This window comes from Mobula birostris, chromosome X (genome assembly GCF_030028105.1).
Source record: "Mobula birostris isolate sMobBir1 chromosome X, sMobBir1.hap1, whole genome shotgun sequence".
Classification (NCBI taxonomy): Eukaryota; Metazoa; Chordata; class Chondrichthyes; order Myliobatiformes; family Myliobatidae; genus Mobula; species Mobula birostris.
The window spans coordinates 11,124,354-11,196,442 of record NC_092402.1 but is presented as its reverse complement, the minus strand read 5'-3'; the positions used below and the strand labels follow the sequence as shown (position 1 = coordinate 11,196,442).

The 72,089-nt window shown below is 42.4% G+C and overlaps 1 protein-coding gene across 1 annotated transcript; it reads left to right on the top strand.

The window, feature by feature from the left end:
* The first annotated feature begins 17,532 nt into the window (after window positions 1-17,532).
* On the top strand, window positions 17,533-57,485 carry LOC140191887 (transformer-2 protein homolog alpha-like). The gene is made up of 8 exons (XM_072249711.1): window positions 17,533-17,696; window positions 33,272-33,423; window positions 39,768-39,939; window positions 42,131-42,319; window positions 53,092-53,207; window positions 53,304-53,369; window positions 55,618-55,679; window positions 55,760-57,485. The coding sequence occupies exons 1-8, from the start codon at window positions 17,661-17,663 to the stop codon at window positions 55,768-55,770; spliced, it is 804 nt and encodes a 267-aa protein (XP_072105812.1). The 5' UTR covers window positions 17,533-17,660; the 3' UTR covers window positions 55,771-57,485.
* Window positions 57,486-72,089: the final 14,604 nt, after the last annotated feature.

The window sequence follows — 72,089 nt, the reverse complement described above, 5'->3', positions numbered from 1 at the left end:
CTTTCGCTTCTTGCTGTGTTCAAAGCTGAAAACCGGTTCCTTTTCCATTATCTCAGTATGTAGATGACTCTCCTTTTGATTGAAGTAATCAACCTTTCCAAAAACAATTATAGATAATACAGTCTGTAATTTGAGATATATTAATTTCAACATTCACTTCATGAACACAATGGATATGTCAACCTGCTTTATGGACTTCATTTTGTTAATGAATTAGCAATTAAATTGTCCAAGTTTCTGCAATAACTGTGATAATTAGTGTTCCACTAAAAATAACATCAGTCTGGAGATATTTACAGCAGACTTTTTAATTGTTACAGGTATTTCTTTACTCAAACCATGCACTATGCAAAGGGATGCCTTAGTACTCATAATGTTATGTGAGATGGTGCTGGATCCTTTCTTTCCTAAATGCCTACTTTACCTGAGGATTGGTGTGGGATTTATGTTGGGGCATTATCAGTGATTTTATTAGAGCTATTTTGGGTATTAATCTCTCAGAATCTGCAATTTTATTGAGAGATTTTCATTATCAATATGTGCCATGCTGTATGATGTAGGCGATCATGGTCTTTGACCATGATTGTTCTTGCAAGTTTTTCTACAGAAGGTATTTGCCATTGCCTTCTTCTGGGCAGTGTCTTTACAAGACGGGTGACCCCACTCCCAGTCATGTTCAATACTCTTCAGAGTATCAGTGGTCACATAACCAGGACTTGTGACCTGCACCAGCTGCTCATACGACCATCCACCACCTGCTCCCATGGAAGGGGGGGGGCTAAGCAGGTGCTACACCTTGCTCAAGGGTGACCTGTGGGCCAGCAGTGGGAAGGAACACCTTACACCCCCTTTGGTAGAGACTTACCTCCACCCCGGCACCCACTATTTAGAGATACAGCATGGTAACAGGCCCATTCGGCCCAACAAGCCCGCCCTATCCACTAATTAACCCACTAACCCAAATGTCCTTGGACTGTGGGAGGAAACGCAGACAGTCATGGGGAGAACATGTAAACTCCTTATGGGCACTGGTGGGAATTGAACCAGGGTCACGGGCGGGTTTTGTCTTAAAATTCTCCTGTGAAATGATTTGTGACATACCCCTCCACTGGAGTAACACTGTCTAATGTTGGATAATTGAACCCAGATTGTAAACCTTGCTGTTCAATATTTATTAACTGGCAGCTGTGGAAGGTTAAAACAAATTTTATAAATGTCAATTGCCTTTTATGTTGATTTGGTTGATATAATTTATTTCAGATTTTACTCCCAAATAATGGTTATTGACCAAATGAACAAGTAATGTTCACAAGACCATAAGAAACAGGAGCAGGAGTCGGCCATCTGGCCCATCGAGCCTGCCCTGCTATTCAATAAGATCATGGCTGATCTGACCATGAACTCATCTCCACCTACCTGCCTTTTCCCCATAACCCTTAATTTCCCTACTAAGCACAAATCTATCCAACCTTGTCTTAAGTATATTTACTGGGGTAGCCTCCACTGCTTCATTGGACAGAGAATTCCACAGATTCCCCACTCTCTGGGAAAAGCAGTTCCTCCTAATCTCCGTCCTAAATCTACTCCCCCGAATCTTGAGGCTCTGACCCCGAGTTCTAGTCAAAGTAAGTTTATTATCAAATTACATACAGTACTGTGCAAAAGTCTTCGGCACATACATACATACAAATGTACAGACATAGATAGATAGCTCGGCTGCCTAAGAATTTTTCACAGTACTATAGTTCTGTGGAATCACTTCCAAGAGGACAACAACCTTGTTGTTGGGTTTGGAGACTTGCGTCCCTCAATGACCCAGAGAGCTATGTTGGCTGGAGTCAGGGCTCTTGGTAGGGTCACCTACACCAAACAGGTCGAAGGGTGGAGGCCAGACTAAGAGTGGCCCACCGGTCCTCTAGGTTCGGGGGTTCAGCTCAGGGCTAACAACCCTGACTGGTCAAACAAAGCTGTTACGGAAACAGTAACGTCTACATCTGAGGGTGATGGTATTCCTGAGTCTCCACCCGGGACTTGCATGACTGACAGTAGGGAAAACCAAGAGGAAGCTACTGACACGATGAAGGAAGCCCTGAACACTGTCAGAGATGGAGGACCTTCATTGCTGCCCTAAACACCAGGGGTGTAACAGGCACAAGGTATAGATGTAGTATATAGTACTGCACTGTACTGCTGCCACACAAAAAAAAACAAATTTCATGACATATGTGAGTGATGATAAACCTGATTCTGATACGGGTCTCTATTGTGGACTGAGAGTGGGAAGGGGGGACAGGGAGAGGGGAATCATGGTTGGGAAAAGGGGAAGGGAGAGGGGAGGGAGCAGGAAGCACCAGAGAGACATTCTGTAATGATCAATAAACCAATTGTTTGGAATCAAATGACTTTGCCTGGTGTCTCAGTGCTGTGTGTGTCTGCACCCGCGTCACGCCCCCAACCCGGCCCTCCTTCTCTGCCACCTGTCCCACACCCCTCCCGTGCCATTCCCAACATGCTTTGCTCCCACCAGATTTACAAACTCGCTCTCCACTCTGCATTCTCAAGTACAGTACTGTGCAAAACTCTCAGGCACCCTAGCCATATATATATGTGCCTAAGACTTTTGTACAGTACTGTACTGTGGCGATTCTGTAGAAAGACCAACGAGAGCGACCTTGGTAAACCTGCATTCACCAGTGATGAAGCCTCGTTATTGGAGAATAGGTTCAGATTGACCCCCCGCTGTGTCTGGGTGCTCGCGAACTGTCTGTCTCATCATATATATAACCATATAACAATTACAGCATGGAAACAGGCCACCTCAGCCCTTCTAGTCCATGCCGAACACTTACTCTCACCTAGTCCCACCGACCTGCACTCAGCCCATAACCCTCCATTCCTTTCCTGTCCATATAGCTATCCAATTTAACTTTAAACAACAACATCGAACCTGCCTCAACTACTTCTGCTGGAAGCTCGTTCCACACAGCTACCACTCTCTGAGTAAAGAAGTTCCCCCTCATGTTACCCCTAAACTTCTGTCCTTTAACTCTCAACTCATGTCCTCTTGTTTGAATCTCCCCCACTCTCAATGGAAAAAGCCTATGCACGTCAACTCTATCAATCCCCCTCATAATTTTAAACACCTCTATCAAATCCCCCCTCAACCTTCTACGCTCCAAAGAATAAAGACCTAACTTGTTCAACCTTTCTCTGTAACTTAGGTGATGAAACCCAGGTAACATTCCAGTAAATCTTCTCTGTATTCTCTCAATTTTATTGACATCTTTCCTATAATTCGGTGACCAAAACTGTACACAATACTCCAAATTTGGCTTTACCAATGCCTTATACAATTTCAACATTACATCCCAACTCCTATACTCAATGCTCTGATTAATAAAGGCCAGCAAGCCAAAAGCTTTCTTCACCACCCTATCCACATGAGATTCCACCTTCAGGGAACTATGCACCATTATTCCTAGATCCCTCTGTTCTACAGCATTCTTCAGTGCCCTACCATTTACCATGTATGTCCTATTTTGATTAGTCCCACCAAAATGTAGCACCTCACATTTATCAGTATTAAACTCCATCTGCCATCTTTCAGCCCACTCTTTTAACCGGCCTAAATCTCTCTGCAAGCTTTGAAAACCTACTTCATTATCCACAACTCCACCTATCTTAGTATCACCTGCATACTTACTAATCCAATTTACCACCCCATCATCCAGATCATTAATGTATATGACAAACTACATTAACATCAGTTTCCCATTCCCCCAGTTCTCCATCTGGTCAATACACAAACAGAACAGCAAAACAGAATATGTTGATATTGAGGTGGAACAGAGATAGTGATGGAAGAGGAAAGGAACTAACCCAGGGTTAGCTCAAGAGCCACAAGGTAGTGCTGCAACTCTGTAAAACTCTGGTTAGGCCACACTTGGAATACTGTGCTGCCTCATTATAGGAAGGATGTGGAAAATTTAGAGAGGGTACAGAGGAGATTTACCAGGACGCTGCCTGAACTTGAGGGCAGGTTGAGTGAGTGTGAGGAACTCTTCAGGTCTGTGCGGGGCACTGGATAGTATCGAGCTCCGAGGGTTTTAGAGTACCTGAATAGGTTAATCGATGGTTAACGAGAGTTCTTAATCGTTTAGAGTTCTTTGTGTTTTTCTAGAGCAACTCGCTCTTTGTAAAGCAGTCTCCTGGTGCTTTCTGTTTAAGCTGTTTAAGTTTATTTTGATAGGCTTGGGGATTCTGTATTATTTGTAATATTTAAGCAGATGCCCGATTAGTGTTAATCATGGGGTCCTAGTTTTGAGAATATTACTTCTCAGGGTGTCTATAGGTGCCGAGTCACCAAAGTTCTGTTGGAATTATTACTCTTTCTCCCAGGACAGAAATGGTTAATGTAAGGGGCATAATTTGAAGGTGATTGGAGGAATGTACTGGGGGGTTGGCTGAGGTTTTTTTTACACAGTGAGAGTGTTGGGTGCATGGAACTCACTGTCAGGGATGGTGGTGATACCTTAGAGGCATTTAAGAGAGAATAGGCACATGAATGACAGAAAACTGTAGGAGAGAAAGGTTAGATTAATCTGATAGTAGGTTAAAGGATTGGCACAACATTGTGGGCTGAAGGGCCCGTACTGTATTGTACTGTTCTATGTTCTATGCTCTATGAAATAATGCTGGGTCACAAATCTCATTCTCCTGAGCAATAACATGCCCCATTGCCAAAGAACTTGTGCATCCAGAATTAGCTTGATTATAAAAAGATTCAACAAACCTGTTGGAACTTCAAAGTTCAAAGATTCAAAGTACATTTATTATCAAAGTATGTATGCAGTATACAACTGTGAGATTTGTCTTTGCCATGGACTGCCACCAAACAAAGAAACAGCATGGCACCCATTCAAAGAAAACATCGAGCACCCAACACGCAAAAGAAAAAGAAAACAAATCATGCAAGTGGCAAAAAACAAGCGAAAAACATACAGAATTATAAACATCAAACCACAGAGCCCTTGAAACAGTCCAGGACTGTTCAGTTTATTTCAGTTCAGTTTCATTTAACGTTGTGCCGTTCATTGACTACAGGCTGCCGAGCCAGTCCACCCTGATCAAAATCGCACAAAATAGCAATAAAAAAGGAGCAACCGGAAACCAGAAACACATCATAACATGAGCTGCAGAGTCCAATCCACAAACTGCGTCAATTAAACCTTGTCCAAGGCCCAAGTCTCTGGCAGCAGTGAGTGAGAAGGAGTTTGTTGAGAATTGTAGCCAACCATGGATTCGCACTCTGCCATTAGGCCAGACACTCCATTCCCAATCCCATTCTCAGCCACGCTGGACTCCCCCAGACACAGCAAAACCGCCAGATCACTTAGTCGGCCCAAAAGCACATGACCAAAATGTAAACGACAGGCTCCAGTCACACACAGATTAGTGGAAGTAGTTTATTTAAAAGAAGAAGAAGAAGTAGTTTTGTGAACTGCCTGCAGGACGTCGCTGGGGCCATCTTGACAGCGACCAACTTGTGCTTCCTGCCTTTTATCTTCCTAATCTCCTGATGTACCTGCAATATTAACTTACAGTGATCCATGTACAAGGACACCCAGTACCCTCCAAACACTAACACTTGTCAATCTCCCAGCAACTCCATTTTCCCATTTTTTCTGTGAAAGAGGATGATCTCACATTTTTCCACATTATGTTCGATCTAATGGGTCTTTCTCCACTCATTTAACATGTCAATAAACCTCAAAGTCTCCTTGTATCCTCTGCACAGTTCTCAACGTCACTCACCTTTGCCCCATCAGAAACTTGGAAATACTAGTATTGATCATTGAGAGAGATAGTGAACAGCTAGACCCCAGTAACAATCCCTATGGCTTCCCACTAATCATAGCCTCAAAGCTAAAAGCAATCTTTATTTTTACATACTCTCAATTTTCAATCCGCTGCTCTATATAACCTCTCTCCACGTGGTCTAATTTTTTCAAGGTCAAGTTCAGGTTTGATTGTCATTCAACCATACATGAGTACAGCCAAACAAAACAGATCACTCTGGGGCCAAGGTGCGAAGGTGGTCGCCACGGTATCGTTGCAGTTAGCACAACGCAGTTACAGCTCGGGACCTTCCAGAGTTCGCTGTTCAACTCTGGCGCCATTCTGTAAGGTGTCTCTGTACATCATCCCTGTGGAATGTGTGGGTTTTCCCCGGGTCCTCCCGTTTCCTCCCACAGTCGAAAGATGTACCAGGTAGGTTAATTGGTGATTGTAAATTGTCCCATTATTACTAAGGTAGGGTTAATAGGGTTTGTTGAGGGTTACTGGGACGGCACAGCTCGAAAGACCCAGTGAAGGAGGAGGTAAATAACTAAATAAATAAATCACTGTCCCATTGGTTATACACAGCACAATGCACATATAGCACATACAAGAAAGCAAACACATATAAGATATCAGTAAAAAACGGTCACACAAAAATATATAGTCCACGTCCCTGAGTCCATGAATGTTGCAGCAGTCTGCAGTCAAACACGATACAGCTTGTCTTCCGCTGAGCGAACACTGAGGGGCAGCAGTGAGTCCAGCGTGGATTCCATGCCACACCAGCTCCTGTGCTCTGGTGGACATCTCCCCCTGGGCTGCTACAAACAGGCAACACTGCAGTTTGGGGCCTGGCCCTCACTACGACCAAGCCCACACCGCTCCCCCGCCCCCGCCGTCCACCAATAAATCAGTGAATCAGACTTGCAGCATTCACATTAACAATGTCCAACAGGGTCTTGTGATCACAAGAGAAGCAACTAAGATGATCACTCACTGGTAGATGGCACACCTCCTTTGCACACTGACTTCCCCACCATAGGGTTCCTCTTGTCCTCACCTACCACCCCACCAGCCTCCATGTCCAGCACATAATTCTCTAAAACTTCCATCACCTCCAACGGGATCCCACCACCAAGCACATCTTTCCCCCCCCCCCACCCCCGCGCCACACTTTCTGCTTTCTGCAGGGATCGCTCCCTACGAGACTGCCTTGTCCATTCGTCCCACCCCACTGATCCTTGCAAGCGGAACAAGTGCTACACCTGCCCCTACACCTCCTCCATCACCACCATCCAGGGCCCCAAACAGTCCTTCCAGGTGAGGCGACACTTCACCAGTGAGTCCGTTGGGGTCACCTACTGGATCCAGTGCTCCCAGTGCTGACTCCTGAATATTGGTGAGACCTGACGTAGATTTGGAGACAACTTCGCTGAACACCTATGCTCCAAGCAGAATCTCCCAGTGGCCACCCATTTCAATTCCACTTCCCATTCCCATTCCGATCAATCTATGGCATCCTCCACTGTTGCAATGAGGCCACACTCAGGTTGGAGGAACAACACCTTATATTCCGTCCGGGTAGCCTCCAACCTGATGGCATGAACATTGACTTCTCAAACTTATAGTGATTGCTCCTCTCCTTCACCATTCCCCATTCCCATTTCCCTCTTTCACCTTATCTCCTTACCTGCCCATCACCTCCCTCTGGTGCTCCTCCCCCTTCTCTTTCTTCCATGGCCTTCGGTCCTCTCCTATCAGATTCCCCCTTCTCCGGCCCTTTCTCTCTTTCATCAATCAACTTCTCAGCTCTTTATTTCACCCCCACCCCCTCTTACGGTTTCACTTATCACCTACCATGGGGTATATGGTGTGTCAGGGAGGGGTAGCACCTCTGGTGGGGGAACATGTCGCGTCCTTTTCAAGGCGGTTAGTCCACCTTTGGTCCCCACCCGGCACTCAGCTCTCACCTGTGGCTCCCCATAGCTGTTTGCATGCGACAGCGGCCACACCACGGGCAACAGCTTCGACAAGCCGGCTAAACCAGGTGAGGGTAGCCGATGGGTCTCAAACCCTCGGTGAGACGGGGAGATGTCTATCCCAGCATGTGAAGACAGACTCCGGCGGATTGAGCAGACGAGACCAATGGAAGGTCCAACGGTCAAGAAGGCGGTCTCTGCAAGCGTCGTGGAACGTGTAGAGCAGGACAAGACACAGAAGACGTCCTGGTCATCCACTGCACCTAGTCCCATCTCCAGCCGTCTAGACTCTGTCTTGCCACTGGATCCAGATGGGAATTGGGAAGAGAGAGTGAGGATGACGCTGTGCAACTCTCCCTCACTCAAATCCAAACCACGCGCTAGTCTCGACACCATCATTATGGTGTCAAGGTCCTCATCGACGTCAACGATGGACGAACAACAACCATCTTGTACTTCTTCCTCCCTCCCCCCACCCCCCAACCTTCTTACTCTGACTTTTCATCTTTTTTTCTCCATTCTTGATGGGTCTCAGGCTGAAATGTCGACCGTTTACTCTTTCCCACTGATGCTGCCTGGCCTACTGAGTTCTTCCAGCATTTTGAGTGTGTTGCTAGGAATTCCAGCATCTGCAGATTTTCTCTTGCTTGGTTATGTATTGTTTGATTAAGCATTCTAGTTCGTTTAAATAATTCATTACGGGTTATATGTAAAATTAAGTGAGTTGCATACGTCATCACACTACAGTGTGATAGGTGTGCGCCTGGCTTAAAGTAAACTAGAAGTTCAAAGTTCAAAGTGAATGTTATTCTCAAAGTACATATATGTCACTACGTACAATCCTGCGATTCATTTTCTTGTGGGCGTTCAACCAGACTGCAGAAGACAGCAAACTGTGCAAAAGCAAAAAGAAGAAACAATAATATAAATAAATAAGCAATAAATATCTGGGCAAGTAAGGTTGAGTGAAGTTAAGCCCTTGAATGGAAAATCCCACAAAATGTAATGGATACAGTCCAGTCCATCACAGGTAAAGCCCTCCCCACAAATGAGTACATCTACACAAATTGTCGTCATAGGGAAGCACCTTCCATCATCAGGGACCCCCACCACCCAGGCCATGCTCTCGTCTCACTGCTGCCCTCAGGAAGAAAGTACAGGAGCCTCATGACTCACACCACCAGGTTCAGGAACAGTTATTACCCCTCAACCATCAGGAAGGAGGTACAGGAGTCTCAGGACCCACACCACCAGGTTCAGGAACAGTTATTACCCCTCAACCATCAGGAAGGAGGCACAGAGCCTCAGGACTCACACCACCAGGTTCAGGAACAGTTATTACCCCTCAACCATCAGGAAGGAGGTACAGGAGTCTCAGGACCCACACCACCAGGTTCAGGAACAGTTATTACCCCTCAACCATCAGGAAGGAGATACAGGAGCCTCAGGACCCACACCACCAGGTTCAGGAACAGTTATTACCCCTCAGCCATCAGGAAGGAGGTACAGGAGCCTCAGGTCCCACACCACCAGGTTCAGGAACAGTTATTACCCCTCAATCATCAGGAAGGAGACACAGGAGCCTCAGGACTCACACCACCAGGTTCAGGGACAGATATTACCCCCTCAAACATCAGGAAGGAGGTACAGGAGCCTCAGGACCCACACCACCAGGTTCGGGAACAGTTATTACCCCTCAACTATCAGGAAGGAGACACAGGAGCCTCAGGACTCACACCACCAGGTTCAGGGACAGATATTACCCCCTCAACCATCCGTAAGGAGGTACAGGAGCCTCAGGACCCACAACACCAGGTTCAGGGACAGATATTACCCCCTCAACCATCAGGAAGGAGGTACAGGAGCCTCAGGACCCACACCACCAGGTTCAGGAACAGTTATTACCCCTCAACCATCAGGAAGGAGGTACAGGAGCCTCATTACCCATGACACCAGGTTCAGGGACAGATATTACCCCCTCAACCATCAGGAATGAGGTACAGGAGCCTCAGGACCAACACCACCAGGTTCAGGAACAGTTATTACCAATCAACCATAAGGAAAGAGGTACAGGAGCCTCAGGACCCACACCACCAGGTTCAGGAACAGTTATTACCCCCCAACCATCAGGAAGGAGGTACAGGAGCCTCAGGACCCAAACCACCAGGTTCAGGAGCAGTTATTACCCCTCAACCATCAGGAAGGAGATACAGGAGCCTCAGGACCACACCACCAGGCTCAGGAACAGTTATTACCCCTCAACCATCAGGAAGGAGGTACAGGAGCCTCAGGACCCACACCACCAGGTTCAGGAACAGTTATTACCCCTCAACCGTCAGGAAGGAGGTACAGGAGCCTCAGGACCCACACCACCGGGTTCAGGAACAGTTATTACTCCTCATCCAGAGGAGATAACTTCACTCGCCCCATCATTGAAATGTTCCCACAACCAAGGGACTCACTTCCAAGGACTCTTCATCTCATGTTCTCAATATTTCTTGCTTGTTTATTATTACTATTATTTCATTATTTTTGTCCTTGCACAATTTGTTGTCTTGTGCACTCTGGTTCAACACTCAAGTTGGTGCGGTCTTTTATTGATTGTCTTATGGTTATTATTCTATAGATTTATTAAGTATACCCATAAGAAAATGAACCGTATTTGGTGATATATATGTACTATGATAATAAATATACTGAAACATTAAATACACAACACAGTGGTATGAAGAAGCATCACAAACTGGAGTCTTCCTTGGTTGCAGTGGATGACCATGACATCTTCTGTGCCTCGTCACGCCCTTCGCTCTCCAAGGAGCGTTACAGAACCACCTTCCTGGCCATTGGATCTCACTGTAGATCTCATCCACCCAGTCCATGGGAGCTGACTTCACATAATGTCCCTGTCTCACTGGGGTGTGAGGCCCACCAGCTACCCTCACCTGGTTCAGCCCACCTGTCGAAGCGGTGTACCGGGGTGAGGCCCCTGTCGCGTGCAGACAGCTCCTTGGAGCCACAGGTGAGAGCAGAGTGTCCGATGGGGAGCAAAGGTGAGTGAGCTGCCCCAGAATGGACACGACAAGCCCCTTCACCAGAGGTGCTACCCCTCCCTGGACACTATGGTAGAATCAATGAAAGACCACACCAACTATTTCAACCCCCACCCCCATCATCTTCATGCAACACGCAAAGCCCCTTTCTTTTAATTAATACTGTCTTCCATTTCTTCTGGTCACGACAGGACTGCTTTTCCCACTGGGGTTTTATAGAATGTATAGAATATACACTCTGTGGCCACTTTATGAAGCACCTCCTGTCCCTAATAAAGCGGCAACTGAGTGCATGTTTGTAGTCTTCTGCTGCTGTATCCCATTAACTTCAAGGTTTGATGTGTTGTGCATTCAGACATGCTCTCCTGCATAACACTGTTGTAACGCGTGGTTATTCGAGTTTCCGTCAACCTTCTGTTATCTTGAACCAATCTGGCCATTCCCCTCTGACCTCGCTCATTAACAAGGTGTTTTCACCCACAGAACTGTTGCTCACTGGATTTGTTTTTTTTTTTGTTTTTGCATCATTTGCTGTAAACTCTAGAGACTGTGTGAAAATCCCAGGAGGTCATCAGTTTCTGAGATACTCAAACCACCCTGTCTGGCACCAACAATCATTCCACGGTCAAAGTCAATTAGATCACATTTCTTCCCCCATTCTGATGTTTGATTTGAACAACAACTGAACCTTTTGACCTTGTCTGCATGCTTTACACATTGAGTTGCTGCCACATGATTGGCTGATTAGATATTTACATTAACAAGCAGGTGTAAGCGGCACCTGCGAAAGGAGAGCATGAAAAACCAGAAGACTCAACACTAACCACAGCGCCACTTACCTGTTCCCACACTGCTACAGAACATGTGGATCCCAGAACAGCTTCAAAAGTCATCTGAGGACCCACCAATAGACAACCCCTTAGGAGAACATCATACTTAACTCCAAGTGATCGCTCTACTCCTACTGCAGGTGTAACTAATAAAATGGCCACTCAATGTATAATTGTGGAATGAATAATTGCCGGGGGGTGTATGGGGTGTCCAGGAAGTGTAGCATCCTTGGTGAAGGGGCTTGCTGTCTCTACTCTGGGACAGCTCCTTCACCTTTGGTCCCCACTGTACACTCAGCTCTCACCTGTGGCTCCAAGTAGCTGTTTGCATGTGACAGTGGCCACACTCTGGTACAATACTTCAACAGGTGGGCAACACCAGATGAGGGTAGCAGGCGGGCCTCGTACCCCGGTGAGACAGGGACGTGCCTGTCCTGGCATGTGAAGTCAGCTCCGGTGGACTGTGCGGAGGAGATCTGGAGTGAGATCCAACGGCCAGGAAGGTGGCACTGTAACGCTCCGTGGAGAGCAAAGGGCATGACAAGGCACTGACGACATCATGGTCATCCACTGCAACCAAGGAAGATCCCAGTTTGTAATGCTTGTTCGTACCAGTGGATCCAGACTTCTGAAGTTGAGAGAGTGGAACTGTCCCAGTGCAACAGCTTTTCCACTTTAAAAACTCTCCCACACAGGTTTCCTATGGTTGTTGTTGGACACAATGGACAACCACCATAGTTGCTGTAAAATATGTATTAATTATTCAAATTTTAATTAATGCTTCTGTGCTATCATACTTTTTAATAGTTTCCTAATCTATTGTAGACAACTCACAGTTCCAACTATATACTGAAAGATTAGCAAGATTAGCTTTATCTGTCACATGTATTGAAACTTACAGTGAAATGCATCATTTACGTCAATGACCAATACATTCCGAGGATGTGCTGCGGGGGCAGTCCACAAGTGTTTTCTCCTTTTTCTCCTTCTGGTTAAGAAAAATTCCCTCCCTCTCCCCTCTTCTATAACCCACTTTGGCCTCTTACCTCTTCTCACCTGCCTATTACCTCCCCTTGGGTCCCCCCCTCCTTCTCTCTCTCCTACGGTTCATTCTCCACTCCTATCAAATTCCATCCTCTCTAGCCCTTTACCTTTTCCACTCCACCCGCCTTCACTTATCACCTTCCAGCCTGTCCTCCTTCCCTTCCCCCACCCTTTTATTCCCACATCTCCCTCCTTCCTTTCCAGTCCTGAAGAAGGGTCTCAGTCCAAAATGTTGACTGTTTACTTATTTCCACAGATGCTGCCTGATCTGCTGAGTTCCTCCAGCATTTTGTGTGTGTTGTTTAAAATAGCCTGCAGTCCTAGTTGGTTCATTAGTGCACTGATCTCGGAAATTACCTCTCACGATCTAGGAAATTATCTCTCATGATCTAGGAGTGTTCTTCTTCATATTATTGCTAATTTGACCACTCTGCCATGGGTCAAAGCCCTCCATAGCTGTTGTATTACCCTTATTACATGCACCTCTCACCCTACTGGATCACCTTCAGAGGAGATAAGCCGTAAATTCCCTGAGATTAATGGGATACAATAGTGCAGTGTTGACATAAGAGGAGCAATATTCTAAAGCACTAGATTAATGATCTACCCAATGTGAGTTCTAATGCAACCAAGGAAACTGGGTCATTTGTCCAGTCCAGATGAAGTGTTTTGGCCAAAAATGTTGACTGCTTATTCCCCTCCATAGATGCTGCCTGACTTGTTGAGTTCCTCCAGCATTTGGTGTATGTTGCTCTGGATTTCCAGCATCTTCAGAACCTCATATTTTTGATAATTTGTTCGTTATGTGCCGTGTTGTAGGACATGGGCAATCACAGTCTTTCCATGACCATGATGGTTCTTGGCAAATTTTTCTACAGAAGTGGTTTGTCATCGCCTTCTTCTGGGTAGTGTCTTTACAAGACGGGTGACCCCGGCCATTATCAATACTCTTCACAGATTGTCTGCCTGGCGTCAGTTATCACATAACCAGGACTTGTGATCTGCACCGGCTGCTCATACGACCATCCACCACCTGCTCCCGTGGCTTCATGTGACCCTGATCGTGGGGGGGGGGGGGGAAGCGAAGCAGGTGCTACACCTTACCCAAGGGTGACCTGCAGGCTAGTGGAGGGAAGGAGCACCTCACACCTCCTTTGGTAGAGACCTATCTCCATCCCACCACCCACAATAATTTGTATTTGGTTTAAAAATAACTGAATTTTAAATATTGGTAACAATGACCACGATTTTGTTAAAAATAATCCGGATATGAACTATCAGTAAATGACCATGACACTGAAAATTTTATTGATGCTGTCTGAAAAATAGGATCTGTTCTTGTTATAATATTCCATTTGAAGGACACAATGATTTAAAATAATGTGGATGCTGGAAATTTGAAATAAAAACACAAAAAGTACTAAAAATAATTAATAAGCCATGCAACATCTTTGAAGATGAAAATATTTAATGTCATTGGCCTGATGGACATACAATAAGATCCTCGGTATAAAACAAGGTGGCCATTTTATTAGGTATACCTGTACACCAGCTCGTAATACAAACATCTAATCAACTAATCATATGTCAGCAACTCAATGTATAAAAGCATGCAGAAGTGGTCAAGAGGTTCAGTTGTTGTTCAGACCAAGCATCAGAATGGGGAAGAAATGTGATCTAAGTGACTTTGACTGTGGAATGATTGTTGGTGACAGATGGGGTGATTTGAGTATCTCAGAAACTGCTGAATTCTTGGGATTTTCATGCAACACAGTCTCTAGAGTTTACAGACAATGGCGTAAAAAACAAAAAAAGAAAAATCTGGTAAGTAAGTGGCAATTCTGTGGGTGAAAATGCCTTGTTAATGAGAGGGTCAGAGGAAAATGACCAGACTGGTTCAAACTGACATAAGCTGATAGTATCTGAAATAGCCACACATTACAACAGTGATGTGCAGAAGAGCATCTCTGAACGCACAACATGTCGAATCTTGAAGTGGATAGGCCACAGCAGCGGAAGACCACCTACAGAAATATGCTCAGTGGCTGTTTTATTGGGTACCTAATAAAGTGGCACTGAGTGTGTATCTCCTAATAGATTCTTCCTACTGCCTGTAAGGAGTTTGTACGTTCTCCCCGTGACCATGTGGGTTTCCTCCGGGTGCTCCGGTTTCCTCCCACATTCTGGAGATGTACCGGTTAGTAGGTTAATTAGTCATTGTGAAGTGGTCCCATAATTTGGCTAAGGTTAGATTGGGGATTGCTGGGTGGCACGTCTCGAAGGGCCAGAGGGGCCTTTTCTGTGTTGTATCTAAATAAGTAAGTAATGGTTGTGAATCTTTGCAATTTGCACTACCCTGGACCCCCATCAATTTGCCTACCACACCAACAGGTCAACAGAGGACGCCATCTCCATGGCACTTCACTCTGCCGTGGACAGCCCACCTGGACACCTGGACCCCACCTGGACAGCCCCAACTCTCACGTCAGAATGCTGTTCACTGACTTTAGTTCGGCATTCAATACTGTGATCCCCTCCAAGCTGATCGCCAAACTTCGCCAGCTTGGTATCAGTTCATCCCTCTGCAACTGGACCTTGGACTTTCTGACTAACAGACCCCAATCAGTTAAGTTAGACAACCTCTCCTCCTCCACTCTCACCCTGAACTCCGGCATGCCTCGAGGCTGTGTGCTGAGCCCTCTTCTGTACTCCCTTTTCACCTATGACTGCTTTCCTGTACATGGTTCTAACTCCATAATCAAGTTCGCAGATGACACCACGGTGGTTGTCCTGATCAGAGGGGACGATGAGACGGTCTACAGGGACGAGGTCCAGCACCTGGCTGCATGGTGTGCCGACAACAACCTGGCCCTTAACACCCAGAAGACCAAGGAGATCATTGTGGACTTCAGGCATGCGAGGAGCCACACTCACATCCCCATCTGCATCAATGGAACTGTAGTGGAGCGTGTATCAAGCTTCAAATTCCTTGGTGTCCACATTTCTGAGGATCTCACCTGGTCCCTGAACTCCTCCATCCTGATCAAAAAGGCGCAACAGTGCCTTTATTTCCTGCGGAGCATGAAGAAAGCTCACCTCTGTCCCAGGACACTGATGGACTTTTACCGCTGTACCATTGAGAGCATACTCACCAACTGCATCTCAGTGTGGTATGGCAATTGTCCCATATCGGACTGCAAAGCACTCCAGCGTGTGGTGAAAACTGCCAGCGGATTATCAGCACCCAATTGCCCACTATTGAGAACATCTACCATAAACGCTGCCTGGGCAGGGCGAAAAGCATTATCAAGGATGCATCTCAACCTAACCATGGACTTTTTACTCTCCTCCCATCCGGTAGGTGCTACAGGAGCCTCCGCTCCCGCATCACCAGGCACAGGAAGAGCTTCTTCCCTGAGGCTGTGACCCTGCTGTACCTCTCATCACAGTGCTAAGCAGTATTGCACCCATATTGTACTGTCTCAGTATTTTTATATTTGTGTGCTGTAGCACTTACTTTTTATTCGCAGTTATTTTGTAAATAACACTATTCTTTGCATTTCTGGTCAGATGCTAAATGCATTGGCTTTGTACCTATACTCGGCACAATGACAATAAAGTTTAATCTAATCTAACTTGATAACAAAGAGGCCATTAGAGGCTGAATCATGAAATTTGTCGTTATGCTGCAGCAGTACATTGCAATACATAGTAAAATCTGTAAATTACAGTAACTATGTGTGTATATATATTATTGTTTTTGATGGTGATGCAGCCAGTTACAATGCTCTCCACGGTACATCTGTAGAGGTTTGCTGGAGTCTTTGGTGACATAGCAAATCTCCTCAAACTCCGAATGAAATATAGCCACTGTCATACCTTCTTTGTAACTACATCGATATGTTGGGTTCAGAGATATTGACACTCAGGAACTTGAAATTGCTCACCCTTTCCATTTCTGATCCCTTGATGAGGACTGGTGTGTGTGCCCTTGTTTCACCCTTTCTGAAGTCCACAATCAATTCTTTGGTCTGACTGACGTTAAGTACAAGGTTGTTGTTGCTGCGACACCACTCATCCAGCTGATATATCTTTGCTTCTGTATGCCTTCTTGTCACCATCTGAAACTATGTCAACAATAGTTGTTAGCAGACAGGGTTTGTCCTGATGAAGGATCAGGGCCTGAAACAATGACTGTTCCTCTGTAGATGCTGCCTGACTTGCTGAGTTTCTCCAGCGTTTTGTGTGTGTTGTGTGACTATTTTTGTGTGGAACCTTGTTTTAAAAAAAACTGCGAGTGTCATGCTTAAAACAATCCTTTTACATCTCATCTCTACAACATAACCATCAGTGCTTTCCTGCCTACCTGCTAAGTTCCTCCAGCATTTTGTGTGTGTGTTGCTCTGGATTTTCAGCATCTGCAGAATCTCGTGTGTTTGCTTTCATACTCATTGTTTATCTAATTTTCCTTCAAATTCCATGAGATAATCCGTTTCCTTTACAGCTGCCAACAACATCCTCCTAATTGGATGTTTTGACCTGAAGTTACCACTCTTGTCATTGAAATTAGAACATTCGGGATTCCTACCGGTCTCCCTAACTTGACACTGAGGTAAGTCCGCCCTCTTCCACATAGGGACGGGATAACAGGGAGACGTTGAGAGAATTCCAAAAGCCCATTGGTCACCGCTCACGTCAATCGGCGTCGTTGCCTCTCGTCACTGCTACTAGCAGGAGCGGTTGACAAAACGTATAAAAGGGACCCCGGTTGTTAGGGTGCCATTTTGTCAGCTGTCGGCTGCGGGGAGTTGTGTGTTAAAGTTTAATTTTATTTCCGTTGCACATATATATTTAAAAGTCAATATTTTATTTAATCCCGTTTTTTATTTCCGTTGTGTTTGTTTTCTTTTGTTAAAATGAGTGACACGGAGGACTTGACTGACGAGGAAAAGGTGAGTAGAAATTCCGCACAGAGGAACCTGAGGGTTGCAGAGGCACCGGGGCCTGACAACTTCTGGCTTTTACTTATTCCTTGGGAATCAATAAATATTTCATTTACTCCATCTGATTAGCGCCAGGGAGAGCATGGGTTGATAGGGGCAACCCAGAAGCGTGAACAAATACTACTTCCCTCGTGTTCCCTTGATTTGGATTTGTTTAGCAATCCATTTTTCAAATATGTAAATAAAGCTTTGCCCAGTCCCTTCCCCGCAAATGTTTTGTTTGTAGCCTCTGGTAAAAGTTAAACGGTAGGTTTGTTTATTACGGGCAGCCATCTTTGCATAGTGTCTTAAAATTTCATTTCACCCGCTAGTATTTGCATTTGTTTCACATTTTTTTTAAGAGCGGTCTTTTGCAATAGACTGTTTTTGGATAATATAAATTTCGTTGTAGCTCAGCATTAGAATTGCCAATGCATAGCGAGAATCTGTTTTGCACTTCAAAACTAGTTTATTATTTGCTGGAGATTGCTGGTAATAGTCGCAGGTCATATGCAAATAGAAATAGAAAATAGTTCAGCATTAGATATTTTTTCAACATTTCATGCATTTTAAAAGAAAAAGTGGAGGTGACAATGGAAATACAAACGTATATACTTCAGTGTATTTGAAAACAAAATCTTTTTCATGGGCAAAGCTTGACAAATGCCATTCATTTTAGGTGGATAGATGAGGGAAACGTTTTTGGTGCGAAAGGTCCCGAGTGTTACTCATTGGCATTTGTTTGTTGGTCTCAATTGGAGTGGTTGTTCAAGTTTTGTGTACCTCATGGCTCATTGTGAGCTATGCGGATTTTAAACAAGGGTATTTAGCCACTGCCCTTTCTGTGCGTTTTGCAAAATAATTTGGCAGGAGAACAAGATTGAGTTTTGTTAATAAGGTCTTTGTCTTGTAGCTGCGGAGTCCTTGATTGAGATCTTTGGTCTTGTCAGTATATTCTCTAACTGAATGACTTCCTCTAGCTTTCTTCTGTATCTTGTCCGAAATCAGGGGTTCCCAACCTGGGGTCCACGGACCCCTGAGAACATAGAGTACAGCACAGGAACAGGCCATTCGGCCCACAGTGTTGTGCTGAGCCAGTTTAAAAAGTAAAAAAAAACACCCAAACACTAATCCCACCTCCTACACCATGTCTATATCCCTCCATCTTCCTCACATCCATATGCCTATCCAAATGTCTCTTAAAGATCTCTAATGTATTGCCTAACACACTACCAGGCAGCACATTCCAGGCATGCACAACTCAGTTTAAAAAAAACTTACCCCTCACATCCCCCTTGAACCTACCCCCTCTCACCTTCAATGCATACCCTCTGGTATTAGACAGTTCTACCCTGGGAAATGGATACACTCTGTTCACTCTATCTATGCCTCTCATAATCTTATTGTAAACGTAAATTTGCTGGATCAAATAACCACAGCACAAAAAGATTGTTACCTATCTTTTCACCAGTTTATTTCTTCTATCTCAGCTGGCGAGTGAACTTGGTCCCGACATCAGGGGAGAAGTGTTCTCATCCCACCGGCGGTTCAACAAGTTCACTGCCTGACGTCAGAATTGTTACAAGTTATAAGGCCACCGATACAAAAGAACACTCAGGTTGATGCAAAAGAACAATAAGTTCAATAGACATCCCAGCTACTCAAATAGAGCAAAGCTTAATAACTTAGATAAAAGACTCCACTGAAATTTAAATTTTAATTGATGAAGGAATATCCTGTCTTGAGCTCCATCAGCAACCGCCTTTTGTCAAAACCAAAAGGGGTGAAAAGTCAGGAGACGTCTTTTGTGGAAAACTTAACAACTTTATCATTATAACCTTATCATATCTCCCTTCAGCCTCCAAAGAAAGCAACCCAAGTTTGTCCAGCTTGTTATGACAGCACATGCCCTTTAAATCAGGCAGCATCCTGGTAAATCTCTTCTCCACCTTCTTCAAAGCCACAACATCCTTCCTATAGTGGGGTGACCAGAACTGTTTGCAATACTCCAGATGTGGCCTAACCAGAGTTTTATAAAGTTGCAACGTACCTCCTGACTTTTCAACTCAATGCCTTGACTAATAAAAGCAAGGATCCCATAAGCTGCCTTAACCACCCAATCAACTTGTGTAGCCACTTTCAAGGAGCTGTGAACTTGGACCCCCCCCCCCCCCGGCAAGATCTCTGCTCAGCAACACTGTTAAGGATTTTGCCCTCAACAGTGTACCGTCTCCTTGTATTTGCCATGGTGCAGCACCTCACATTTATCTTAATGGTATTGGTTCATGGCATAGAAAAGATTGGGAACCCCTGTTCTAAATGCTTTATTGCGAAGACTAGTCAATTGTTAGGGAAATTTTTACTGGAAAATTGCTAGTGTAGGCAGGTGATAGATTGGGGGCTGGGTATTAGTTGGCTCATATGTGGGGAAAAAAATTAAAGGAAAGTGAACAGAGAAGTAAAATTAACCCATCACTCAGTAGGTGAGGTGGTATCCAATGTTAAAAGGCCCCAACACTGTTATTTTTTAATCTGGATTATTAGAAAGATTTTATCAATCCACCAGTAGCATAGTGGTTAGCTCAATGCTTTACAAACGACCCAGGTTCATTTCCTGCTGCCTATAAGGAGTTTTTGTATGATTTCTCTGTGACTGCATAGGTTTCCTCCGGGTGCTGTGGTTTCTTCCCACGGTCCACCGGTTTGTAGAATTGTAAAGTTGTCCTGTGATTAGGCCAGGGTTAAATTGGGGGGTGGGGGTTTGCTGGGCAGCGTGTCTTGGAGAGCCTGTTCTGCGCTGTATCTCATTTTAAAAAAACACTTTGTTAGTGATTGCAGGAATGACTCATGCTTCCTTTTCGCAATTTAAGTTGTTGAGTTGTGTGAGGAATTGTGCAGCCAAATTTTCGTTGATGGAGTAGCTGGAGCTGTGGTTTTGTCAGCTGTTTATATCCAGAATCAAAGTATTGGTTCTTCAAATGATCAATTAATCTTTCGCTTGGGTGTGGGAGTCAGGGAATTAAAATTTGTCCAGTGGTTCATAAACTAGGCAAAATATTCCATTGTTATTTCAATATGACAGATATTTCCTACTGCTAAGATACCAACAAGAATATTATGCACCTTGCATCTACTTGCAAAATGATAACTAGTGTCCATTTAAAAAGTTTGGAAGAAAGCTACTGACAGCTTTTTGATACTTCGCTGTAAGTATCAAGCATCTAGTGTGGGTTGAATAGAAATTTCCTCCCATTGGGAAGATAGAAGCCACAGTTTAGTTCCTTTGTATCAATAAATTCCCATCGCTCTCCCTGGAACCAGGCTGCTTGTAGTTTCAATGTTATCCTTCCACCAAATTTGAGTTCACATTTATATCATCTGTTTCCACTTTGACTTTGTATACAATTCTGATCTTCTGAAACTATCTACCATGTCTTTGAATTTCCTTGGGAGTTGCCTATTCCTATTAATTCATGGCTGCGTTCCATCATTCTTTTTTCTGTAAACTGATACAATAGTCTGCTGTTTTTGTCCTAGCCTACTGTCTTGTTTATTCATCCGTCCCTGCACTTGCCGACCTATACTTGCTTATTGTCAAGCAGTGCCTTGGTTTTAAAGTTCTTGCACTTAGTTTCAGATGTTCTGTGTTCTGGCACCTCTAGATCTTGATTATTGTGAGCTTTATCTGTCTCCCAATTCTGACTCCATGCTTGCTTGTGGCTTATATAGGCTTTGGAATTTCCTCTTTTTATCTCTCTAACTTTCTCTTATTATGGAGTCATAGAAAATTATAGCACAGAAACAGGCCCTGTTCATGCTGAATCATTTAGTCTGCCTAGTCCCATCGACCTGCACCTGGATCATAGCCCCATCCATGTTCCAATCTAAACTTCTCTTAAACGTTGAAATCAAGCTCGCATGCACACTTGCACTAGTAGCTTGTTCCACACTGAGTGAAGAGGTTTCCTGTCATGTTCCCCTTAAACATTTCACCTTTCGCCCTTAACCCATGACCTCTAGTTGTACTCTCGCCCTACCTCAATGGAAAAAGCATGTTTGCATTTACCCTATCTAAACCCCTTATAATCTTGTATACCTCTATCAAGTCTCCCTTCAACCTTCTACATTCCAAATAGTAGTCATAACCTTTTCAATCTTTCCTTAAACTCAGGTCCTCCAGGCCCGGCAACATCTGTATAAATTTTCTATGTACTCTTTCAACCTCATTTACATCTTTCTTCTAGATCAGTGACCAAAACCGCAAACAATATTCCAAATTAGGCCTCACCAATGTCTTGTATGACTTCAGCATTACATCCCATCTCCTGTACTCAATACTTTGATTTATATGCCAAAAGTTTTCTTTATGCTCTATCTTTCTCTGACTATCTACCAGTTATTGGCATTCTCTAAAATTGTTTTACCAATTTTTGTCTTCTGTCTTAATATCTTTGTGACTGCAAGATTTTATCTGTATATATTCCTGTGAAATACTTTGTTCTTTTTACTGCATAAGTACATTAAAAATGCAAGTTGAAATCTTGTGTTACAGCTCCCTTTGTCTCCTTTAGATATAAAGTATGTTATCATTTACTTTAAACATGTATTATCCCTTTCTGATCAGATTTCTATATCCTATTGCCCTTAATTCAGTCACACCACTCTCACCCAAGTCAGAAGACTGTTTCAAATAACACGCAAAGTGCTGGAGGAACTCAGCAGGTCAGACAGGAATAAAGGGTTGACATTTCGGGCCGAGACCCTTCATCAGGGTTGTTTCCAAGACCTTCTTGAAACTTGTGCAAAATTAGTGCCGAGGCAGTTTCTGTGTTAATATTGTGACTTTCAGAAATGAAGTTATTGTCTTTGCTGTTATGTGTTTCACCTAAAGCCACTAAAAAATAAATTGTCAGCAATTGATTATGGGGTCATGTTCACAGATTGACTACCAGTGTTTCCCATCATTACAGATGATGGGTGGTAAAGGTTGTCTAAAGTTAGAACAGGATATTAATCAACTGAAAACCTGACCAATGGCAGATGGAATTTAGAAGTTAAACCAGGGCTGTACCTAGTGAAAGGCAGGATCTTGGAGGTGTTGAATAGAGATCTTGGGGGTACAGCTACATAAGACAATAAGATATAGGAGCAGAATGAGGCCATTCAGCCCTTTAAGTGCTCCATCAGTCCATCATGGCTGATTTATTTTCCTTGTCAACCCCATTCTTATGCCTTCTCCCTGTGACCTTTGGTGCCCTGTCTAATCAAGAGCCTATCAACTTTAGCTTTAAATATACCCAGTGATTTGGCCTCCACAACCATCCATGGCAATGAATTCCACAGACTCACCATCCTCTGGATAAAGACATTCTTTCTCATCTGATTTCTAAAGATATACTTGTATTCAGAAGCAGTGCTCTCTGGTCTTAGAATCCCCCACTATAGGGAACATTCTTGCCACATCCACTGTATCTAGGCCTTTCGACATTCAAAATTCAAAGTACATTTATTATCAAAGCATGTATGCAGTATACAATTCTGAGATTTGTCTTCTCACAGACAGCCACGAAACAAAGAAACACCATGGAACCTGTTCAAAGAAAACATCAAACACCCAACGTGGAAAAAAAGAACAAATCGAGCAACAGCAAAAAACAAGCGAAATACAATTTCAACATCAAACCACAAAGTCATTAAAACTGTTTAGGTCAGTTCAATTTAGCGCTGTGTCATTCATTGACTGCAGGTTGCAGAAGCAGTCCATCCTGATCAAAAGCGAAAAAAGGAATACCCAAAAACCAGGAACACATAGCATGAACTACAGACTCTAATCGACAAACGGCATCGATGAAACCTTACCCAAGACTCCAGCACCCTCTTTCAGCAGTATCGAGTGAATGGAGAGAGAGAGAGAGACCAGCCAAACATGGGTCCAATCCTCCGTGAGGTTTGAGGTTTCACTGAGATGAAATCCTTCTCTCTCCCCCCCCCCCCCCCCCCCCCATTCTTCTAAAATCCAGCGGGTACAAGCCCAGAGCAATCAAATGTTCCTCATTTATTAAACCTTTCATTTCTGGGATCTTGTGAACCTCTGGAATTTCCCCAATGCCGGTGCATCCTTTCTTAGATAAGGAATTCAAAAGTACTGACAATGGTACATAGTTCCATTAAGTGGCAGCACAGGTAGACAGTGCCGAAGAAGGTTTGACTTCGGCTGAAGTCAAGAATTGGAATGCCATGTTGCATTTTGTATAAAACATTATCTGGGCTGTACTTGGAATATTGTGTGCAGTTTTGGTGCTATACCACAGGAAAAATGTGATTAATCTAAAGAGGGTGCAGAAAAGATTCACAAGGATGTTGCCAGGATTGGGGGGCTTGAGTTGTAAGCAGAGATTCAATGGATTGTTTCTCCTCGAGCAAGGTAGGCTGAGAGGTAACAAATAAAATCATGAGAGGCACTGGTATGGTAGGTTGTAAGTGTGTGTTTCCATGATGAGGGGGGTATAAAACTAGAGGGCACAGATTTAAGCTGAGAGGAAGGTTTATAGAGATTTGAGGTGTAACTTTTTCTCGCAGTGGTTGGTATCTGGAATAGAGTGCCAGAAGCGGTGGAAGCAGCAATGTTGTAAGAGGCATTTGGAAACTATAGGAATGAACAAGGTAGAGACGGATGTGAAATTAATACAGGCAAGTGGGATTAGTATAGATTCACATGAAGGTTGATAATAGTCATCAATAGTGACTTGTTTAAAGTATTTATTTGGCTGTGAAGCACTAAGGGTTGCCCAAAAATAAGGAAAATGCTACATTAAATCGCACGCTTATCCTGTCCAAATGCTCCTTTGTAAGCAAGATAGGCTGATTTGCTATTCAGGCTGTAGAAATTATTCTATAATGACTTTGTTCATCAAATATAGCTGTGCATTTGTAGATTGGTTATTTCATAAATGAAGATTGAGAACCCCTCTAATTCTACCGGCACCCCCCAGTCTAACCTAGAAGCTAATTGTAGAACTCAATCTAGGATTGGTAAGGAGAGCAAAGATGTTGGATTAAACTATTTTGCCTGTTCAGCTCAGAACTGGGTTAACTAAGTAAAGGATTGGGAAGCCAGGTTTAAAGCAGTTGTTGCCTAAGCATAAATTGACAACTTCTCGCCATCTGAAAATGAAATACATTTTCTTTTTAAAAGTTCAGCTTTACATCTTGTCCATGTGGAATTATATTTGAAGATACAATGGATTCTGATTAATTGGGAAACATTGGGACTAGTACATTTTGGTTCAAATAAGTGGCTGCTCTAATTAGCTGAAGTTTCATGGAAATGGTTAAAAAGGTATACAAAAAAGACAAATTATTTAACTGAGTAACAGATTATGTATTGAAATGAAATGCAGAACAAATTAATCCTAACCTTATTATTAAACCCGCCGATAAGGGGGGTGCTGTTGTAGTCTGGCATACTGACCTCTATCTTGCCGAGGCACAGCGACAACTCACGGATACCTCCTCTTATTTACCCCTCGATCATGACCCCACTAAGGAGCACCAGGCCATTGTCTCCCACACCATCACCAACTTTATCCGCTCAGAGGATCTCCCATCCACTGCTACCAACCTTATAGTTCCCACACCCCGCACTTCCCATTTCTACCTCCTACCCAAGATCCACAAACCTGCCTGTCCTGGCCGACCTATTGTCTCAGCTTGCTCCTGCCCCACCGAACTCATTTCTGCATACCTCGACACTGTTTTATCACCCCTTGTTCAATCCCTTCCGACCTATGTTCGTGACACTTCTCACGCTCTTAAACTTTTCGATGATTTTAAGTTCCCTGGCCCCCACCGCTTTATTTTCACCATGGATGTCCAGTCCTTATATACTTCCATCCCCCATCAGGAAGATCTCAAAGCTCTACACTTCTTTTTGGATTCCAGACCTAATCAGTTCCCCTCTACCACCACTCTGCTCCGTCTAGCGGAATTAGTCCTTACTCTTAATAATTTCTCCTTTGGCTCCTCCCACTTCCTCCAAACTAAAGGTGTAGTTATGGGCACCCGTATGGGTCCTAGCTATGCCTGCCTTTTTGTTGGGTTTGTGGAACAATCTATATTCCGTGCCTATTCTGGTATCTGTCCCCCACTTTTCCTTCGCTACATCGACGACTGCATTGGCGCTGCTTCCTGCACGCATGCAGAACTCGTTGACTTTATTAACTTTGCCTCCAACTTTCACCCTGCCCTCAAGTTTACCTGGTCCATTTCCGACACCTCCCTCCCCTTTCTAGATCTTTCTGTCTCTGGAGACAGCTTATCCACTGATGTCTACTATAAGCCTACTGACTCTCACAGCTATCTGGACTATTCTTCTTCTCACCCTGTCTCTTGCAAAAACGCCATCCCCTTCTCGCAATTCCTCCGTCTCCACCGCACCTGCTCTCAGGATGAGGCTTTTCATTCTAGGACGAGGGAGATGTCTTCCTTTTTTAAAGAAAGGGGCTTCCCTTCCTCCACTATCAACTCTGCTCTTAAACGCATCTCCCCCATTTCACGTACATCTGCTCTCTCTCCATCCTCCCGCCACCCCACTAGGAATAGGGTTCCCCTGGTCCTCACCTACCACCCCACCAGCCTCCGGGTCCAACATATTATTCTCTGTAACTTCTGCCACCTCCAACAGGATCCCACCACTAAGCACATCTTTCTCTCCCCCTCTCTGCATTCCGCAGGGATCGCTCCCTACACAACTCCCTTGTCCATTCGTCCCCCCCCATCCCTCCCCACTGATCTCCCTCCTGGCACTTATCCGTGTAAGCGGAACAAGTGCTACACATGCCCTTACACTTCCTCCCTTACCACCATTCAGGGCCCCAAACAGTCCTTCCAGGTGAGGCAACACTTCACCTGTGAGTCGACTGGGGTGATATACTGCGTCCGGTGCTCCCGATGTGGCCTTTTATATATTGGCGAGACCCGACGCAGACTGGGAGACCACTTTGCTGAACATCTACGCTCTGTCCGCCAGAGAAAGCAGGATCTCCCAGTGGCCACACATTTTAATTCCACATCCCATTCCCATTCTGACATATCTATCCACTGCCTCCTCTACTGTAAAGATGAAGCCACACTCAGGTTGGAGGAGCAACACCTTATATTCCGTCTGGGTAGCCTCCAACCTGATGGCATGAACATCGACTTCTCTAACTTCAGCTAATGCCCCACCTCCCCCTCGTACCCCATCTGTTACTCATTTTTATGCACACATTCTTTCTCTCACTCTCCTTTTTCTCCCTCTGTCCCTCTGAATATACCTCTTGCCCATCCTCTGGGTCCCCCCCCCTCCTTGTCTTTCTTCCCGAACCTCCTGTCCCATGATCCTCTCGTATCCCCTTTTGCCTATCACCTGTCCAGCTCTTGGCTCCATCCCTCCCCCTCCTGTCTTCTCCTATCATTTTGGATCTCCCCCTCCCCCTCCAACTTTCAAATCCCTTACTCACTCTTCCTCCAGTTTGTCCTGACGAAGGGTCTCGGCCTGAAGCGTCGACTGCACCTCTTCCTACAGATGCTGCTTGGCCTGCTGCGTTCACCAGCAACTTTGATGTGTGTTGCTTGAATTTCCAGCATCTGCAGAATTCCTGTTGTTTGCAGAACAAATTAGAACACTAGCAATACTACTACATACTAAAAATGTAGTTTCTAATAGTTATTGACAGAGGAATGCACTGTGTACTACTGTGTTCTTTTGATTGTAAATGAACAAAATTAGCCGCAGACTCCTAATATGATTGCCTTCATATAATTGTATCCTCCAAATCTCCATTTTCATTGTAACCTTCAAGATCATTGTTGATATGTTCAAACTCTTTGTAGTTTCTAACTTGTTGAAGTAGTGAAATAGTTTTATTTTCACTCCTGGCCATTTCTAGCATCTCCAAGCCTGAACACTTGAAGCCACAGTGAGCAAAACAGTTCTGAATTGTCCTGCTGCTTATTTCTCATCTCAGTGACAAAAATCACTGCTTTTTGAACACACACACGTGCAACTGAGGCTATTTAAAAGCTGGTCACTCTAAGCAAGGTGTAGTGTTTAGCGGCCACATGTGACTGACACTTGTTAGAAACCGGCAACGATCTCCTGTCTAATTAAGCGGCCTGGTGTCCCAAATAAATGAAGGGAATCCCAGCTATTTTCTCGATTAGATTTTGTTCTTTAAGAGCTGTCTCAAATAAGTGATTAACCTGATTAACTGATGGTCCAATTAACTGAAATCCACCATTTTGTTGGGTAAGGTGTTCTGACATTTTCTTCTTGGAAGTACTAGAATCCCAGGTTTATTGCCTATTGCCCATTCTTTAGATCAGGGGTTCCCAACCTGGGGTCCACAGACTCCTTGGTTAATGGTAGAGGTCCATGGCATAAAAAAGGTTGGCAACTCCTGCTTAGATGCTTAATGATTAGATGGAGTGGTGTGTGTGGTAAAAATGAGCTTTCTTCAAGTCTTTCTTTTGAATCCAGTTATGGCTCATCTACCTCCCATACCTGTTCAGCGGGAAGATTTTTTTTACTGCTGAGTAAGGAAATTACTCCTTGGTTATAAATGATGAAGTGACCCCTTCTGCAGAGACTGCTTGACCCTACAGCCAAAGGAAACAGCAAGTATCCTATCAGCCCCTCTCAGAATTTTGTATATTTGAATGAGACCTCTTGTCTAAATCCTGGTTAATATAGACCAATCTTGTCTCTTCATTGATTCCTGAGACTTGTCCAATCTGGTGAAGCTGCACATGGTAAGTACATCTTTTGAGTCTGCAAACCAGTACAGCTACAGCAAGACTTTGGGCTTTATAGGAAAGAAGATCAGAGTACAATGTTTTTTTTTGTCTTCGTGATTACTGCTTGTCCCTGTATATTAACTTTGTGTTTCATAAATCAGGACATCAAGATTCATCTGTATGCCTTGTACTTCTGAGTTGTCGATGTTCAAAGTACATTCTTATTAAAGATTGACCATCTGAAAATGAGATTTAACTGAAATGCTATTCATTACTTTCAGAACTATTTTAAACATGGCTTACATAAATATTTTAACATGATTCTAACTTTTTTTTTAAGTGAAATTGATTGAAATGTATTAATCATCACAGGATTACCATTATCCTCAAGTTAATAACCTCATGTATTTCACTAAAATGTAGTAGTCATTTCCACAAAGGCTGATGTGAGGTACTGGAAAATAAACAATGAAAACTGGACCAGTTAAAATAATCACCTTGCTTTGGCACAGATAATTTCAAAGCCCCTGGATTTTCTTATGTATTCAATTTAATACAGGCATATTATTTTAGATTTTACTTCTGGGTTGAATAATTGAAACAATCAAAAAGTATCAGTACAGTGGAATTAGAAGAGCTGCTGCTGCCTCTGCTCCAGCGACCTGGGTTTGATCCTGACCTGAGGTGGTGTCTGTGTGGAGTTTGCATATTTTGTGTGTGTGGGGCTTTATCCAGGTGTTCTAGATTCTTTGATGTGCCAAAGTGCGGGTTAGTAGATTGATTAGCTGTTGTAAAATTAAGTAGAATCTGAGGGTTGTCAAGGGGGTGGTTGGAAAATAAAATGGAATTAGTATTGGATTAATGGAAATGTGTGTTTGATGCTTAGTACAGGCACAGTAGGCTGAAGGTCCTGTTTCAGTGCTGTATGACACTGCAGAAAATGTTGGATGCTGCAACTGTGAAGAAAATGGAAGCATGCAGCAGGTCAAGAAGCATCCAAGTGCAAAGTTTTCCAGTTTTGACAGTTTTAAACCTGAAGTATTAACTCTTTTTCTCTTTTCACAAATGCCGTGCGACTTGCTGAGTTTTTCTGGCATTTTGTTTCAGAGAATACAAGTTTCCAAGAGATAATCTATCTGTTGATACCAATTTTTTGAAGCCCACATTGCATATTAACAATTTATATAATGTTGAGATACACTGATATGTTCTCTAATGGTGGGAAATCTTCAAAGAAAATCTTCCTAAAATAAGCTCCGTATTTTTGACGGAACAATCTGGTATTTGCTACCCTAGATGTTAAATCACCAAATTATCGTTTTGAAATGCATTCTACCAATGTTCTGATTGCTTTATATAATTTCTTGTCACTTATGATAGAAGTCAGACTTTATACTTGATCATTAAATTTAAAATCACTCCATGTATGTATTTAGTAAGTGAGGTTAAAGGCAGTTCTTTATTACACTAACATGTTAACTGCTTGCTGATTATAAAGCTAATGTCCAAGACTGCCATAAGTTATTAGAAAGTTGGCATTGTGATATATTTTTTGAATTGATGCTTATCAGCTGGTATATATTACCTTTTCCTCTAGGAATGGGGCTCCCAATCTTTATTTATTCCATGGACTAATTCCATTGAACATGGAGTCTGTGGACCCTGGTTGGGAACCGCTGCTCTAAGATGATGTCATTAGCTCCCTCAGCGATGATGAACCCTCTTCTTTAGAGCGTTCTGTAATTCGCTCTAGCTGAGGGGTTCCCAACCTGGAATCCATGGGATAAAAAAGGGCTAGAAACCCCTGCTCTAGATGAACAATTTCATTGGTACTTGTGGCAGGAGCTGGTCAAGTTAAATATCACCTTGAGTCTGAAAATCTATTTGGCTAAATGCATTTATCTGCTTGTAACTAAGTGAGATGGTCCATAGACCTAACTTCTGTAATGACTCTCCAGAAAATCAATTTGATTTTGGAGATACAATAATGCATAAATAGGCAGACAGTGGGGTAGGGATCAAGTAAAATTGAACTTCATTGCTGAAGCTCTAACTTAGCAGCCCTTGTTTTGTAAAGGACTTTCTATCATGAGTGATCAGTAGTATTTTTAGAATTTCGTCCTTCTGGTGTGACATCACCTTTACATTTAACCTCAGAGTCAGATTTATTACCACTGGCGTTTGTTGTGAAATTCGTTTGCGACAGCAGTACTCCCCAGACATAATAAAAAGACTATTACAATAAGGTTAATTAATTAAATAAGTAGTACAAAAAAGCAAAATAAAATAATGAAATAATGTTCTCTGGTTCAATGTCCAATCAGAAATCTGGTGGCACAGGGGAAGAAGTTGTTTCTGAATTGCTGAGTGTGCCTTCAGGTTCCTGTACCTCCTTCCTGTTGGTAAAAATAAGAGGGCATGTCCCAAGTGATGGGGTCCTTTATAGTAGATGCTTAATTATTGAGGCTGTGCCTCTTGAAAGTATCCTTGATGTGGGAAGAGCTCATGCCCATGATGTAGCTGGCAGAGATTACAACTTTCTGCAGTTTTTTCCAATCCTGTGCAGTATCCCACATGTATTCATTTAGCCAACTGGCAACTTTACGAATAAAAGATCGTATGGGTTTAGATAGGTCAATTAAGAAATGCAAAAATACCTTACCTGTATGCCAAGAGGTATGGTAATTACCATCCTGATGAGTTATTATTTATTTAGTCAAACCTATTAAGTTTTATTAGTAATGGCTGTTTTGTTTAGTTCAGTCTGATCATGGATTCCATTCTGAACATGGATTTAAAATAATTGTTGGAGCATTTCTCTACCAGGTGTATATTTTTGGTGAAGCCCTTTTCTAACTAATTAATTCAGAATTGCTTTCATAATATTTTAAAAATTTTATTGCAGATCTGGTGAAAAGGCCCTTTCAGCCCTTCGAGCCATACTGCCCAGCAACCCCCATTGACCCCAATTTAACCCTAACCTACTCATGGGACAATTTGCAATGACCAGTTAACCTACCCGGTAGATCTTTGGGCCATGGGAGAGAACCGGAGCACCCAGAGAAAACTCATGCATTCTACGGGAGGATGTGCAGAGACTCCTTATAGAAGAAGCCAGGATTGAACTCCAAACTCCAATGTCCCAAGCTGTAATAGTGTCACGCAAGCCGTGTATTATTAATAGTGCTCTGTCATGTTTTATTTTCTGTAAGGAAGTTTGTATGTTCTCCCTGTGACTGTGGGATTCCTCTGGGTGCTCTGGATTCCTCCCACAATCCAAAGATGTACTGGTTAGTAGGTTAATTGGCCACTGTAAATTTTCCTGTGATTAAGCTAGGGTTAAATAGGTAGGTTGCTGGGCAGTGTGGCTTCTTGGGCCGGAAAGAGCTCTAAATAAAATAAATCAAAATTGAACCTTAGTGTTATGAGGAATTGCTGCAAGATCAAGAATTATGTGACTACAGTAAAGTCAAATATTCTGTAAAGATGAGTCCTCAACTTGTACTATAATGTTAAGCTAAAGAACATTGCTGTTAATCATAGTCCTCCACCCTGCCTGTTTTATATTGCAAGGGAAATGAGGCAATTCATTTGTTCCTTTTTGTGATTGATTTTTCTGTTCATCAAAAAATGAAGTCACAGGATTTTATCACAGAATCCAATAACACATCCAGTCAAATATGACTCAGGTGAAATGGAATTACGATCTTCATATTAATCATCAGAATTAAGTGATGAAAGTAACTTTATGAAGATCCTTTAAATCAGTGAGAGTAAAACTGTTAACCTGACTTTCTGACACTGAACTTTTAAAATATATAACGAGTGAAGGATCGTGTCGTCATTTAAGTGTCTTTCCCTGTCTAATAAATTGCTATTGGGTATTAGAATTCATGCAGAAATAATTTCATTAGGATCATCCATAAGGGAAAAATTTTGGTAGCGGTGCATTTTTTTTTAAAGCAAAGCCTTTACCAAGTAATATTTTATTAAAGTATTTCACTGTAGCGCTTGATTTTGCCATCTCAAACCTTAGAGTAACTGGAATACTGTCTGATTTTTACAAAACAAGGATAATTGGCTTGTCCCTGGTCCAGTAGACATTTCAAAATTTCTTAAATGGGTGAATAAATTTTAATGGGAAATTAAGATTTACAACAAGTTTTAATCTGATCCCATATACCTCATCATGCTGAATATTCTTTTTCCATTAAGGTTAATGTACATGAAGAAGGTGGAATAATGGAAGATAATCAAGATAATGACTATACACACAAGTATTACAGATCAGTCAAATAAATTTGAAGCTGAAATGAGAGCGAAGAATGGTCAGATAGAAGAGCATGCATGGTGTAAGGCATTAAGTGGTTTGGAAGGTGAAGAATTCTCGGTGTAAGAAAACTGAAAAATGAAGAATGAAGAAAAGAAAAAGTAAAAACGAGTGAAGTAAATTTAAAAGAAGGTGTCTGGAGGAAAGATACCTAGGCCAAGTAATGTATATAGTCTATTTGTGTCTGTATGCTTCAGTTCTAGTATAAATTGCATGCTAAGCTTTATAATCAGACCGATTATTACAAAAAAAAAAATTGGACAAATGATATCAGGGACTATTTAATATTCTGGCTAGGTTAATGGGGTTTTCTATATTAGGGAAATGGTTGAGGTGAAATAAAGTGCTATAGTTGAGAACAAGGCATTTTGCCTGGTTAGGTTGTTACTGCAGTCTCATCTCACTACTTGCTTGGTAATAAAATGTCCTGATGTACTAGGATGGGAGGCCGACATCGAGATCACGGAGTAGGACACCAGCTAAACTGAACAAGTCGAAAAGCCGATCTGCTTCCCGTTCATTGTCAAGGGCGTCAAACTTATCACGATCTCGGACATCGTTCTCACGATCTCGATCACGTTCCAAGTCACGGTGAGTAGGAATATTGCAGGAGAGCTAATGTGTGCTTATGTTTTTTTACAGTTATAATTCTGTGGAGTTTGCAGTCTTATGGGATGTGCAAGTTCTTTAATTCCCTTTGCCCTTGTTTCATTTCCTTTTGGGGGCCATGGTAGTGTAGTGGTTGCCATGACGCTATTACAGTTCAGAACATTCGGAGATTGGAGTTTAATTCCGACACTGTCTATAAGGAGTTTGTGTGTTCTACCCGTGGCTGTTGTTTTCATCCCACAGTCCAAAGATGTACTGCTTAGTAAGTTTATTGGTCATTGTAAATTGTCCTGTGATAAGGTTAGTGGTAAATAGGGGATGGGTTGCTGGGCAGTTGGATCGGAAGGGTCTGTTCTGTGCTGTATCTCTAAATAAATCAGTGTCCATTTATAATATTAAAACCATTCTTTTTAACTACATAATATATTTGAAGTACTAAAAGATCTTTGTGCTACATACTGCATTATGATTTGAGAAGGCAGGTTAGTAATGAAATTGTAGAGCACTGCACTACAGTAACGGGTCCTTTAGCCCATCTAGTCCATGCTAAATTATTAATCTGCTTCATCCCATCACTGTCCATACCCCTCCCATCCATGGACTCATCCAGGTTTCCTCTTAAATATTGAAATCACCACTTCTGTTGAAATGAATATCAAAATGAGGGCAAAACAAAGTAGGAAGCGATTTGACATTTACCCAAACTACCAAAAGGTGTGAAATTGTGTTCTGCCAGAATATGTGATGTGACAAATGTTCTCGCTGTTGAAGTGAATTACTTGACCTTGGAAATTGGAAATGAAATTTCAAAGATTTTTTCAAACAACACTTGTTTAATTACTTGCTGAATCAGTGTGTAGATAAATGTAGATTGCACATCTTATAGGAAGCAGCAGACTCCTTGAAAACTGCTCCTAGAGCAGAGGAATCTGATGTACAGAAACATCATTTGCAAAGTACCAATGTTGATGCTTTTTCAAAACAAAAAAAATGCAGGTTCAGAGGACTGGGTCAGTTTCCAGAAGAACATAATTGAAAGACAAGACAGTTGGATTAAAAACTTAGAACCTGGGTTAATACAAACAATTTAGATTTTCATATTTTGAAAGGGTTACGGGCACACAGGAAAATAATGCAAAAATTATATATAGTTGGGACCTTTACTCAAGATTTAGAAGAACGAGGGCTCAAGAATGCAAGACATCCATGTAGTAGAAGTAGGTTATTTGCCTTGTAAGGATAGAATCAGATCTTATGGAGGAGGGAAAATTATGACAGGATATGTAGGATCTAAGTGGCATCGGTTTGGAATTTGACCAGCTGATCAAAGTTCAGGATCAGCAGTTTCTAGCAAGGATGGTAAACTAAGGGAATTATGAATGACCTGAGGGGTCCTAAAATATCTGGGGAAGAGAAAGGAAGTATATGCAAGTCTTGGGAAGCTAAAATCAGACTGGGCTCTTACACGATATAAAGACAGGCAATTAGGAAGGCCAAAAAGGAGCCATGAAATGTTCTTGGCGAGCAGGATCAAGGCCAATCCCAAGGCATTCTATACTTAAAGGATAACTCAGGAGAGGGTAGGCCCACTCGAATATAAAGGAGGGAATTTGTGCCTGGAGTCCACAAGTGTCAGTATTTACCAAGGAGAAGGATTCGGAAGATAGTGAAGGCAGAGTAAAGCATGCTAATCTGCTGGGACATTCAGATTGAAGAGGTAGTGCTAGTCTTCCGGAAAAACATTAAGGTGATTAGTCTCCAGTGCTTGATGGCACATAATCCCAGAATATTGATTAAAAGAACAAGCCAGAGATTCCTAGGACTTTGACAAAGATCTTTGTTTTCTCACTAGCAACGGGTGAGGACTGGAGCATGACAAATGTGCAAGAAATGTTGTTCAAGAAAGGAAATGGGGATAATCCAGGTAATTAATAAGACAGTGAGCCTGGTCGATAATAAGAGCTGTTGAAGAGGATATTGAGGAATAGAGACAGTAGGGCTTCATGCAGGGTCATGCTTTACAAACTTGATCAAATTTTTTGAGGAGGTGATAAAGGAGCTTACTGCTGTAAAAATGAACAATTTCAGTTCATTTATGGAATTTAGGTTTTTTGTTGACACTAAATGCAAAACAAAAGCTGAGCATTCTCTGAATATTACTTCAAGAATCACTATTCCCCCCCCCCACCCATGTTCACTTTTCAAATACTTGTTAATGTCGTAATTGTAATTTCGTTAGTAGTCAGTTATTTCACAGCCAGATCCAGTGGACATTAGCTCTCCAATCTCTGGAATGGCTCTAGTCCAACCTCAAAATTAAATGAAGCATTGCTTTACCAGGTTGTCATCTTTCATTTATAACTGCTTGTAGATAGACTAACTATTTCTTTTGAATAAAAAAAAAAACAGCTTTGTATAATTGCCTATGACTAAGGAAATCAAATAGAATAACTTTTAATATGTGAACTGAAACAGTCCTTGTGATCTACTGAATAGTCCACGGCAACACTTAACTGCTCTACTAAAGCCTCTATCCACCTAACTCCATCGGTACATCCTTGATGCTTAGTCAGCTTCTCTTTAAAATGCAACTTACTGAAAGAGGTAGCTGAAGAGATTGTGGAGGCATTAGTAATGATCTTTCAAGAATTACTACATTCTGGAATGGTTCTGGAAGACTGCAAAATTACAAATGTCACTCTCCTCAAGAAGGGAGAGAGGCAGAAGAAAGGAAACTATAAGCCAGTTAGTCTGATCTCAGTGGCTAGGAAGATGCTGAAGTCGATTATCAAGAATGAGTTCTCGGTGCTTGGAGGCACGTGATAAAATATTCTGCAGTCAGCATGCTTTCCTTAAGGGAAATCTTGCCTGACAAATCTGTTAGAATTCTTTGAAGAAATAAGCAGGATAGACAAAGAAGAATTGATTGATGTTGTGTACTTTGGATTTTCAGAAGGCCTTTGACAAGGTGCCACACATGAGGCTGCTACAAGCCCATGGTATTTACAGGAAAGATTCTAGCATGGATAATGCATTGGCTGATTGTCAGGAGGCATAGAATGGGAGTAAAGATAGCCTTTTCTAGTTGACTGCCAGTGACTAGGGTTCCACAGTGATCTGTGTTCGGACCGATTTGTTTTACATTGTATGTCAATGATTTGGATGATGGAATTGATAGCTTTCTTGCAAAGGTTGCAGATGATACAAGGCTGGGTAGAGGAACAGGTAGTTTTGAGGAACTGGGCTACAGAAGGACTTGGACAGATAAGGAGAATGGGCAAAGAAGTGGCAGATGGAAAACAGTGTCGGGAAGTGTCTAGTCATGCACTTTAGTAGAAGAAATGAAAGGGCTGACTATTTTTTTAAATGGGGAGAAAATATAAAAATCAGAGGTGCAAGGGGATTTGGGAGTCCTTGTGTAAGATTCCCTAATGGTTAGTTTGCAGGTTGAATCTGTGGTGAGGAAGGCAAATGAGATGTTAGCATTCATTGCAAGAGAACTTGTATGTAAAAACAAAGATGTAATGTTGAGACCTTATAAAGCACTGGTGAGGCCTCACTTGGAGTATTATGAGCAGGTTTGGGCCCCTTATCTCGGAAAGGATGTGCTGAAACTGGAGAGGGCTCAAAGGAGGTTCCCGAAAATGATTCCAGGGTCAAACAGCCTGTCATATGAAGAGCATTTGATGGTTTTGGGTCTGTATTCACTGGAATTCAGAAGAATGGGTGACCTAATTGAAATCTATCAAATGGTGAAAGGCCTCGATAGAGTGGATGTGGAGAAGATGTTTCCTGTGGTGGCAGTAAGACCAGGGGGGACAGCCTCAGAATAGAGGGACGTCCTTTTAGAATGGAGATGATGATTTTTTGTTTTAGCCAGAAGATGGTGAATCTGAAATTCTCTGCCATAGTCGGCTGTGGAAGCCAAGTCTGTATGTATACTTAAGGCAGAGATTGATAGATTCTTGATTGGTCAGGGCATGAAGGGATATGGGGCAAAGGCAGGAGACTGGGGCTGAGAGGAAAATTGGATCAGCCATGATGAAATGGCAGAAAAGACTTGATGGGCCAAATAGCCTAATTCTGCTCTTATATTTTGTGGTCTCATGGTCTTGTAGTTTACCTTGTCTCCTGATGGTGAGGAATTCTACTTAATAAACTTGTCCATGATTGTGCAGCTTATGGACTAGTTCCTGAGGATTGGAGGGTGGCTAATGTAACCCCACTTTTTAAAAAAGGAGGGAGAGAGAAACCGGGGAATTATAGACCGGTTAGCCTAACGTCGGTGGTGGGGAAACTGCTGGAGTCAGTTATCAAAGATGTGATAACAGCACATTTGGAAAGCGGTGAAATGATCGGACAAAGTCAGCATGGATTTGTGAAAGGAAAATCATGTCTGACGAATCTCATAGAATTTTTTGAGGATGTAACTAGTAGAGTGGATAGGGGAGAACCAGTGAATGTGGTATATTTGGATTTTCAAAAGGCTTTTGACAAGGTCCCATACAGGAGATTAGTGTGCAAACTTAAAGCGCACAGTATTGGGGGTAAGGTATTGATGTGGATGGAGAATTGGTTAGCAGACAGGAAGCAAAGAGTGGGAATAAACGGAACCTTTTCAGAATGGCAGGCGGTGACTAGTGGGGTACCGCAAGGCTCAGTGCTGGGACCCCAGTTGTTTACAATATATATTAAGGACTTGGATGAGGGAATTAAATGCAGCATCTCCAAGTTTGTGGATGACATGAAGCTGGGTGGCAGTGTTAGCTGTGAGGAGGATGCTAAGAGGATGCAGAGTGACTTGGATAGGTTGGGTGAGTGGGCAAATTCATGGCAGATGCAATTTAATGTGGATAAATGTGAAGTTATCCACTTTGGTGGCAAAAATAGGAAAACAGATTATTATTTGAATGGTGGCCGATTAGGAAAAGGGGAGGTGCAATAAGACCTGGGTGTCATTATACACCAGTCATTGAAAGTGGGCATGCAGGTACAGCAGGGGGTGAAAAAGGCGAATGGTATGCTGGCATTTATAGCGAGAGGATTCGAGTACAGGAGCAGGGAGGTACTACTGCAGTTGTACAAGGCCTTGGTGAGACCACACCTGGAGTATTGTGTGCAGTTTTGGTCCCCTAATCTGAGGAAAGACATCCTTGCCATAGAGGGAGTACAGAGAAGGTTCACCAGATTGATTCCTGGAATGGCAGGACTTTCATATGAAGAAAAACTGGATGAACTGGGCTTGTACTCGTTGGAATTTAGAAGATTGAGGGGGGATCTGATTGAAACGTATAAAATCCTAAAGGAATTGGACAGGCTAGATGCAGGAAGATTGTTCCCGATGTTGGGGAAGTCCAGAACAAGGGGCCACAGTTTGAGGATAAAGGGGAAGCCTTTTAGGACTGAGATTAGGAAAAACTACTTCACACAGAGTGGTGAATCTATGGAATTCTCTGCCACAGGAAGCAGTTGAGGCCAGTTCATTGGCTATATTTAAGAGGGAGTTAGATATGGCCCTTGTGGCTACGGGGATCAGGGGGGTATGGAGGGAAGGCTGGGGCGGTGTTCTGAGTTGGATGATCAGCCATGATCATAATAAATGGCGGTGCAGGCTCGAAGGGCCGAATGGCCTACTCCTGCACCTGTTTTCTATGTTTCTATGTATGTTTATTCAGTCAGTTATTCTCGAGATTTCAATGCAGTTTTTCTCTTTAAAGGGTTTTGTAAGCTTAGGCTGAACATGAAAATGTTTTAATTTGAATATTACTCTATCAAACTTCTCAATAAAATTATTTTTCCAAACCTTTCAGAATCTCAATGTCCTACTGCACTTAAGTAGCCAATGAAGGACTCATCATTACTGTTATGTGCCGTGTCGTATTATGTGGGCAAGCATGGTCTTTCATGACTGTGATTGTTCTTGTGATTTCATTGCCTTCTGGGCAGCGTCTTTACAAGACAGGTGACCCTCAGCCATTATCAATACTCTTCAGAGATTGTCTGGCGTCAGCAGTCACATAACCAGAACTCAGCTGCTCATATGACCATCCACCAGCTGCTCCCATGACTTCATGTGACACTGATGTTGGGCGTGAGGAGGAGGGGCTAAGCAGGTGCTACACCTTGCCCAAGGGTGACCTGCAGGCTAGAGGAGGGAAGGAGCAACTTTCAAATCCTCCACCCTGCCCATAATGAAGGTCTATTGAAACATAATCACAGTAGTGACATGTGAAAATGTAGTTTTGATGTAGAGGGCTTTTCGAAATCACAGGAATATTTGTCTTCTCTAATTGAAGTGTTCATCAGTTACATTCCTGTCTCCAAAGGTCACGTTCCCGTCGTCATCGCCGTCGCTCAAAGTACTATTCACGATCGAGATCTCACACTAGGTCATATAGGAGAAGATCCAGGAGCCGATCTTACTCACCTGTCTACAGGCGTAGAAGAAGCAGCAGCCATTCTCCCATATCCAGCAGGCGACGCCACATTGGAAGCAGGGTCAGTATCATTTGTCTTTTTATGATGGTGTGACTATTTTTTATAAATCAATATGCCAAGAAATTTGGTCTTCTGTTGCTAATATTCTATCAAACTACAGTAACAATATGCTGCAGAATATTTTAAATTGTGCCAACTGATCTGAATGATGTAATTTGAGTGTATTGAGCAAAGAAAGTTGAGTTCATAAGATTTCATTGAAAATTGTATTGAATTAACTAAAATTTGTAAGAAGAGATGTGGTAGCCCTTAATCCAAATCTAGCAGCCTTATACCACCTCTTTCCTCTAAAACAAAAGGTACTTGGCACTTCATTGTCATGGTCTGATGACAGACTACAGTCAGTGAAAGGGTAGCAGGAAGCAACATATTTCAACAATTTGAGCATCTTTCATCAATTATAGTGGCTAAACTGATATAGGTGATCTACGGTAACATGGTTGGGTACATGTTCCAGACTGTCTGGATTTCTGTTTTTGCTTCCTTTTGGCAGTTAAACTGGTCACACACTACACATCATTTCCTAGCTACTATGAGTAGAATAGCTTTTCTTTTAGAGTCTGCTAATTTAACATCTCCCTATCAACTTAGCTGAGATTTGTCAATGCTGCTAGTCACCTTGTATGTTTTGATTTGTTATTTTGCATTCAAACCTGATTCCAATATTAGGGACATGATTGGACCTAGTTCCTCTCCATATTAACACACAAAATGCTGGAGGAGTTCAGCAGGTCGGGCAGCATCCATGGGATAAACAGTCGATGTTTTGAGAGTGCTGTCAGCAGTCCAGGTTAGCCAGTAACCTGCCATGTATTTACAATTGTCCAAACCTAGGACACAATATAACGTGAGGTTCCGAGTTCTGAGACAATGAGGTGGTTATAAAACTATTTGTCACATTCTCTTATACTCTGCAGCCTTTATTTTGTCATCAGCCTAACACATGGACCTTTGGAAAACTTAAAGCAGCACACACAAAAAATGCTGGAGGAACTCAACAGGTCAGGCAGCATCTATGGAAATAAATAAACAGTTGATGTTTCGGGCCAAGGCCCTTCATCAGGACTAGAAAGGAAGAGGGCAGATGCCAGAATAGAAAGTTGTGGGGAAAGGAAGGAGGTTAGCTGGAAGGTGATAGGTGAAACCAGGTGGGTGAAAAAGATGAGGGCTGGAGAGGAAGGAATCTAATAGGAGAGGAGAGTGCACACGGGGAGGTGATGGGCAGTTGAGATGTCTGATCCCAGAGTGGGGAATAGAAGGTGGGGGAGAGGTTTTACCGAAAAGAGAGATGGATATTCATGCCATCAGGTTGGAGGCTATCCAGACGTAATAGCAAGTGTTACTCATTCACCCTGAGTGTGGCCTCATCTTAGCACAAGAGGGAGGCCATGGCCTGACATGTTGGAATGGGAATTGGAATTCAAATGGTTGGAGTTTAAAGTTTTAAAAACTTGAATTCTATTTTGACACTGCCCTCATTAACCCTTTTTAAAAACTAAAAATCACAATTAGTGAGGCACAACCCTAATTCCATGCTGATTGTTTTTAATTCATCTGTATCTTTGTAAATTACATTTTTAATCTTGTATTTATGCTTATCCCATTGCTGAAAATGTGTGCAATTTTTTGATCTGAAAGCAAAGTCATCCTTTGTTGTTTGAAAGGCCTTTATCATCTATAGTTCTCCACAGTGTGTTGGGAGCCATGTGACTTGGAACAGGGTTAGGGTGTCATGTCGATGTGGGGTGAAGAGTGGCTCAGAAGTGGTGACCATTCAACTCAATTTTTTCTTCACTCAGAATCCATAAATCCATTTACAAAAGTTGCCCCCATTTAAATAAAAATTCTCTACTGATTTGGTGAACTTAACTGGGAGGGTATGTTGGAATAATATGAAGCATTAAGATGATAAGCTTTAACCACATGATCAACATATATTGACTTCTGTGGTTTGGCCATCTGACTGGCATCCAGAACCAAACTGATCTGTGAAATGATACAGTTGTGGAACCAGTGGGGCTTGTTTATATGATGATTGTGTAAATGACAGGTATAGCTGAATATCTCTGACCAAGATTCAGTTTTCTATAATACTGGGAAGGAAATGTATATTTCAATAAATTGTCAATATTTCCTTTTGATGCAAAAAAAGTGAAATATTATTGAGCTGCTGTTTTGATTTCTTATTTAGACCAACCCAAATCCTAATAATTGTCTGGGAGTGTTTGGCCTGAGCCTGTACACCACTGACCGGGAACTACGTGAAGTGTTTTCTCGATATGGACCTCTCGCAGGGATCAATGTGGTTTATGACCAGCGAACAGGAAGATCAAGAGGATTTGCATTTGTCTACTTTGAGAATGTTGAAGACTCTAAAGAAGTATGTGTTCCAACTTCCAGTATGGCAACAGACTTGATGTTTTCCTCTGCTAAAATAGTCCATAAGAGCACCACACACTTCAGTATGAGAAATATGAAATATTTAACTTTAAACTGTCAAACATCTAATTCTCTTTCTGTTGATATTTCTTTATCTTGCTATGAATAGGATAACTCCATATGGTGCCACAGTAGTGTAGCAGTTAGCGCAACGTCTCCCATAGCCTCTCCTTTCCAGGTGTAGTGATTGCCACAGGACCGCTGTGTGGTTTGCCATGCAGGTGGTCGCATGTATATGGCCTCTCCTACACTGCTGTGCCTATAGCAACGCCTTCACGTGGCGTTCCTGTTCTTATTCAGTCTATGTCATGGCGCGGCTGAGTGGCCAGCGGTATAACTGGGCGAGTAGTCTGGGCTCATCAGCCTAGGCTGGCAGCCAGCCAAGGAGAAGGACAACTCCAATTCCAAACCCGGGTAGATGAGACTCATTAGCCTTGCCAGGCAGTCTGTCAAGGAGAAGGAAAACATCAATACTTAACCTACAGCCTTGCAGTTGTCGTAGCTCATTGTGGGTCGTACCCCGGCCTAAAGAGTTGTATCAGTCCGTGTGCACCAATCCTCAGTATAAACCTACGCAGCGCAGGCGGGAAGATCTTCCCTCTTGATCTTCGAATGAAGAATCAGCCACCATCATTACAACTTGTGGACTCCAGAGTTCAACTCCACCATCAGTAAGGAGTTCGCACGTTCTCCCTGTTACTGCGTAGGTTTCCAGGTGCTCCAGTTTCCTCCCATAGTCCAAAGTTTTGTGGGTAAGATTAATTGGTCATTGTAAATTGTCCTGTAATTTGACTGGGGTTAAATATGGTGGAATTGCTGGGTGACATGGTTCATTGGGCTGGAAGGACCTATGTTGTATCTCAGTAAATAAATAGACGTGCCACACAATTTGGTGACTTTGCAAAAATTGAAAGCTAGCAATAAACCTTCCATCCTATTGCACAGCTGTGAGCTAACCAATTTGTATATTTAATTTGGTGAAAACTTTCTTGTTCTACTTCAAAATTACATTTTCAGACATTTTTTGAGGTCTGCCTGAACGAACGGACCCTCAAGTTCTGGGAATCGGTTACATCAGAGTAATGGGCAGCCAGACCATGTATTATCCCACTTTTGCCCACCCTTTCAAGATTCCAGTTGTTGCCTGAGTTGCAGTTCCTTGAGATATTCTGGAATGACTTGACCATTTAGTATGTAGCTTATAATTCCAGCATTGCATTGTCTGTGCAAGCAAAGTGAAACCTCAGGAAGATTGTTTAATATTGGTTTTACTGCTGTGAAAGTTGTTAAGTGCAGTATTCCTGTTTGCAAATAGGATAAAAGCAATTTAGTGGGTTTGCCACTGTAATGAAAGCAAGCTGGGTTTACTGTCTTTTGCCAGGTGAGTACCCCAACTGGGGGGAAAACAGAAAACAGGATGTACACCTTTCCTCAAAGAAAGTAAAACTCAGGAATGATACAGATTTCCCCCGCCATCTGAAGGTAGAGCGTTCCTATGAAACGGTTCGTAAGCCAGAATGTCGTAAAGCGAAGAAGCAATTACCATTTATTTATATAGGAAAATTTTGTGAGCGTTCGCAGACCCAAAAATAACCTACCAAATCATGCCAAATAACACACAAAACCTAAAGTAACAGTAACAGAGTAAAAGCAGGAATGATATGATAAATACACAGCCTATATAAAGTAGAAATACTTTTCCACGATCATTGCCTGAACTGTTCTCCGTAGCGAAAGTCTCACGCGAGCGCTCTTGGCAAAAACACAGCGCAAACGCTCTCCAGTAACCTTTAAGCTATGAAGCTGCCAAATCATACCAAATAACACGTTAAAATACACAGCCTATATAAAGTAGAAATAATGTATGTACAGTGTAGTATCATGGGAACCATGAAGACATCGAGCACACTGATGATGGTGTGTTACGCTGAGTCGTCGGAGATTGGGGTGGTGCAGTGGCCCCCACCCTCCGGGCAGCGAACCGCTACCGATCTGCGAAGCATGCAGGGGTACAGCGGTAGCTGGGAGGCACACAGCACATCTTTAAGAAAAAAGCCGAAATAAACATGCTAATTAATTAGGTGCCACTCCTGGCTACCGCTGCATTCTCCGCGAATCGGTATCTGTCCGTGGCCTGGGCGTTGGGGTGGTGGGACACTGGGGTGTCATCTCATTGCCTGTTTCCATTAGAGCAGGCATCTCATCTTCTATCTCTGCCTGTCTCGATGTCGAAAGTCGAGGTTCGTCGTCTGCTGTGGCTGATGTGGAAGGCTTGCTTGACTGCTTAGCCTCGTGCATTTTTAGATCATGCAGTTCTTTGTAAGGACTCAAACCATCTTGCAAATATGCCCTAAACCGACGTACCCTTTCAAAATTAAAGTCGTACTTTTATCATTACTCATTCGGTTTCGATTGTTATCCTTTCCTCTTCCAATTGCATCAGCTCTTCATCTATCAGTTCTTGGTCATGGGATGCCAAAACCTCTTCAACATCATGTTCGTCAACTTCCACAAGCCAAACTCACTTTGTCCTTACTTCGTTCATCACGATCGAAACGCTTAATTATGTCTGTGTAACATCCTTACGAGCTCTTTTAGGCTTTTCCGATACCTTAGAACTCATCTTGCTAACGGCTGCTCACAGGCACGTGTTTAAGCAATGCCGGCGAGAATGCCGTTCCGAATCCGGGGGAGAGCGGCTGCTCAGGGCGCGCACTGCTTTTTTCGGGCACTGCCTTTTTTCGTAACAGTGAAAACACCTGTTAGCGAAAACAGGGAACTAATGTAGGTCTTTCGTAACAGTGAGGTTTTGTAAAGCGAACGTTCGAAAAGTGGGGGACACCTGTATACTGACAGGCTAGGATCTCCAGGCTATTAGTACAGGCCTTGCCATATATTGCTCATATGAGTTACCGTACAGTACACAGGTCTGAGTAAGGTGTATTGAGTCTAAACTATCTAGTTATGTGGGTGCAGTAAATATTTAACCCAAATGTACTGAGTGCTGTTAAAATAAAGTTAGGAAGAACATGCTTAAGTTTGTAAGATGATCCTAACAGTTCTAAGTTAATAGAATTGGTCCATAAGTGATTATCTTGGTACCCCAGGTTCCCATGCTTGAAGGGAGTGTTGGATGTGTGGATCACACCTGCTTACTGATTTGAAGGTCTGAGGAAAGCATGAGGTTGCTGAAGGGGAGCTTCTTAATTAACAGTAGAAGACCATGTTTTGTTGTACTCGTTAATCATTCAGTGCAGAAAAGGCTTTGGCTGGAGAGAACAAGCTTCATATTGATGCCAAAATGTAGCATTAACCTGTGTAATTGCTCGCATGATATATTCTATGCTCACTTTGATCATCAAATATATGGAGGAACCATCACGAACTCCCACAGCCCCTGATGATGCTGTAATTTCAGTCTGAGGACGATGTGTGAGCATCCTCCAGGAGGGTGACCCCATAGAAAGCATTTGGTCCAGGTTGGGTATTGGCCAAATACTAAAGACCTGTGCTAATCAACTGGCTGGAGTGGGCACTGAGATCTTTAACCACTCACCTCAGCAGTTTGAGGTACTTACTTCAAGCAGGCTTCAGTTAAGCTGGTGCCCAAGAAGAATGTGATAACCTACATACCAGCAACAGGTCCACAACAGACGCCGTCTCATTTTGGCTCTTCACTCAACCTTGGAACATCTGGACAGCAAAGATGCATACATCAGGATGCTCTTTATCGACCACAACTCAGCATTCAATGTCATCTTCTTCTCAAAACTAATCAATAAACTTCAAGACCTTGGCATCAATACCTCCTTGTGCAATTAAATCCTGGATTTCCTCACTTGCAGACCCCAGTCAGTTCAGATTGGCAACATCTCCTCAATCTCCATCAGCACAGGTGCAGCACAAGGTTGTGTGCTTAGCCCACTGCTCTGCTCGCTTGACACTTATCACTGTGTGGCTAAGCACAGCTTGAATGCCATCTTCAAGTTTCCTGATAACACCACTGTTGTTGGCCAAATCATAGGTAGTGATGAATCAGAATATAGGAGGGAGATTAAAAATTTGGCTGAAACTTCACTTTCCTATCAGTGAACTGTTCCTGCAACCTATGGATTCACTTTCAAGGACTCTTCATCTCATGTTCTTGATATTTATTGCTTATTTATTATTGTTGTTTCTTTTGTATTTGCACAGTTGTCTTTTGCACACTGATTGTCCGTCCTGTTGCTGCAGTCCTTCATTGATTCTATTACGGTTATTAGATTTATTGATTATACTTGCAAGAAAATGAATTTCAGGGTTGTATATGGTGACATATATGTACTCTGATCATTTACTTTGAACTTTGATCTATAGAGCTGGATGGCCTCTGAAAGTTTAGATTCTACTCGTGTTCTACTCTTAATGATTGCATTGCAATAGCGCATTAATCTGCTTGTAATTTGTTTTACCTGTCCTCTATTTTCTTTGAACTTCATATTTGGAAAAATTTGTCTTGGTCCAGAGTAAAGTTATTTAAGTTAAATATTGTTTACAACTAGAGATAAGTGAACTGTATAACCACAATCTAATTGGAAAATTGGTACTTTTCTGAAGGCAATAATTCTTCTGCACTTCATGTACAATTTAATAGGATGTATTTGGACATGGAGAGAAAAATTCAGGGGATTTGAAACAATTATTCAAGGAACATTGTATTTTGATTTAGCACATCTTGTAAGTCAGCGGTCCCCAACCACCGGGCTGCGGACCGGTAGGGGGCCGCAGAGCATGTGCTACCGGTCCGCGAGGAAATGATATGAGTCAGCTGCACCTTTCCTCATTCCCTGTCACGCACTGTTGAACTTGAACATAGGGTTGCCAACTGTCTCGTATTTGCCGGGATATCCCATGTATTGGGCTAAATTGGTTTGTCCCATACGGGACCGCCCTTGTCCCGTATTTCCCCCGCTAAGGTACAGCGTTCCTATGAAACCTTTCGTGCCGAAATGGTGTAAAGCAAAGAAGCAATTACCATTAATTTATATAGGAAACATTTTTGAGGGTTCCCAGACCCAAAAAATAACCTATGAAATAACACACAAAACCTAAAATAACAGTAATATATAGTAAAAGCAGGAATGATATGATAAATACACAGCCCACATAAAGTAGAAATAATGTATGTACAGTATAGTTGGGAAGATTAAGCCAAAACAGATTTGTGGGGAAAAAAATTGGCACATACGCGCATGCGCACAGAGGTGCCCGCGCAAGGCTTCATGGTCATGGTAGTCTTTCTCGGGGTATACCGAAGTGTCCTGTATTTGACTGCTACTTTTGTCCCCCCTTTAGAAGTGAGAAAGTTGGCAACCCTAACTGTAGAAGACAAGTTGAGATGAGGTTAACTCTACTTGAACACCCCCCCCCCCCCGGCCGTCGGCCAGTCCGCAAGAATATTGTCAATATTAAACCGGTCTGCGGTGCAAAAAAGGTTGGGGACCCCTAGTGTAAGTGTCTGTGCAAGGCTCAGACCTTCATAAATATCTGTTTCTGCTCTGTCCATTATTTTTGTCCCCAGTTGTATTTTCTTTTGAAATTAGCAAGTGTCTGTTTATTAAATAAGTAGCTTAATAGAAAAGTAGACGGTAGAAAACTTAAAATTGTGATGAGCAACATTTCTTAGCATTCCCTGAATGGGAGAAAATGCTAATATGTTTCATTCCTGCTCGAATGCAGACTCTACTTAACCCAATTTAAAATTTAATATACTTTTTGGAGAATTGTTCAGCATAATTTGCTTTCATGGCAAGGTATGTTAATAGCAATTTAAAATCAGTGCTTTGTAACTAAATTTCTAATATTGTATCAATAACATTTAATAGCCTCAATCATCATCATGTATATGACGTGGACGATCATGACCTTGATTGTTCTTGGTAAATTTTTCTACAGAAGTGGTTTGACATAGCTTTCTGGGCAGTGTCTTTACAAGATGGGTGACACCCCCCCACCCCGGGCTCTCAGCCATTATTAATATTCTTCAGAGATTGTCTGCCTGGCGTCAGTGGGTCTCATAACCAAAACTTGTTATCTGCACCAACTGCTCATACGGCCACCTGCTCCCATGGCTTCATGTGACCCTGATCGGGGGGGCTAAGCACGTACCACACCTTGCCCACAGTGACCTGCAGGCCAGCGGAAGGAAGGAGTGCCTTGCGCCTCCTTGGGTAGAGACTTATCTCCACCCTGCCACCCACAATAGCCTCAATAAATATTAACTTTTCCCTTCACACCTTTCATAAATAAGAAAGTGGAATTCAGTTGAATCAAAAAAAGTTGTTTCAAAATGCTTCCTAGCACAGCAGTCAAAATTGTAAATTGATTTGACTTTGTTACTTACATCCTTCATAAACATGAGTAAAAATCTTTACGTTATGTCTCTGTCTAAATGTGCAATTTGTAGTAATTTATAATGTTACGTACAACAGGATAGTCAATATAACATAGAAATACAGTTGTGTCAGCATGAATTGAGCAGTCTGATGGCCTGGTGGAAGAAGCTGTCCCTGAACAGCCTGTTGGTCCTGGCTTTTATGCTACAGTACCGCTTCCCCAGTGGTTGCAGCTGGAACAGTTTGTGGTTGGGGTGAATTGGGTCTCAATGATCCTTCGGGCCCTTTTTACACACCTGTCTTTGTAAGTGTCCTGAATCATGGGAAGTTCACATCTACAGATGCGCTTGGCTGTCCACACCACTCTCTGCAGAGTCCTGCAAAGCCAGTCAGAGTGCTCTCAATTGTGCTGCTGTAGAAAGTTCTCAGGAAGTTCTTCCATTTTGTGCAAATTTCCATTAATGCAATTCTGCAAATGTAATATTTTTTTAATTGGATTAAAAGTAAATATATAGAGAGATATTAATAAAGGAGCTGTGGCTCAATTTTGATGTGCTATACCTAATGTGTTAATGCAACTTTTCTATTTGGCAAACTATTTCCAGTCTTTGTGTTCAAGAATATCATCATACAACTGCATAACTGCAGGATCAATTCCAATCAGAAGCTTCCTCACTTAACACTCTTTGGTATTTTCATACAGCACTGTGCAAAAGTCTTGGGCACCCTAGCTATATATACAGGTTTCCCTCGCCATCCGAAGGTAGAGCGTTCCTATGAAACAGTCCGTAAGCTGAAATGTCGTAAAGCGAAGAAGCAATTACCATTTATTTATATTTTGTGAGCGTTCGCAGACCCAAAAATAACCTACCAAATCATGCCAAATAACACATAAAACCTAAAGTAACAGTAACATATAGTAAAAGCAGGAATGATACGATAAATACACAGCCTATATAAAGTAGAAATACTTTTCCACAATCATTACCGAACTGTTCTCCGGAGCGAAAATCTCACGCAAGTGCTCTCGGCAGAAAACCTCACGCAAGCGCTGTTGGCAAAAACACGGCACAAGTGCTCTCCAGTAACCTTTAAGCTATGAAGCTGCCAAATCATACCAAATAACACGTAAAAATACACAGCCTATATAAAGTAGAAATAATGTATGTACAGTGTATCACTTATGGGAATCGGGACAGTGCCGAGCACACTGATGTGTGTTAGACTGAGTTGTCGGAGTTTGGGTGGTGCAGTGGCCCCCCACCCTTCAGGCTGCTGAGCAATACATTGCCGCGAAGAGCGCAGGGGTCCAGCGGTAGCCGGGAGGTACACAGCACATCTTTAAGAAAAAAGCCGAAACAAACATGCTAATTAATTAGGTGCTGCCCGGCACATAATTGTTGGCCCAGATCAGTGCCGATTTCCGATTGCGTCGACTCTGATCTGGGCCGACAATTACGTGTCGGCGCACCTAATTAATTAGCATGTTTATTTTGGCTTTTTTCTTAAAGATGTGCTGTGTGCCTCCCGGCTACCTTTGCATTCTCCGTGAATCGGTATCTGTCTGGAGGTTGGGGTGGTGGGACACTGGGGTGTCATCTCGTTGCCTGTTTCCATTAGAGCAGGCAGCTCATCTTCTCCTATGACTGCCCGCCTCGATGTCGAAGGTCGAGGTTCATCGTCTGCTGTGGTTGATGTGGAAGGCTTGCTTGACTGCTGAGCCTCGCGTATTTTTCTATCACACAGTTCTTTAATAAGGACTCAAACCATCCTGCAAATATCCCCTAAACCGACGTACCCTTTCAAAATTAAAGTCATACTTTATCATTACTCATTCGGTTTCGATTGTTATCCTTTTTTCTTCCAATTGTATCAGCTCTTCATCTGTCAGTTCTTGGTGATGGGATGCCAAAACCTCTTCAACATCATCTTCGTCAACTTCCCCAAGCCAAACTCACGTTGTCCTTACTTTGTTCACCACGATCAAAACGCTTAATTATGTCTGGGTTTTCCGTAAGTGTAACAACCCTATGAGCTTTTTCAGGCTTTTCCGATACCATAGAACTCAACTTGCAAACGGCTGCTCACAGGCTCGTGTTTAAGCAATGCCGGCGAGAATCTGGGGGAGAGCGGCTGCTCGGGGCACGCTGCCTTTTATAGTGCGCTGATTTTTTATTGCGCGCTGAATTTTTTCGTAACAGTGAAAACACCTTCTGAAAGTGAAAATAGGGTACTAAAGTAGGTCTTTCATAAGTGACATTTCGTAAAGCGAATGTTCGAAAAGCAGGGGACACCTGTATGTGCCTAAGACTTTTTACATAGTACTGTATTTGTCGATGTGGAATGGAGAGTGAGTTTGTAAATTTGGTGGGAGGAAAGGATGTTGGAAATGACAAGCGTGGAGTGCCACAGGAGGGGTGTGGAGCAGGGGCAGAGAAGGAGCTTATCATCATTCAAATATGTCATGTTTTGCTAGAGCAGTACAGTGCAATACATAAAATTACTGCATATAGTACTGTGCAAAAGTCTTAGGCACTTTAGCTAAACACAGTTGTAAGAAAAAGGTTGTGAACCCTTTGCAATTACCTGGTTTTCTACATTACTCATAAAATGTGGTCTAATCTTCATCAAAGTCACAATAATAGATAGACAAACATAATCCCCCTAATCTAATAACACACAACTGTACTTTTCATGTCTTTATTGAACACGTTTAATCATTCACAATCCAGGCTGGAAAAAGTATTTAAACTTTGTATTTAATAACTGGGTGAACCACCTTTAGCAGCGATAACCTCCATCAGACCTGCACAATGGCAAGGAGGAATTTTAGACCATTCCTCCATACAAAACTCTCAGTTCATCAATATTTCTGGGATACCTTGCATGAAAAGTCCTCCAGGTCATACCACAGCATCTCAATTGGGTTAAAGTCTGGACTCCGACTTAGCCATTTCAAAACTCGAATTTTCTTCTTTGTAAACGATTCTGTTGTTGATTTACTCTTGTGTTTCGGATCATTGTCTTGTTTCAACATCCAACTTCTACTAAGCTTCGGGTAATGGACTACTGCGCTGACATTCTCCTGTAAATTTCTTGATATAATTTTTCCATTTTTTTTTTTCCTCAACAATTGCAAGCTGCCCAAGCCTTGAGGCAGCAAAGCAGCCCCAAACCACGATGCCCCTTCTACCATGCTTCACAGTTGGGGTGAGGTTTTGATGCCCTCTTTCTTCCAAACATAGTGGTGTGCATTTCTGCCAAAAAAGTTCAACTTTTGTCTCATCTGTCCACAGAGCATTGTCCCAGAAGTGTTGTATAACATCCAGGTGGTCTTTTACAAGCTTGAGACATGCAGCAGTTTTTTTTTGGAGAGCCGTGGTTTCCTTCATGGTGTTCTTCCATGAACATCGTTCTTATTCAGTGTTTTTCTTAAAGTGGGCACATGAACAGAGACTTTAGCAAGCTCCAGAGATTTCTGCAGGTTTTGCTATTACTCTTGGGATCTTTTTCATCTTCTTCAGCATTGCACATATTGCTCGGTGTGATCTTTGCAGGATACCCACTCCTAGGGAGAGTAGCAACAGTACTGAATTTCTTTCATTTGTAGACCATTTTTCTTACTGTGGACTGATGAACACTCGGGTCTTCGGAAATGCTTTTGTAGCCTTTTCCAGCTTCATGCATCGCTACAATTCTTAGGTCCTCTGAAAGTTGTTTTGATCAAGGCATGGCACACACACAAACATCTTTCTTAAGAAGAACAGGCTCTGTTAGTAACCTGACCTGTGTGTTTTTTTTATAGGGCAGGGCACCTCTGCAACCCACACCTCCAATCTCATCTCATTGATCGGAACACCGGACTCCAAATAACTTTTGTAGAAGGCATTACCCCAGAGGCTCACATACTTTTTTTGTGATTGTTTAAATGGTGTACTCGGTATTGATGATAAATACATGGGAAAGTGACAGCAATAAAGTTAGTCTAATATAGCATCATAACCAGATAGTGTAAGAGCACTAATCAGAATCAGATTTATCACTGTTAAAGGTTGTGAAATTTGTGAATGTGTATATATATTTAAATAAATAGTACAAAAAGAGCCAAAAAAGAATGAGGTTGGGTTTCTTGGTTTGGTTCATTGCCCATTCATAAATCTGATGGCAGATGGGAAGAAGCTGTTCCTCAAAAGTTGAGGAACTTTTGTAAGTCATTTTCAGCAGCAACATAACCATGCCTAAAATTTGTTCAGGTTTTGCAACTTTAAAAAAAAAGTTCAGTTTTGAGAAAGTGCTACATTGCATACAGCAGCATTGAGGTAATACTTTTTCTCAACAGGCAAAAGAACGTGCTAATGGGATGGAACTTGATGGCCGGCGCATTAGAGTAGATTATTCCATTACAAAACGACCCCACACTCCAACTCCAGGAATCTACATGGGCAGACCAACAACGTGAGCTCTCTTTAGAAGCCTATTTCCCATTGATACACTGCTTTAGTAATTTCTAATATGGATAGATGTTCTTAATACTTTTTTGGCATTTTACAGTGTTCGTTCCTCTCATTACCATGACTCTTACAGTGATAGATACACCGATCGGGATTTCAACTACAGGTAATGCTGAATTTGAACTGTATTTATTGTGGACAGTGTTGTCACCAATATTTAATGTAAACGAGCAACCCTTCTACCACTGTGTATCCAAAAAGAGACTAAAATTTTCGTTACTACATTTGATGACTTCTCACATTTTGGTGCATAATATATGCACCTTGGCCAAGCACTTTGAAGTATTGAAATCACAAGGAAGAGAAAATCTGCAGATGCTGGAAATCCGAGCAACACACACAAAATGCTGGAGGAATTCAGTAGGCCAGGCAACATCTATGGAAAAAAGTCTTTCTGTAATGGCTAGAAGATCCATTTTGCTGAATTGGAAAGAGATAACCCTCCTACTGTATTTCACTGGTTTTCGCAAACTATGTTGTATTTGAATTTGGAAAAAATTAAAAGTGTGGTTTATGACCCTTCCATTAAATTTGAAAAAACTTGGAGGCCATTTATTCAGCATTTTCATATGATGTAATTTGACCATTTCCAAACTTATTTTACTTCTCTGTACTGTTGGTTGAGAGGAACAGAGTCGTCGACACGAAGGTTTTCTTCTCTTCCATTTTTACGTTGTTAGAATTGCCCTAGTCTTTTAGTTTAGTTGACTAATTCTGTTTAGTTTTTTTTTGGGGTGGGGTTTGTTTTTTTTTCTCTATTTTTATTTCTTTTTCATGATTTTTCTCCAGTTTTTTTTGTCCTGTATTATTCATTGTTATCCTACATGTTTGGGAGTTCTGTCAATTTATACTATTTGGTTTTATAATTACTCATTTTAGGTATAACAATATATTTCCAACAATTTTGTATTATTGCTATGTTATGTTTATATTTTATGAAGCTAATAAAAAGATTGAAAAAGAAAGGAAAAAAGTACAGTCGATGTTTTGGCCTGAAATATATAGCCTTTTTTCTATAGATGCTACCTGGCCTACTGAGTTCCTCCAGCATTTTGTGTGTGTGACTTTGAAGTATTGAATCAGTCTGTGCTTGGTAATTTAAGATATCAAATGTTTAATTGAAGGCAAATTAATTGGATCATTTTTTTAGATGTATTTTGCCCATTGTCAAGCCTTCCAGTCTCTTACATATGCTCTTAACTTTATTCTTTGTCTTTAATATTTGACTGAGCCAATTTAATTAATTTGGGTGGTGGGATGAAGATTTTTCTCCATCAAAGGAGGTATAAGGTGCTGCTTCCCTCCGTGAGCCTGCAGGTCACTTTTGGGCAAGGTGTAGCACCTACTTTTCCTCCACCGCCCCAACCCAGATCATGGTCACATGAAGCCACGGGAGCAGCGTTGTTAACGGCTGGGCGGGGGGGAGGTGGGGTCACCCGTCTTGTAAAGACACTGCCCAGAAGAAGGCAATGGCAAACCACTTGTGTAGGGAAATTTGCCAAGAACTATCATGGTGATGGGAAGACCATGATCGCCCACATCTTATGCCATGGCACACAATGAATGTATGTTTAACTCATCATTTTGGTTATCTATCCTTGTATGTTATTGTCAACTTTTGAAAACCTGTGAAGTACCCTGGGATGTTTTGCCACTCTATAAATATAATCTTCAGCTGACTTCTGGGCCACAGTTTAGTTTCTCTATTATAAATTCCTGTTCTTGTCCCTCTGTACCTTGATCATTCTTGAACCTTGCAAACCTGTCCTTATGTTTTTACTTTTTTTTCCCCCATCCCCGCCTCCTTTTTGTTCCACCACTGGCAGATAGATTTTCCACTAGTTATCTATGCCTTTTACTCTAGAATTTCCTTCTGAAGCTCACATGCAATTTACCTCATAGGTTTTGTGTTAGTGTTATTTAACCAATCTTCCTTTGTCTTAGTAAAAATTGAACTTGTTATGTTTCAACATAAATACCATACAATTGCATATGAATTGTTTTCCAAATGTACATCATACAGAATAAACTACAGAATATTAATTCCTCAGTTTTGCGAATATCTGCTTTTAGACTGACATTATATACACACACATTGCTGAAACACTATTCTAACCTGCAATCTGACCAAGCTGAATTGTATTCACAGTAGCTTGATTAGTTATGAATAGGATTGCCTCTCTTTTCCTTGTATGTTAAAAGTTCATTGTATTATAACTTACAGTAACTTAGAAATTTCAGTCAGATGATATGGAGAGATGATGTAGCCAGCCAGTCTGCTTGGTGTTTGCAAAATGAGGTTGTGTGCTTATGGTGAAATTCCTGGTTATATTCTGGATTTTTTTTCTCCCCAGACGAAGATCACCTTCACCCTATTATAGCAGATACAGATCTCGATCTCGTTCTTATACTCCACGTAAGTGTTGAGGCTTGTAGTTTCCTTCAATTTTCAGAGCTTTTAAGCTGATTCTGATGTGATGTGTTTTCTTTCTGCAGGTCGATACTGATCATACACACCAAGTACTTCCTGCCAGTTTAAATGGATGGAAAGTTTTTCAACCTACAGGGATTTTTTTAAAACTAAGCTGGGAATTGGGCATTGCAATGCTTTTTTTAAAAAAGTAAAAGCTTTTTTAATTATATTAAGCAAAAGCCCTATAATCATGTCTTTCATTTTGAGAGTTTTCTGGTGTCTCACTAGTGGTATTGCATATATATTGCGAGAGGAAGTATGTCTTTTTAATGGGATTTGACATACTGTATGTGTTGCATTAAATTGTTATTGCAGAAATATTTCTGGTATACACGTTCCCAAACTATATTTGGATAATAAGCACGGTGTCTTGACTTTTTGTGCACAATGTTTGATTCCGCAGTACTTTATAAGAAAAGATTCATTTATAAAGTTACTTATTGGGAAATGGTGATCTGCAATAAATGTCTTGGATACAGTGTGGGGCCCAATTTCTTTATGGAGAAAAGATCGTGAAAGCTAATAGTTGTAACCCAGTCAGCTTGTATTGTTGCTTGATAAGAGATCTAGTTATAGAACATTTTAAACTGTGGTAGTATAGTGTTTAAGTTACCAGAGTAGCAATACATCTAGGACAAGGGTTTAAATCCCATAAGAGATGGGAGCAAGATTTTGCCATTCGGCCCATCGAATCCATAAGATGGCGCTGGTGAACCACAACAATATTCTGTAGGCTTTGAGTCTTGATTCATCATTCCATCATGGATAATTTATTATCCCTCTTAAACCTATTCAGAATCAGATTTCATATCACTGGCATATATTGTGAAATTTGTAATGCAGCAGTACATTGCAATACATAAAAACATTACTGTATGTATATTCAAAAAGTTAAATAGTGCAAAAAGGGAAAATAAAAATAGTGAAGTAGTGTTCATAGGTTTGATGTCCATTCAGAAATCTGATGGTGGAGGGGAAGAAACTTTCCGAATCACCGAGTGTGCCCCTTGAGTCTTCTGTACCTTTTCCCTGATGGTAGCAATGAGAAGAGGACATGTGCTGGCTGATGGGGTCCTTAATGATGGATGCTGCCTTTTTGAGGCATCGCTCCTTAAAGATGTCCTGAATGCTGGGGAGGCTGGTGCTTGTGATGGAACTGACTGAGTTCACAATACTCTGCAGTTTATTTTAATCCTGTGCAGTGGCCTCCCATACCATGGTGGTGCAACCAGTTAGAATGTACAGCTGTAGAAATTTGTGAGTGTCCTCCTTTCTCCTCATAAGCTTTGAAACCCTTACTAATCAAGATCCTCTGCTATTAATATATCCAATGACTTGGACTCCACAACCATCTGTGGCAATGAATCCCACAGATTATCTCATTTTGGAATGGAGAGATTGAATCTCAGAAATAAATCTGGAATTAAAATAACTGCTACTCTCATTACTAGTAAACACATTGGATTGTTGTAAAACCTCTTCTGATTCACTATTGTCCTTCAGCGAAGGAAACACCATCTGCCACAGCTTGAGTGAGACTCTGGAGTCACCAGCTGCTCTCAGTTCGGGGATTAGTGCTGCCTCCTGCAGCCAAATAAAATCATTTCTATGTCTCCAAATTCCACATGTAAGACAGTGATAATAAACCGGGTTCTGATTCCATTTGTCCATGATGGAGAGAAGTAGTCTCACTTTTAACTATGTATGAAATATTTAGTTGGAATATTCCAGTGCCACCTGGAAATAATTGATTTATGACACGGTCAAAATACAGTAATTTCTCTTGACGTCTTGATGTGCTTCAAAACTTTATTATTTAGTACTTCACCCAAATAGCCTACAAGTATTTTTTTATTTTTGTTTTGAAATGCTGTGCAGAACAGGCCCTTCCAGGCTAATGAGCCACTTGTTTAACACTAGTGTAATCATAGGACAGTTTATAGTGACCAGTTAACCTACATCTTTGGGTGGTGGGAGGAAACCCATGTGGTCACCAGGCGAAATTATAAATTCCTTACACATAGCACTGGAATGCCCCAAGCTGTAATAGTGCTGTGCTGCTGTGATGTCCATTAAAGTAGGACAGAGTATTTCAGTGCAATTAAATGCTCTCTCCACTGATGTCCAAATGTCATAACTCTTACACTTGCACCTGCTTAATTTGCAGCCAGCATTTTTCATCTACCTAAAGCAACTGTCAACAGAATAGTTCAAAATTAGTGTCCTCACTGATGACCTGATGCATAAATGCTCTCAAAATATCTTGTGATTGGCAGTTTAGCTCTAAGTATGTCCTCCAGAATGTGTCCAGTACAATACACAACTTGGTGAAGAATTTAACCTGAGATTTTCCAAGACATGCTTCTCAGCTACACGTTGTTACTTGCCAAACTGAAGATAGAGCAATGCAGAAGCTTGATATGGAATGGCTACTTACTTGCTTTTGGAGGAAACTGCCACCTGTATGGCAATCAGTGTCTTCAGGATGGTGAGCAAATTGGTAATAGTGAATTAAGGTTGTTAAAATTGGAGCTTTTACAAACTGGATTTTGCTGAGTAACTATGGCTAAGTACACCTGAACATTGATTGTTAATGCTGCCACTGAGTTATGTGGCAGCAACTCAATTCATAAAAGCATACAGACATAGTCAAGAGGTTCAGTTGTTTGGACCAAACATCAAAATGTGTTAGGAATATGATTTAAGTGACTTTGACTGTGGAATAATTGTTGGTGCCAGACTGGATGGTTTGAGTATCTCAGAAACTGCTGATCTTCTGGGGTTTCCATGCAAATCGATCTCTGGAGTTTACAGGGAATGGTGTGAAAAACAAAATTACATTCTGTGGGTGAAAATGACTTGTGGATGAGAGAGGTCAGAGGTGATTGGCCAGGCTAGTTCAGGCTGATAGGAAGGTGACTAACTCAAGTAATCTCTGAATGCACAACATGTTGAGCCTTGAAGTAGATGGGCTACAGCAGCAGAAGACCATGACCACTCACTGGCTGCTTGATTAGGTATTCCCTGTACCCTATAAAGTGGCCACTGAATATCTATTTTCTAATGGGATTGCGACAGATGTATTCACCTTAAGTTATGGTGCTGGTCTTCAAATCTTGTGTTCTGATTTTTGAAATGTTTAGGTAGAAGGGAATGAAGATTAGTATTCTGAGTGTGGCAGATTTCAGATCCAAGAACAACATCAGATGGGTTGTAACTTATGCAATTATGGGTAGATTAATGCACCTGCTGAAGTGAGCTGAAGATTTGATCTTTAAATAATTTGGTAGTCAACATCTTGATATTCTTAAGTACATTGTAGAACAAAAGCACATTATATCAAAACACAAAATTCTGCAGATGCTGGAAATCCAGAAAACATGCCCACAAAATGTTGGAGGAATTCAGTAGGTCAGGCAGCATCAGGCCCGAAACGTTGACTGGTTATTCCTCTCCATAGACATAGGTAAGGGCTACAAATTACAATGGAAAGGGGATAATCCTGGGGGATTTCGATATGCAGATAGATTAGAAATTTCTGGTTGGTGCTGGATCCCAAGAGAAAGAATTTGTAGAATGCCTATGAGATGGCTTTTTTGAGCAGCTTGTGGTTGAGCTCACTAGGGGGAAAGGCGTTTATAAATTGGGTGTTGTGTAATGAAACAGATTTGATTAAGGAACTCGAGGTAAAAGAACCTTTGTGAGGCAGTGATCATAATATGATAGAATTCATCCTGCAGTTTGAGAGGGATAAGCTAAAATCAGGTGTATACGTATAAAGGAGAGTAAAGGGAATTACAGAGGCATGAGAGAGGTGGCGGCCGATGTTGATTGGAAGGGGACTCTTCCAATCAAGCATAGATGATGGCAGAACAGCAATGGCTCATGTGTTTCCGGAGGAAATTCAAAATGTGTGCAGTAAGAAACATCCCAAAGATGAAGAAGTATTACAAAGGGAGAATGAAGTGACCATAGCTGACAAGGGAAGTCAAAGACAGCATCAAAACTAAAGAAAGGGCATATAATACAATGAAATAGGAAAGCTTTTCAAATCAACAGGAGAGATACAAAAAGATTTTTCAGATATATAAAGAGTAAAATAGAGGAGACTGGATATAGACTGCTAGAAGATGATGCTGGAGAGGTGGTAATGGGAGGGGGACAAATAAATGGCAGACAAACTGAGTAAGTATGCTGTGTCAGTCTTAACTGTGGAAGACAAGCAAAATGTCATAGATGAGTGTCGATACTATTGCTAGGAAGAAGGTGCTTGGGATGCTGAAAGATCTGAGGGTGGATGTCTCCTGGACCAGATGGACTACACCCCAAAGTTCTGAAAGAGATAGCTGAAGAAATTGTGGAGGCATTACTAAGAATCTTTCAACAATCACTAGATCCTGGAATGGTTCCTTTGGACTGGAGGATTGCAAATGTCACTCCACCCTAACAGGAGAGGGAGGCAGAGGAAAGGAAATTATAGGCCAGTTAACCTGACTTCAGTGGTTGGAAGGGTGTTGGGAGCCCATTATTAAGGATAAAGATTGAGTACTTGGAGGTGCATGATGATACATGCCAAAATCAGTCCTGATGAAGGGTCTTGGCCCAAAGCATTGATTGTTTACTCTTTTCCATAGATGCTGCCTGGCCTGCTGAGTTTTCCAGCATTTTGTGTGTGTGTTGCTTGGATATCCAGTATTTGCATATTTTCCCTTCCTTATGCCAAAGCCAGCATGGTTTGCATTTAAACCCATGGCCTAATTAGGGAGAGCCAGCTTAGCTTTGTGTAGGACGAATAGTGTCTTTCCAATTTGATTGAGTTTTTTGACAAGGTGACAAGAGAGATTGATGAAGGTAGGGCAGTGGATGTTGTCTATGTGGATTTTAGTAAGCCATTTGACAAGGTCTCATGGGATGATAATTCAGAAGATTAGGATGCATGGGGCCCACAGCGAATTGGCTGTTTGGGTTCAGAATTGGCTTGCACATAGAAGACAGAGGGTAGTGGTTGAAGGGACCTACTTGAGCTGGAGGCCTATAATCAGTGGTGTTCCACAGGGATCTGGGCTAGGATCTCTGTTGTTTGTGATTGTATATAAATAACCTGGATGAAGATGTACAGTTGCAAGAAAAAGTTTGTGAACCCATTGCAATTACCTGGTTTTCTGCACTAATTACTCTTAAAATGTAGTCTGATCTTCATTTAAGTCACGATAATAGACAAGCACAATCTGCCTAAACTAATATCACACAAACAATTGTACTTCTGGCCGATGCTGTTACACCATTTAAACAATCATAGTCTAGGTTCAAAAAAGTATGTGAGCCTCTGAGGTTATACCTTCTACAAAAGCTATTTGAAGTCAGGTGTTCTAATCAATGAGATGAGACTGGAGGTGTGGGTTGTAGAGGTCCCCTGCCCTATAAAAAGACATACAAAGTCAGGTCACTGACAGAGCCTACTCTTCTCAAGAAAGATCTGTTTTTTTGCGCCATGCCTTGATCAAAACTACTTTCAGAGGACCTTAGAAGAAGGATTGTAGAGATACATGAAGCTGGAAAAGGCTACAAAAGCATTTCTAAAGATCTGAGTGTTATATCAGTTTACAGAAAGAGAAATTGTCTATAAATGGAGGGAATTCAGTACTGTTGCTGCTGTCCCTAGGCGTGGGCATCCTGCAATGATCACACCAAGGGCACAATGTGCAATGCTGAAGGGGGTGAAAAAAAACCCAGGGGTGACAGCAAAAGACCTGCAGCAATCTCTGGAATTTGCTAAAATCTCTGTTCATGTGTCCACTAAGGAAATCACTGAATAAGTGGTGTTTGTGGAAGGACACCACAGAGGAAACCCATTGCTCTCCAAAATCAAACATTGCTGCACATCTCTGGTTTGCAAAAGACCACCTGGATGTTCTACAATGCTTCTGGGACAATGTTCTGTGGACAGGTGAGACAGAAGTTGATCTTTTTGGCAGAAATACACATCACCATGTTTAGAGGAAAAGGGACACTGCACACCAACACCCATAACCTCATCCCAACTCGGAAGCATGGTGGAAAGAGCATCATGGCTTGGGGCTGCTTTGATGCTATAGGACCTAGGCAGCTTGCAATTGTTGAGGGAACAATTAATTCAAAATTGTATCAAGACATGTTGCAGGAGAATGTCAGGGTAGCAGTCCATCACCTGAAGTTTAATAGAAGTTGGATGTTTCAACAAGACAATGATCTGAAACACGAGTATATCAACAACAGAATGGTCTAAAAAGAAGAAAATTCGAGTTTTGGAATGGCCATTTCCATGTCCAGACCTTAATCCAATTGAGATGCTGTGGCGTGACCTGAAGAGGGCCATTCATGCAAAGTATCTGAGAAATATTGATGATAGTTTTGTATGGAGGAATGGTTTAAAATTCATCCTTGCCATTGTGCAAGTCTGATCAGTAGCTACAGGAAATCTTTGATGGAGATTTTTGCTGCTAAAGGAGGTACTACCAGTTATTAAATACAATGGTTCACATACTTTTCCAGCCTGGACTGTGAGTGATTAAACAATGTGTTCAATAAAGACAAGAAAAGTACAATTGTTTGTGTGTTACTGGTTTAGGCAGATTGTGTTTGTCTATTGTTGTGTCATAGGTGAAGATCAGGCCACATTTTATGAGTAATTAATGCAGAAAACCAGGTTCACAAAGGGTTCACAAACCTTTTCATTCAACTGTAGGTGGGTGAATAGGTAAGCTTGCGGATGATACCGAGGTTAGTGGAGTTGTGGATAGTGGCAAGGAATACAGCATGGTATAGATCAGTTGCAGGTGTGGCCAGAGAAATGCCAGGTAATGTGAGGTGTTGCACCTTGGTGCAGCAAATGTAAAGATCCTTCACAGAGTTGCTGAGCTTGCAATTGTTGAGGGAACAATAAATTTAAAATTGTATTAAGACATTTTGCAGGAGAATGTCAGGGTAGCAGTCCGTCAGTCTTGGGGTTCAAGTTTATAGCTTCATGAAAGTGATTACACAGATTGATAGGGTGGTTAAGAAGGCTTAGGAAATGCTTGTTTTTATTAGTTGAGGTTCTGAGTTCAAAGTCAAGAGCTTATGTTGCAACTTTATAGAACTGTGATTAGGCCACACCTGGAGTATTGCATACAGATCTGGTCGTCCCAATATAGGAAGGAAGTTGGGGCTTTGGAGGGGGTGCAGAAGAGGTTTACCAAGTTGCTGCCTGGTTTAGAGAGCATGCAAGGCTGGACAAACTTGTGTTATTTTCTCTGGAGCAGCAGACATAGAAACATAGAAAATAGGTGCAGGAGTAGGCCATTCGGCCCTTTGAGCTTGCACCGCCATTTATTATGATCATGGCTGATCATCCAACTCAGAACACCGCCCCAGCCTTCCCTCCATACCCCCTGACCCCCGTAGCCACAAGGGCCATATCTAACTCCCTCTTAAATATAGCCAATGAACTGGCCTCAACTGTTTCCTGTGGCAGAGAATTCCACAGATTCACCACTCTCTGTGTGAAGAAGTTTTTCCTAATCTCGGTCCTAAAAGGCTTCCCCTCTATCCTCAAACTGTGACCCCTCGTTCTGGACTTCCCCAACATCGGGAACAATCTTCCTGCATCTAACCTGTCCAATCCCCTTAGGATCTTATACGTTTCAATCAGATCCCTCCTCAATCTTCTAAATTCCAATGAGTACAAGCCCAGTTCATCCAGTCTTTCTTCATATGAAAGTCCTGCCATCCCAGGAATCAATCTGGTGAACCTTCTTTGTACTCCCTCTATGGCAAGGATGTCTTTCCTCAGATTAGGGGACCAAGACTGCACACAATACTCCAGGTGTGGTCTCACCAAGGCCTTGTACAACTGCAGTAGTACCTCCTTGCTCCTGTACTCAAATCCTCTCGCTATAAATGCCAGCATACCATTCACCTTTTTCACCGCCTGCTGTACCTGCATGCCCACTTTCAATGACTGGTGTATAATGACACCCAGGTCACGTTGCACCTCCCCTTTTTCTAATCAGCCACCATTCAGATAATAATCTGTTTTCCTATTTTTGCCACCAAAGTGGATAACTTCACATTTATCCACATTAAATTGCATCTGCCATGAATTTGCCCACTCACCCAACCTATCCAAGTCACCCTGCATCCTCTTAGCATCCTCCTCACAGCTAACACTGCCACCCAGCTTCGTGTCATCCGCAAACTTGGAGATGCTGCATTTAATTCCCTCATCCAAGTCATTAATATATATTGTAAACAACTGGGGTCCCAGCACTGAGCCTTGCGGTACCCCACTAGTCACCGCCTGCCATTCTGAAAAGGTCCCGTTTATTCCCACTCTTTGCTTCCTGTCTGCTAACCAACTCTCCACCCACACCAATACCTTACCCCCAATACCGTGTGCTTTAAGTTTGCACACTAATCTCCTGTGTGGGACCTTGTCAAAAGCCTTCTGAAAATCCAAATATACCACATCCACTGGTTCTCCCCTATCCACTCTACCAGTTACATCCTCAAAAAATTCTATGAGATTTGTCAGACATGATTTTCCTTTCACAAATCCATGCTGACTTTGTCCGATCATTTCACCGCTTTCCAAATGTGCTGTTATCACATCCTTGATAACTGACTCCAGCAGTTTCCCCACCACCGATGTTAGGCTAACCGGTCTATAATTCCCCGGTTTCTCTCTCCCTCCTTTTTTAAAAAGTGGAGTTACATTAGCCACCCTCCAATCCTCAGGAACTAGTCCAGAATCTAACGAGTTTTGAAAAATTATCACTAATGCATCCACTATTTCTTGGGCTACTTCCTTAAGCACCCTGGGATGCAGACCATCCGGCCCTAGGGATTTATCTGCCTTCAATCCCTTCAATTTACCTAACACCACTTCCCTACTAACATGTATTTCGCTCAGTTCCTCCATCTCACTGGACCCTCTGTCCCCTACTATTTCTGGAAGATTATTTATGTCCTCCTTAGTGAAGACAGAACCAAAGTAATTATTTAATTGGTCTGTCATGTCCTTGCTCCCCATAATCAATTCACCTGTTTCTGTCTGTAGGGGACCTACATTTGTCTTTACCAGTCTTTTCCTTTTTACATATCTATAAAAGCTTTTACAGTCAGTTTTTATGTTCCCTGCCAGTTTTCTCTCAATCTTTTTTCCCCTTCCTAATTAAGCCCTTTGTCCTCCTCTGCTGAACTCTGAATTTCTCCCAGTCCTCAGGTGAGCCACTTTCTCTGGCTAATTTGTATGCTGCTTCTTTGGAACGTTAAGCAGAGAAATGATGAAGGTTTATAAGATTATGAGAATCTTAGATAGAGTAGGCAGAGAGTGTCTTTTCCCCAGGGTAGAAACAGCTGATACAAGAAGGTATGCATTGAAGGTGAAAGGAAATGGGTTCAAGGGGGATATGAAGGGTAAGTTTTTTACTCAGGGAGTGGTGGATGCATGGAATGCACTGCCTGGTCTGGTGGTAGAGGCAAATACATTAGAGGCTTTTAACAGACATTTAGTTAGGCGCATAAATAAGTGGAAGATGGAGGAATATGGACATTTTGGAGTTAGCAGGGATAAGGGGTCCTAAACTCACAACACTCCATGAGGCCTCATCAGTGCTTTATAAAGCCTCAGCATCACATCCTTGCTTTTATGTTCCAGTCCTCATCTGTGGCACCTTGTCAAAGGCGTTCTGAACATCCAAATAAACAACATTGTGGGCCTGTTCCTCTGCTGTATTGATCCTTAAGGGAAAATCTTGCTGGACAAATCAGTGGGAATTCTTTGAGAAACTAACAATGGAGGAAACTAACAAACAGGATAGACAATGGAGAGTCAGGAATAAAGATGTGGGCTATTTTCTAAATGGGGAGAAATTCAGAAATCAGAGGTGCAAAGGAACTTGGGAGTCCTCGTGCAGGATTCCCTAAAGGTTATTTTGCAGGTTGAGTTGGTGGTGAGGAAGGCAAATGCAATGTTTGCATTCATTTTGAGAGGACGAGAATATAGAAGCAAGGATGTAATGCTGATGATTTATAAAGCACTGGAAAGACCTCACTTGGAGCATTGTGAGCAGTTATGGGTCCTTTATCAAAGAAAAGATGTACTGGCATTGGAGAGGGCCTGGAGGAAGTTCACAGAAATTATTTTGGGAATGAAAGGGTTAATGTATGAAGAGTATTTGATGGCTCTGGAAGTTAAGACTGAGGGAGGATCTCATCGAAATCTACAGAATATTGAAAGGCCTAGGTAGAGTGGATGTTGATAGGATGTTTCCTATAGTGGGAGAGTCTAGGACCAGATGTCACAGCCTCAGAATTGAGGGATGTCCATCTAGAACAGATTAGGAAAATTTTCTTTGGCCAGAGGGTTATGAATTTGTGGAATCCGTTGAAACAGGCGGCTGTGGCCAGGTCATTGAAGCAGAGGTTGATAGTTTCTTGATTAATCACGATGTCAAAGGTTACAGGGAGAAGGCAAGAGGATAGGGTTGAGAGAGATAAGTCAGCCATGACAAATAGCAGAGCAGAATTGATGGGTCGATTAGCCTAATTCTGCTCCTATGTCTTATGGACATTAGGGTTAGCCGAGGTGGGGGGGGGGTGGAGGGTGTGTGTATTGGGGATGCGCTCCCATTACTTATTAATTGCTCCCAAAGGTGTACGTTTCAAATATCCTCTGACGACCAAGTCCACCTCCTGGCCTTCAAATGTGGCTTAGCTATCAAGCCCATTGGAACAATTTCTACACACAGGTGGTTACTGGTGCCTTAAAACCAAATGCTTTGGGCAGATAGGATTTATCAGCTGAGGTTGGTATCTCATCCAAGCGAAGGAAAACTCTGATCTCAAACCTCCGCTGCCTTGCTCATGGGGAAGGCTTCGGGAGTAAACCCCGAGGGAAAAATCTGGAGCTGGAGTCCCTAAGACAGTCCGACATTGAGTTCAATGCTGACCGGCAACTCCTGCAATGCCGCTGGTGCCAAACTGTATTGGTCTGTGCCGTTCCATCAGATGCATGGAGAGGGGGAGCTTGCTACATGGGCAATGGTTTGCTCTCCATATCATACTGCATTGGTTTGTGTATTGACTTAGACAGGTAGGAAGCACATCAATAGTCGACCCTGACCAATGCGGGCCAGCTCAATGGTGACAATATTATCTTATTTTAAAATGATTTCCTTTATGTAAATATATTTCAACATCTACATGAATAGCTAATCTCTCCACCATGTTCGGATCATCCCATGAGTTCTGCCTTAAAGGTAGCGCAGCGAAAGGTTTAGGGCTTCAATGGCACAGTCACTAGGATGAAACCTCAAAATGATTAGAATTAGAATTAGAATATCTTTATTGTCATTATTGTGGAGCAATGAAACACAGTTTAGCAGCTCAACGTTTTGCAGCATGACAAAGAATATATACATAAAATAAACTCTAAAACCTCAGGAGTGCAGTCCAAAGTTAATAATATATGGATGGGGTGGTAGGGCTATTGCACACCTGTCATTCCTGGAAGTGTGATGCATTTAGCTGCCGCCGTCTTAGGAGGGGGGCAGGAGAAGGGAAAGGGGTGTTAGATATTTCACTGCTTGTGAGTAGAAGCTGTTAAGGAGTCTCTTTGTTTTCGTCCTTAATGCTCTGTATCTCTTCCCAGAAGGTAGAGGGGAAAACAGGTGATATCCAGGATGAGTGGGATCCTTTGAAATACAAGTAGCCTTCTTCTGAAGTCTGCCAGTATAAATGTCTCTGAGGGAGGGTAATGTTGTGCCAATAACCCGCTCTGCTACCCTCACCACCCACTGCAAGTGCAAATGATGTCCCGCCTGTGCTCTAAAGTGGAGGTAAAAAGTTTTCGTGAGTATCTTGGACCTAGTGAATATCATTCACTCCATAACATTAAAACTGGTTATCATTTCGCTACCTCCGAAACCTCACCCCTCCACAAAGTCAACTTTGTTGGTGGTAAATCATTTTGTAATCTCCTGAGGAAGTGATACCCCTTCCAATTTGGAACATTATTAAAATTCAAAGTAAAATTATTATCAAAGTCTGTATATGTCACCAAATACTGCCCTAATGCCTCACCCTCTGCATGCCACCTTGGCTGAACAGAGGAGCACTTTCAGTAACAGACTAAGACAACTGCACTGCTCCAAAGAGCGCGATATGAGGTCATTCTTACCCTCGATTATTAGGCTCCATGATGAATCAATCTATAGTTCTATAGGAACTATACATTCTATAGGAAGTGATGACCACCTCCTGTTGACTGTTTAAGGTAACTTATTTTTTATTCTTTCTTATTCCTCTTCTAATATTTGAATATTTGTTTATCTGTGTACTTGTAATGCAACTGCGACACTGTAATTTCCTCTGGGGTCAATAAAGTATCTATCTATATCTAATATTAATGACTTGCTGGCAAGAAAAACAACAAAATCAACGAAAAACTACACACGAAAACTGACCAGCAACCAATGTGCAAAAGATGGTAACTTGCAAATACAATAATAATAATAAATAAATAAATAAATAAAAATACTGAGAACATGAGTTGCAGAGTCCTTGAAAGTGGGTCCATAAGGTAAGTTCAATGTTGAGGTGAGTGAAGTTGTCCACGTTGGTTCAGGAGCCTGATGGTTGAGGGGTAATAACTGTTTCTGAACCTGGTGGTGTCGGACCTGAGACCCCTGTACCTCCTTCCTGATGGTAGAAGCGAGAAGGTGCGGCATTGCAGCGTAGTGGGTAGCACAAAGCTTTACAGTACCAGCGACCCGGGTTCAATTGCAGCCACTGTCTGTAAACAGTTTGTACTTTCACCTCGGACCGCGTTGAGTCCAAAGACGTACCGGTTGATAAGGTTAATTAGTGATTGTAATTGTGCTATAGGGTTAAATCGGGGGTTGCTGGGCGGCGCGGCTCGAAGTACTGGAAGGGCTTTGGGGCCTATTCCGCGCTGTAAATAATAAGAGCAGATGGGTGCAGACGCCCCGTCCTTGGTGATGGATGCTGTTCTTGTTGCAGCATCCATAGATGTACTCATTGGTGGGAAGGCTTTTCCTGTGATGGGTTGAACTGCATTAATTAGCAATTCGTCTGATAGTTTGTTCATCTCCCTTGATTGTTTGAATAGTGAACTTATGGAACTGTCTTATTATTCCTTGAGGGTTTTTTTTGTACTTACGTGCCCGTCATCGAGCAGTATTGAGAAAGTGTGTAATTTGGAAGTTCACACGGCGTAGAGGACCCTCTCGCGACGTTGGATGGGATCAGGTAACAGGCAGTGGCTCTGCTTCAATAAATTCACGGAAAGGCAACGCGATCCCTGTTTTAGCTTTTAACAACAAATACAGCGCGTTATTTATTGGAAAGCGAAAAAAGTCTAGTAGGACGCATCCAATGCTTTACAGTCATCAGAGTATGTTTGTAATGGGAAAGGATCTTCAAGTCTATGAAAATACCTTCGGCAAGGTGTGTCGCTGGAGCGCGAATTGTTCACAACACAGAAACTGGCCATTCGGCCCGAACAGCGTTGTTTTTGCTCCACGTCAGCTTTTGCCTCATTCGTGTCCGTGGGACGAAGCGACTTTCTCAAAGGGTTTCTTTAGGTCGTATGACTCCTGTGGTAAACCCCAGCTCTGCGGTCCTCTGCATGGGACAGCCTGGCCCAAGGGCACCTCCTTGCAGGGAAGCACCGGATAGCATCGCGAAAGTCTCCAATTCACCAGGCAGAAAAGGTTGCTCTAGTCGTGATAAGTAAAGCAGCATATTTGATAACTTGTGTGGATGCGAAAATCAAATATTGCGTCCACAGTGAAACATAATTAAACTCATCCAGAAGGAAAGATTTAGCCAACAAGTTGTGGATGCTGGAACCCTCCGGCCCGTGGTTATTTAGTTGACATACCTTAGCCTAATTTCCATTACAAGGCCCTCCTCAGAACTAACGCCTCGGTTTTAGCCTTGTAACGCAACGCGTGCACTAATCAGCAAGATTCCAGATCAAAACATTGGGTTTTGCGGAATTTTAAAAATTTAAGAGATACGGTCTTTCCGGCTCAAAGAGTCCGCGCCGTCCAATTACATCCTGTCCCGTATGTCTATGGAATGTGAGTGCAAACCGGAGCAGCCGGAGGAAATCCGCGCGGTCACGGAGAGAGCGTACAAACTCACAGACAGAGGCGGATATTGAACCCGGGTCGTTGGCGGTGTAATCGCGTTACACTAACCGATGTGTCTGATCGCTGCTGGCTTAGGGAAATAACCTTTTCCACCTTTTACATTTCCACGTGCCCATCACCCACACACTGTCCACTCGGCGATCTTCTACCCTGATTATCTCGACCGCCGTCTGGGTGTACCTGCCCATCAAAGCACCCTTATCTGGTTCTACCTGTCAACCTCTGTCTCAACCTTCCCGCTCCCCTCCCTGGTTCCACCTGTCCATGTTCTCCTTATCACTCTGCGTCCGCTCTCCCACCGCCTGGCTCCACCTGCCCATCATCGCTCGCTCACCTGGTTTCCACCAATCACCTGCCGGCCCCTGCTCGCCACCCCCCCTCTCATTTTCTACATAGCGAGTATCTTCCCTCCGCGCTCTCAGACCTGACGCGACGGTCGCGAAACGCCGATCTCCCCTCTGCCTCCACAGATGCTGATTGACCCGCTGAGGTCCTCCAGCAGATTCTTTTTGCTCCATATTCAAGCACATGCGGATTCTTGAGGGCTGTCATCTGTGGGCAGAGCTCTAGCCTTCAGGAGCCCTTAGGTTTTGCTGTCTTACACAAGCGGCACATTTCACTGTGTGCTTCGATGTGCATGTGGTAATAGATGAATCTGACCTGATCTGAACTGTGGTCTTCAAAAGAAAGGCTGTATAGTTAACCCATCGAGTTGGTGCGATGTTTATAGTCGATTTACACCGCAAAGCCGGTTTGTTTAAAAATTATTTAAAGGAAAGCTTAACCTGTCAAATCTCATCCATTTCAGTGTAAAATATGTGGCCCATTTTGATATGTTAAAAAATAAACAGCGCTCCATGTGTTTGGCAGCGCTGGTGATTTCCCGTAGCGGCATGAAGAAATGATCATAAATCTAACCGGTACAGCCTCCTGAGTGCTGAGATCTTCGTCCAATCGGTGGAAAGTTTGATGTCTTTATTTAGAGTTGGATTAGAGGTCGGAGTCCATAAGACCATAAGACATAGGGTCAAATTAGGGAATTCGGCCGATTAAGTCTGTTCTGCCATTCCATCATGGCTGATTTATTATCCCTCTCAATCCCATTCTCCTGCCGTCACCCATAACCTTTGATGCTCTTACTAATCAAAAACATATCTACCTCCAATTTAAATGCCCGATGACTTGGCCTCCACAGCCACCTGTGGCAATGAATTCCACAGTTTCACCACCCTCTGGCTAAAGAAATTGCTCCTCATCTGTGTTCTATAGCGACATCCTACTATTCAGAGTCCTAGGCTCTCCCACAACAGGAAGCATCCCCTCAACGTACCCTCTATCTAGGCTTTTAAATATTCGGCAGGTTTCGATCAGATCCCTCCTCATGCTTCTAAATTCCAGAGAGTACAAGCGCAGAACCATCACTTGATTTTGACATGATCCTGGAGGGCTGGAAGATTGCAAATGTCACTCTGCCCTTTAAGAAGTGAGGAGGGCAAAAGAAAGGAAATTAGACCATAACCATTCTCCTCCTCACCCCAGTTCCCGGCCTTCTCCCTGTAACCTTTGATGCCATGTCCAATCAAGAACCTATCAATCTCTGCCTTAAATACACCCAACGACCTGGCCTCCATAGCTGCCTGTGGCAACAAATTCCACAAATTCACAACCCTCTGGCGAAAGAAAAAATATGGGTCAATTTGTCTCAGTAGTTGGGAAAGTGTTGAAGTCTATTATTAAGGATGAAGTTTCAAGGTACTCGGAGACTAATGATAAAATAAGTCAAAGTCAGCATGGTTTCTGTAAAGGGAAATCTTGCCTGACAAATCTGTTAGAGTTCTCCGAGGAAGTAATAAGCAGGGTGGACAAAGGAGAGGCAGTGGATGTCACTTACTTGGATTTTCAGAAGGCATTTGACAAGGTGCCACACATGGGGCTGCTTAACAAGATGAAATCCTGTGGCGTTACAGGAAAGATACTGGCATGGACAGAGGAATGGCTGACAGGCAGGAGGAGGTGAGTGGGAATAAAAGGGGTCTTTTCTGGTTGGCTGCCAGAGACTAGTGGTGTTCCTCAGAGTCAGTATTGGGACCGCTACTTTTCATATTTGTCAATGATTTAGATAATGGAATTGATGGCTTTGTGGCAAAGTTTGTGG

Bases quoted from the DNA above. Each gene is read 5' to 3' on its own strand.
- LOC140191887 (XM_072249711.1), top strand. From the start codon at position 17,661: ATGAGTGACACGGAGGACTTGACTGACGAGGAAAAG. The intron at 17,697-33,271 runs GTGAGTAGAAAT...CTGATGTACTAG, and splicing joins ACTTGACTGACGAGGAAAAG to GATGGGAGGCCGACATCGAG. The intron at 33,424-39,767 runs GTGAGTAGGAAT...CTGTCTCCAAAG, and splicing joins CGATCACGTTCCAAGTCACG to GTCACGTTCCCGTCGTCATC.